General features: G+C 41.3%; 1 protein-coding gene across 1 annotated transcript; it reads left to right on the top strand.

The window, feature by feature from the left end:
- The first annotated feature begins 21,652 nt into the window (after positions 1-21,652).
- On the top strand, positions 21,653-46,458 carry EGLN3 (egl-9 family hypoxia inducible factor 3). The gene is made up of 5 exons (XM_033109365.1): positions 21,653-22,371; positions 40,268-40,387; positions 41,913-42,049; positions 43,808-43,881; positions 44,772-46,458. The coding sequence occupies exons 1-5, from the start codon at positions 22,015-22,017 to the stop codon at positions 44,801-44,803; spliced, it is 720 nt and encodes a 239-aa protein (XP_032965256.1). The 5' UTR covers positions 21,653-22,014; the 3' UTR covers positions 44,804-46,458.
- Positions 46,459-72,089: the final 25,631 nt, after the last annotated feature.

The raw sequence follows: 72,089 nt of genomic DNA, 5'->3' as shown, positions 1-72,089 counted from the left end.
ATGCACGCTCTCCTCATCTTTCACCCACAAACCTCTCCTCCACTCCTTCCAGGAGGAACATAAATTATTCTTCTTGTCTTATACAGAGCACCTGATCAGGGATATACACCGTGATCTTGGGGTCTCACCATACTCCAGAGCCCCACTGTAGTCTATATTTTTCCAAATTTGATTCCTGTCTTAAACGGAATTCAGCCATTATCAAAAGTAACTTGTTATACTTGGAAAATAATGAGTTCCCCATGAATTAGGTCTGGGTGACTGTCTGTCATTGTTAGATATTCAGATTGTTTCTAATTTTTAGATAATGCTGCAATAAGTATTCTAACACATACATCTTGCAAAGACAGTTTTAAAAGTTTCCCTCTCCAAAAAACTTTTGAAGTTAACCACTGTACCATACACATCTTACACTTATGGGAATTTATTTTTCTTTACAGTTTTAAGCTCTTTAAGATGAAATTGTACAGTCATTTTAGAAAATGATGGTTATCAAAGCAATGCTGTATTATTGCATCATTAGGTAAAGGCAGCTCTTTAAAAATTTAAATAAGGCCTTATTTGCATATATTCCAATATGGTATGCCATGTTAGAAAATATTTCCTATAATTATTATTGGTAAACCTCCTAAAGGTAATTTTTTTATCAATTTGCAGCTCATTTCATCACTCCAGGAAAAGTTGGAATTATCTCAGACTACTATAGGGAAATCCAATTTATATGAAGTTATGTATCCATAAAAAAACAGCTGGACTGTGATCCAAATAACTGTAATGAAGCCGATATGGTATTTAACAATAAAGTTTTCTGTAATCAAATTGAAGTGCGCTCCAAAAATTCTACCTAGAAAAAAATTCTCAAATGTCCTCAAATGAGTTCTCATAGCAGATTTCCTCTGTTTGGAAAAGAGAATCCTTTTTGGTAATGCTTTTGGATTGATTAATTAGAGTTTGCAATATGACCTAGTAGTTATATCCAACAGTTAGCTAGAAGTACTTTTCTAGTTACAAGTATAGAAGTCAGTTCATGCTAACTTAAGCTAAAATGAGAAGTTTGTTAAGTGGTAGAGTCTTGGGACATTCTGACACAAAGACTTGGAAAGCTGGGTGATTGTTCTCATCATGGATCTTCCCTGCTCCTCCTTGCACATTGGCTCCTTCTTCTCTTTCCCTGCACCCTGGAGTCTCTTAATTCTCTGCCAGGGGAGAGGCTCGCCCCACAGCTCAACCTTACTCTTACACGTCTATCTCTCTGAAGAAGGAAAGTCTATTGATCTTTGCCCTCTCTCTCCCAGTTCCAAATTTATAGCAAAAAGTGACTCTGATTGATCCAGCCTGGATTAGATGGCTGCCCTTGACCCAACCAACTGTGGTTAGGAGGCAAGAGCACATGATGCAAGGTGGCTGCCTGGGAGGGAGGCAGCCAGAGTGGTCTCTGTGAACTGGGGAAATGCTCAGAAGAGTTCCCCATGAGCATGAAGCCTGAGAGAGACGTCAGTCCTAGTGATAGAGAGTTGAACACCATGAGACTATAGGTACTGATTATAAACATGGGAATAGATGAGATTGTTAGTTGATTTTCAGTTGTGTGGAGAGGGAAGGACAAGGACAGAATCCTGGGGAATATGACTTAAGGAGTGAGAAAAGGAAGAGGAGCCATTTCTCCCAAAGCGAACCTGACTCATCAGTGAAGAGAACTCCAGGAATGTGTAAAGAATTGCCAAAAAGGCAGTTGCTTATCATCTCTGCAATTTATGAAGTTCACTGCTGGTTTCCCTCAATGGATTATCTAGATCCGTTGTCCACTCCCCTTCCCACCTGGTGTGCGCTCTGTGAATTTTCCATCTTGACTGATGATGACTCAGTTGCGTTTCCCGTTCTGGCATTTCTCCACACAGGGATGAATCCAGATTTGAATGGGACCTCGAAGTTCACAACTAGTGAGGACATTTTAAGGAAAAGCATACAGAATTATGAATACAAATTACAAATTGAGGTACAAAAATAAATATTTATTTAGAATGAGAAAAGACAATAATTACAAATTTTAAAAAGTTGACAGATATCACAAGCATCACACAATCTAGAAAGCTGTGTAATTTAAAGAAAAAAATTAGCTTTTAAATACTTCTAACATAATTTTCCCCTAAAATTTTGACTTTCTAGTTTTCAATCAGCTCTTCATATGACAACGATTTTGTAATTATCTGTGGGGACAGAGCCAGGAGTGCAGTTTCCAGGCTCTCGGCCTCACATGGAAAGGTGCTGGCTCAGTAGTAAATAGCCATCAACTGTGATTGGATGGCCATCAGCTGTGGCTAGTTGGCCGTCAGCTGTAACCAGTGAACCATTGGCCACTAATATAACAGCCATGGCTACGCTAGCAGCGGATGGTGGCTGAGCTAGCAAGTGCGGATTGCAGTTAGCACTGCGGATTGCAGTTAGCAAGTGGGGTTGGTTGGTTGGTAGAGAAGTGGACGGCAAGTTGCTGATCATGTGGCTCCTGCTTCCTGTGTCTCCAACCCAGCCAGCATCAAGAATATAGTGGTATGACTCCCCTATCTATGGCTCCGTGGGTGTTCCTTTTTGGCCTCACCATGTCCTGCGTTCTTATGGGGGGAGCGGGAGCTGAGACCCTGCAGGACACCCTGCAGGACATTATTACTTTCCATAGAATAAATAGAAAGGTAATTCAATCTTTCCTCTAGCATAATCGTTTACACTTTTAAAAACTCCCAGTTTAGAAGGGGTTCTTTTAGCATCAGAATAATTATTGATGATGCCATGTAAATGTTTAAGATTGTTGTCAAATCTGGGAAAACTATCAGGTTTCTTTCCTATATGAGCTGTAAAATTCGGAAGCGCTTTCCATAGATTAGCTTATGGCTCCATACATTTCAAACCTGCTTCTCCTCCACTAAACGCATGCATCCAGCGCTCAGTTCTGTAGGAGGCATTCATACTGCAGTACAGCCTCTGGCTCTGCACTTTTGTGTTGGGACTTCTCACACAGGAGATGTCCAGAGAAACAATGGTCAAGAGCTCAACATGGAGGCTGGTCTTGAACAGGCGAGTCACTGAGGTGGGAGAAAGACAGGCAAGAGGGTATCCTAAGGTAGGTATATCTGGAGAGGAGCTGGCAGGAAGTTGAGGGAGTGTTTGCTAAAGGCTCCCTCATGAGACAAAGTTGGCTATGAGAGGAAGGGAGGCTAAGAGTAGGGTTGCCAGGTTTAGCAAATACAAATATAGGACATGTTCAATATTGCATGGGACATGCTTACAGTAAAAATGATTCAGTGTTTAACTGAAATTCCAATTTTGCGGGGCATTCTGTATTTTGTCTCACAATCCTGGGTGGGGCTTTAAAACGAAAAGTGGAGCTCTGGCATAGTCATTGAGAGAATGAGAGAGCTAACCAAAGATTAGTATAATGAGAGCCCAATTAAGGTTAGAAATCAGAAAACTCATGGTGGTGGTGGTGGTGGTGGTGGTGTGGTGTTTCTCTAATGGAGCTCAGGTGCTCAGTTGCATTGCCATTCATACAGCTTATGATTACAGAAATGAGGTTTAAAATATATGGCCAAAGATGGGATTCAACCAGGTTTCTCTTCCTTTTATGCTTACTATTTGTGCTTTCCATAAAACCAAGGAAGCAGAAATTTAAAAAAGAAAGATGTACTGATTATGGATTGGAATCCAAATCACAGAATATGTTAACATAAGAATATTTTATTCCACACTTCCCAAACATGCCATAATATATTCACCCAAAGCAATAAATCCCAAGCTGCACAAGCAAATTATAAACAAATGATAGAAGCTGAAGTTTCCTCTCAAAAGAAGCTAAAAAACAGATAATTTAGGAAGAACAGATTTTATTGGAACGTCAATAGTTTTCATGACACAGATATTTAAACTACTCGTTTTCAACATTCCCATATAAAGAAAATTATAAAAGGTTTTTTGTTTTTTTTTTAAGAAGATAATTTGACAGATGGAGTCTTTTTATGGGATCAGTAGAAGTGATAAAATTGCATAAATTACCAAGATTTTATCTCCATTTCTGTAATTCTCCCTAGAGATTTAGAGATGGCAGATTGAATCAACTGGGAAATAAATCTGCATGTTTATAACAAGTCTAAAACAAGAGTTAAAGACAAAAACTTCTAGCTGGTTTTCAAGAGTGGTTTGTCTTGAGGAAACCTGCTCTTAGGAGATTACATTTTCTTTCTAACCAAGTATCAAGTTTCATCAAATGGACACGCACGGCAAAAGTTATGCAAACGTAGGTTCGGTGAACAGTTTCCTGTCGATTATCAGCTGGGGTCAAAGGACAAATAAAAATAACTTTGAACTACAAAAATTGAGCCAACTCAAAAAAGTATCCAAATTCTAGGTGATTTTATACATGGGATGATTTACTTCCAACTAGGCTAGACTAGACTAGATTTTGAATAAAATCGAGCCATGGTATTTTGGTTCACCAGATAACCTTTATGATACCTGAGTCATGTGATCACATTCCTGCCAATAGTCCTACCTGGCCCTTAAGGAGAAGGTACAGAAGGACCCCTTCCTGGGTGATAGTGGGGTGTTTTGTGCAGAGTGTATGTGTACTACTTCAAGAAAAGCACAGAAGACCAGACGCACCTCCTTCTACAATGTTAGCATTCCTCACAAATCCAGCAGCTCTGGCTTAGACCATAAAATGAATGCGAAAGGCACGGGATGTACAATTTGCAATGCACCATGGGAGGTGATATCTGGAGAATTTGTCCAATCCTGTGCCCCTCACTTGACAGGTGAGAATCCTGAGGCCCACAGAGGGGAAGTGACTTACCCCAAGTCTCACACCCTTACCAAGTGAGTGACACAGCTGGGACTACGATGGCTAATAGTGAGCAAAACAAAGTCTGAAATGGGAAGCCTTAGAAAGTGGAAACTTCTTTGAGGGCCTAATCATACGTAAGTTGTAAGTCAGCCAGCACACTCATCTTCTATTGGTTTTTGGCATTCTCTAATTCAGGGTTTACATAAGGAATAGTGTCTATGTTCCATAATTTTTTTCTTTTTTGTTTGAACTTGTTCCATAATAACAACTTCACAAATATACTTTATGTACCCACTGATAAGAAAAAATATATGGCAGACAAACAGTCATGCAGAATGGATTAATCAATTTCTTAAAAAACAGAAAACCAGCTCCTCTTTTCTGGTCTATTTTTGGCTGCTTACTCCTCTTCCCCATTTGCAAATGTTTGCCTTTGTTCTTGTTTTCAATACATTTTGTAATGTACACTAAGCAAATCATAAAATTTAGGATTCTTTATGCTTGTATATCTAATTGCACCGCAATGTGTCTGAAGCAGGACCACTGCTATATCCAACAATATCCATGATGGGTTAAAAAAAAAGCATTAAAAAAAAAAGCATTTATTTTCCTACTGGATGTTTTCCCTTTTTGTGTAGGATTTCAATTCCAAATGACTGTAGTTGCTACATATAGAAGAGAGATGTGTCAAGAGAATGTGGCCCTGGGAAAATAAGACATTGGAAAGAAATCGGTGCATTCAAGCTAAACACACTGATGTCTTTCTTTGAGGAAAGCAAACCCTAAAATATTGTTTGGATAAAAGATGACCCTAGAACAAACATAATGTTGACTTGGCTGGGGAGAGAAGATGAGAAAACTTGTAACTGCAGTTTGCTTTTCCTTGCTTCTGCCAAGAGCAGAGCATATCTACTGGCCCAGTTCTCCTGGCTGAAGGCACCTCCTACACTCACCTGGGGAACTCCCAGTCTCTCGTTGGGCTGCTCAGCCAAGTCTTTATGATCACAGGGGAACTTCACTTTTTTTTCTGGATGGAGCGAAAGAAGTCTTGGAATCAGACTGGGTGGGTATAAATCCCAGCACCATTCACTTCCCAGCTATGTGACTTTAGGGAGATCACTTGACTTTTCTTAGACTCAGTTTTCACAATTGCAAAACCAGGATAATATTTGTAACTTGCAGAGCTGCGGTGAAATTAAATGAGGCAAAAGAGCTAAAGCACTTAGCAGTTTCCGGCCGAGCGAAGGCCCTCACTGCTGTAAACTCCTCTCTGTCCCTCCTCTCCAACTCCCCTCCTGGGACGCTTCTGCTCTGGCGAGGTTCTGGGAGCAGCCTCCTCTGTCTTCTTTGTCTTGTTTTCTTCTCATCTCAGTTTCAGATCCTACCCTGGCCTCTCTCCAAATCTAGTATCGTATGACAATGTCAGCCTGAAGTTTTGAAGATGTTTCTGTGCTAGACATCTCGTGGGTGTTTTCTTTCTTCTCTTGCCCCTCGCCACCCTCTCACTGCATTCTGACACACCCATCCCATCCATTATTGTGGCTTTACCTCGTCTGCAGGGAAGGCTCTCAAATCCATTTCCTGTCGTGACTCCTTGGTCCAGTCTTGGCCCTCACTATTCCTAGATCTCAACTGTTAAGAGGAGACCATACTATCTGCAGTCAGCCATTTTGCAGAAACAGCCTGTGGATGCATATTAGCATCCCCTGTTTATTGAGCACCTAGTGAATCCATGTCTCTGCGCCACACAGACGGGAAAAGACATCGTTGCTACCCTCGGGGACTCCTGAGTCAAAGAGGGTCCCGGTGCTGGGTGTGTGCATGGCATAGCTATAAACAGGTGTCACTGGAAATAGAAAGTTATTTCCATGGAAACACTGTATCTCCTTGGCCTTTAATGCTATCAGTGGAGCTAAGAATAAACCATTGGCAGTACTATTACATGGAGAAGGATAAAAGAAAGAAAGAGAGGTGGGGAGAAGAGGAGGAAAAAGGAAAGGAAAGGGAAGGAAAGGAAAGGGAAGGAAGAAGGAAGGAAGAAAGGAAGGAAAAAAAGGAAGAAAGAAAGGAAAGGAAGGAAAAAAGAAGGAAGGAAGGAAGGAAGGAAGAAAGGAAGGAAGGAAAGAAGGAAGTAAAATTTAAGAACAGAAAAGGAGAGAAACCGTGAGGAAAGAGAAAAGCAGCGGTATACACTGTAAATGTTACCTAGTCGAACTCCTATCTAATGCTTGAGTTTCCCCTAGTGTTTCAGCCCAGCTGTGTTACTCTTCTGCCTGAAAAATCCCAGGGACAGAAACATTGATGAAGACTCCTGGAGCCCATTCCATGCTACACAGCGAGAATTATTGGCATGTTCTAATACTATGTAGAACCAAAAGTTGCCTTCCGATCGTTTTCACCCCATTTATTTTGGTTCCCCTCTGGAGCCCTAAAGCTAACCCACACTTCTTTCCCTGGTCTTCAGACCCTTTCTGCTCTGGGCCCTGTCTAGCTCTGGCACTTCTTTTGCGCTATGTTCCTGTAACACACCTAGCACATTCCCGCCTGAGAGCCTGCTGACTACAGCTCTTGTCTTCTGCTCTTTGTATGAAACACAAGCACAAATAGATGCACGTTAGATCTTTCAGGTTTCAGCTCAAGTGCCGCCTTTCTCGAGGAAGCTTCCCTGACCACCATGGCAAATAATCTTGGAAGGCTAAATTTGATAACATTAAAAAAAAAACCCAAACTGATGGCAAAGCCCTTATCAGCCAAGTCAAAGACCCATACAAAAAAAAAAAAGAAAGAAACTGGGAGATTACATATTGCAAGGCTAATTTCTCTAAAATATAAAGGTTTTTTACAATTCAAGAAGAAAAAGACCAATTGGATTATTGGTCTAATGTAAAAAAAAAAAATGGGCAAAGGATATGAACAATTCACTAAACAAGCAACCCACGTATACTGCTGAAACATGAAAAAGTACTCAAACTCACCTATGGTGAAAGAGAGAGAGAGAGAGAGAATGTTTCAGATTAGCAAAAGATTAGCAAAGATAAAACAAATATAATCAGATTAGCAAAGATAAAACAATAATAATATTGTTTCAGCAAGGGCATGGGAACCAGGTACCCTCATATCCTGCTGGTGAAAGTGTAAACTGGAATAATTTCTATAGAGAGTAATTTGATAATATTTATCAAAATTACAAATGCACAAGTCCTTTCATCCAGTGATTTTTACTTGTAGAAACTTGCCCTACAGATAGGCCCCCAAGCATGGGAATCGATACATGGACAAAGACACTCCTGGCAGTGTTTTATGTAATAGCAAGAGGCTAGAAACAATGTACAAGTCTATCAGTAGGGGAATGGATAAATAAATTATAGTGCATTCATACAATGAAATAGTATCAGTTATTAAAAAGAATGAGGCAGATCTCTTTGTGGCCCAGGAGTGCTTTGCGTGCATTTTGTATTAGGTTGCGGGCATTTGTTATTTTGTCCTTTTTTTTTTAAAGAAGGCTCCTAAACTGGGCTCAGCTTCAGGGCTTCACAAAACCTGGATACACTCCTGTCAGTGACAGAGGTTCATTCTACAGTGAGAGGACGTGGAGGGATAGGAAGGGTGACTGGAACGGAGGACAGGGATGGATCAAATATGAGAGGTTGGACAAGTTCCATAGGTGATTCTGATATGCTCCACCCCTTTGAGATTCACCACTAGTCTGTGTTCAAATCCCCAATCCTGCACAGCCCCCTCCCCACCCCCCACCAACACACACCTTCTCCTTAAGAATCCCAAACCACTCTTCCTCTCAGATGAAAACTAACCTCTGAAGCTAGTCTAGGTGGCCTTCACCCATTTCATGGCACCCGCCTGCCTTTGTCAGCCTAGTTCTCTCAGTCCTTGAGGAGCCCAAAGGAGCTCCGACCTGCATACTAACTCCAGAGTTGTTTCATCTCCCTGGCTTTTCCAACCTCTACTTTGAAACGCAGCTACTATTCACCTTCGGTTTAATAAGAAGAAGGCGATATACAGAATTTCCCAGATCATTCTCCAAACTGATCAGTCTCCTTGGAGGCAAACAGCCTCTAAACAGTTCTTATCTTTTAAAAATCACCTGGATATTCACTTTCTGTTTCTCTCCCTTTTGCCAGTTGTCAGACAAACACAAGCTGCCGCTGGGGAGGTTTGGAGAAATCGCAAGGAGGGTGGGGAGTAAACCAGGCTGGCAGGAAAGATTACTGGCACATAAATCAAGAAGTGAGGTTCTATGGTTTTTGTGAGGCTTTTTGTAACCACATTTAAAAAAAAAAAGTGAAGGAAGCAGAGAACTTGGAAAAATAGGGGGCAAACTGAACTCCACTGTATTCCATACTCTCCTAAATCTCCTCCCTCCCTCCCGCCCTCCTTCCCTCCCTCCCTCTCTCCCTCTCACCCTCTCTCCTTCTTTCCTTCTCTCCTTCCTTCTTTCTGTCTTTTTAATAAAAGTAGCTTAAAACACTCTATAAAGCTTTCTTTTTATTATTAATATTATGTTGTGATGACTCGGGTTCTCTCTTCATCTGATTTGCCTACAGACTTATAAAATGAAGGTACCTGTGAGCAGTCCCCAAGCAGAAGATTCCAGTTCAAATCCACAATGGCTTGAGGAAAGCGATTTATTTTTTAAAAGTTGAACTGAACCTTGGATACAGTTATATATCGAGAGTGAGCATACGCGATATGGCAGAAACCCGCCACTCTCGAGCAATCAAGGAAATTTTGTCAGAAACTCCAATGGTGGTCACCAGCCCCACCCACTTCCCCTCCCAGTAGGAGCCAATGCTGGAGAAGAAAGCAGGGGCAGAGTGGAACAAGGCAGCCACCAGACAAGCTGCTTGATAAAAGATAAACAGCTGAAAAATCTTCCCATGACATAGCAGCAAAATTTTTCGACCAAATCTGATTTGGTCCAAATTCCTTTTTGGTTGACAAATTTGCTTTTGCCTGAATTGATTTAACTCCATTCACTGCAGTTAGGGAAAGAGGCCGCTGCTGTTGGCCACGCTCAGGTGATGCAGGCCTGCTTTGGATAGTCTCCACTCTTGAGCAGAAAAGTGCACACAGGTAGGCATGTGAGCAAAACCCCAGAAGACTCTGCCTTGTGATAAGAGGCAGAGGGGGCCCAGCCCCACAACTCTGCCTTTAGCGCCCTGAGGTTCTCACCAGTTTGTCACCAGGAGAAGCTGGAGAATGACATCAGCATCCACTGGGTATAACTTACTGCTCTGATGGCTGACAGAGGACCTGGGGGACTTTCTACACATCTGGGAACTAAATGGGATACCAAACTGTCAGTGAGAATCTCCAGACTGACAAAATTTTGTAAGAGTTTATGTGAGCCAAACTGAGGACATGCCTGGAAGGCAAGATCTCAACTGAGAAGATGCTCCTGGAGGGAACATAACAAAGCTTATTTGAGCCGCTCGGTGGCTCAAGTGGTTGGAGCTCCATGCTCCTAATGCCGAGGTCCCCGGTTCGATTCCCACGTGGGCCAGTGAGCAGCGCCCCGTACAGCTAAGATTGTGAACAACAGCTCTCCCTGGAGTTGGGCTGCGTGGGCTACAGTGTGCTGCCATGAGTGGACGGTGGCCAGCAGCCATCGAGAGCTGCTGGCAGCCGGGAAAGCTGCCGTGAGCTGCTGTGCGTGGCTGATGGACTGGTGACCAACTGCCTCAGCTAGGGGGAGCGCAAAGCTCATAATACCAGCATGGGCCAGGGAGCTGTGTCCTACACAACTAGACTGAACTGAGAATCAATGGCTTGAACTGGAGTGGTGCGGGGAGGGAGGTGGAAGAAAGGGGGAAAGAAAAAAGATTACCTGAAATCCATTGAAGATAAATTAAGGAGGCAGGAAGAAAGCAAGGAGGAAAATCTCTATGATTGGATTACGGGATAGTTACCATTTGCCATTTACAATCAATAGGGAAGGTGTATGGGCAACAAGATCAGGTGCTTCCTTGAGGGTGGTTACACCTCCAAGGGGCCTGGCATGTCAAAAGTGTGCATTTCAAAGGTGTGTTAACCCAGATGCACAAGAACAACGGACAGGGCTGGCTTACGGCAAAGATAAACCTACTAGGGAAGTTGTAGGCCTGGGGCGTGACTGCCCACCCTGATCTGCCCAGTTAGGAATTTATGATCCAATCACCCTGTGAGGTTACTTTCTGTCACTGAGCTTGTCAGATTTATTACACAGCCCTTTTCTGTTTGCAGAAGTTCCAGAAGTTCCTGCAAAGGTCGGCAGTTGGGCAGAAGCCCATCAGAGGCCTCTCAAGTAAGGTGATTAATCAGATGGGAAAGCTCAAAAGGCATCTTTTCCTACGGAACAGAGCTGGACACTGTGCAGAAGGACACCGACAGCCGTTTTAGGAGAAAAGTAAGCCTGTGTGGTTGGAACTACAGAGGCTTGGCCCTTCAGGAGACGTGATCCTTCCTGCTCCCATGCAAGTCCAAGCCCCAGCGTCTCACCCCAGCTCTCCTCAGAGCTTCTACCTGGTCCCTGCATTGCCATCCTCTCCCCAGCCATTCTCCATACAGCCGCCAAAGTCATCTTTTAAAAAAGGAAAATGACATCATGCTCCTTCCACAGCCGAAAAGTCCCCAACATCTCTTGCTCTTCATAAATAAAAAATAAATAAATAAATAAAACCCAGGGTTGGCAATCTTTTTCTGTATTGGGCCACATAGTACATATTTTAGGCTTTGTCTGACCTGGGCCTACTGTGCCGTTGTACTGCAATGATGGACTGCGCTAAAACAAAGTTAAAGGAGACGGTCACTCTCAGTTCTATGAAAGTGTGACAGAAGCCACAGACAATATGCAAAGAATGAGCATGGCCGTGCTTCACTAAAACTGTATTTGGCCTACAGGCTGTACGTACCAAGTTACGTGTCATGTCCTAGTTTTTGCATTTGCTCTTGCCTCTTCCTGGAATGTTCTTGCCTCAAACTTTTGCACAGATGGCTCCAAGTACTAGATAATTCAGTAAAAAGATGAAACGTACATTTGGAGAACCAGCTAGGAAAGAGCCCTAAAAATGAGAAAATATTTTGGAAGAAATTTAATTTTAGATATTTTCCCCTAAAGTATTCAAGTAGTTGTAATGGGGGGTTGGCAGGTGGGAGGATCAGAACTTTGTTGACATTTTTTGTACTTATTTTAAGCCTTGGTTTTTTTTTTTTTTTTTTTTTTCTATTTTGAATTACCTGGGGGCGGGGACGGCGTGGGAAGGAGGGAGGACATCATGATCCTGTCCTATTTAAGGGCTGTAAAGTCTCAATGTGGCCCTGCTGGCCCCATATTTAGTAACCAGGGCCTCAGGTCAAGGGTTGCCTTCTCAGGCAAGGTTTCTTCCACCAGTGACTTGATGGTATCCATCCACCACTTATCACATTCCACTCTTGTATGTTCTCACAGCACTTAATCACCACCTGAAATTAGTTTGCTTATTTATGTGCCTCCTTGTTGACTGTCTCCCTTTTGCATGTAGGCCTCAGAAGCCCAGGAATTCTGACTGTCTTGTTTGTTTACTTCTATATCCTTTACCTAGTACAGTGTCTGGCACATGGAAAGCATGTAGGGAAATACTTGTTGACTGACTGACTCACTGAATGAATGCTTAACTGAAGGATATAAGGACTCAGAGCTAAAAGTGCTTCAAGAATGAGATTGGATCTTAAGTGAAATTCTCTGTTTACCCCACACATAGCCTGAAAAGTGACTCAGAACCCAGCTTGGATAACTGGATCAGTTTTAGCAAATGGAGTTAAATCAATTTAAACAAAAGCAAATTTGTCAACAGAAGAATTTGGACCAACTCAGATTTGGTCAAACAATTTTGCCAGTATGTCATGGGAAGATTTTCCAGCTATTTATCATTTATCAATTTGGTCTGTTTTGCTAAAATGTTTATTTTTTTTTCTTTCTACTTTTTAGATTTTCATTAACATTTGGCTTATTCTCTAGGGAAACATAATTTAAACATCCAACAATCAAGAATTTATCGAAATAAATCTGACTTCCTTGACTTCTGTGCATGAACATAGAAACACAGTTAATACGCAGCACATTTGTTCAGTGTATAGTGCACATCTGATTTGTGTCAGGCAATGTGCTGGACACTGGAAATACATAATGAGCACATCCTTGCCCTCAGACTTCTGGGAGAAATAGACACAAAGCAGACTCATTTAAACAAACAAACAGAAAAGCTGAGTTTTGATAGGCACCATGAAGGAAATAAATAAGGAACTGAGATGGGCAATGCCCACTTTTGATAGGGTAGTACGGAGGGTTTTTTGAAGAAATAACATGTAGGAAATGATAAGAAGCTACTTCATGAAGGGTAGGGAAAAGGGTATTCCAAGGTGAAGATACCATATGCAACGTTGGTGAGGTAGGAAAGAGCTTGGCTTGTTTCAAGAACTGGAAAAAAAGTAGCCTGACGGGATCACAGTGAATGAAGAAGATGAGGCACGATGATGAGCTGTTTCTCAGGGCTTCATGGGTCATGTTGATAAGTTTGGATTTTTTTTTTTTAACTTTTTTATTGGAGAGTATTGGGGAACAGTGTGTATTTTCCCAAGACCCATCAGCGCAAGTCAAGTCATTGTCCTTCAATCTAATTGTGGAGGGCGTAGCTCAGCACCAATTCTAGTCGCTGTTTTTCAATCTTTAGTTGCAGAGGGCGCAGCCCACCATTCCATGAGGGAATTGAACCGGCAACCTTCTTGTTGAGAGCTCGCATTCTAACCAACTGAGCCATCTGGCTGCCCCTGGATTTTATTTATATTTTTTAATTTTTATTTTATTTTTTTTAGATTTTTATTGGGGAAGGAGAGCAGGATTTTATTGGGGAACAGTGTGTACTGTTCCAAGTGTGTACCAAATCAAGTTGTTGTCCTTTCAGTGTTAGTTGTGGAGGGCGCAGCTCAGCTCCAGGTCCAGTTGCCATTGCTAGTTGCTAGTTGCAGGGGGCGCAACCCACCATCCCTTGCGAGACTCAAGGAGTTGAACTGGCAACTTTGTGGTTGAGAGCCCACTGGCCCATGTGGGAATCGAACTGGCAGCCTTCGGAGTTAGGAGCACAGAGCTCCAACCGCCTGAGCCACTGGGCCGGCCCCCCTGGATTTTATTTTAAGTGCAGGGGTTTCACAAAGGAGAGTGACACCGTCTTATTTATGTCTAAGGAAGATTGCTCTGACTTCTGTGTAGAGAATGGACTGATGTGGGCAAGTCTAACAGTAAGGAAACTTGACAGAGACTGTTGCAGTAATCCACATGGGAGATGGGTTTGGACTGATGGTGGCCATGGAGACAGGGAGAAGAGGAGTGATTGGAGTTAAATTGGCGGTAGAATTGACAGTTGTTGGTGATTTGATGCAGGAACTGAGAGTACATAGGTGAATCCGTCAGTGTCCAGTTAGGAAACAGAAACCATTCTAGGTGTTTTAAACAGAGGGAATTTAACCTAAGGAAATTAGGTTATCTGTTAGAATGGTTTTGACTACTAATAGTTACAAAAGTGTTGGAAAAGTTGGAGAAACAGAAAGGGGAAGGTGTGGTAATCTCAGGTGGGCCTCTGCAGGAAGCCAGGACCACTCCTACGGCTGGAGGAAAAAAAATAAGCGGTGGTGATGCTATCAGAGCCCAGATGTGTCTGGCATATGACACTGTGTGAAGCTGCTGATGCTATTGCATCTGGGCCACTAACCCAGGTCACTGATGCTGGTGCTGGAACTGCTGAGGCTACTGGAGCTCTCGGCTGCTGTTCCTGCCACAGACACTGCCAGAAGCTTTGTGTTTTGTTTTTTTTTTAAAGGAGGGTTCTGTCCCTCATTTCATCCAGTTTCCCACCAGTGCTTCCCACTGGCAGCGTCAAACTGGGCCAGCTGGCGACGGAGTCTGGAAAAGGCAAGTCATCGGATTCCAGCCCCCTTCCCCAGAGCAGAGCAGAGAACGGCGGGAATGGTACTTAGTGCCAATAACCCAATGAATCCCATAGTGTTTAAAAGTATATATTTCTTTCTTTCTACAGCAGCAATATGTGCCCACTAAAGAAAAATTTAAAAATATGTATAAACAGAACATTAAAAACTGCCATATTCCTACTTACCCAGAAACAATCATTAATAACATCCTGGGCTCGCACTCTCTCTCTTTCTCTCCCACTCCCACTCTTTCTCTCTCTCTCTCTCTCTCAAAAAGGGATCCTTACTCTACTTTCGGTTTTGTAACCTACTGTACTAAATTTCTGCAATAAAACATTTGCTGGACATTTATTTTGTTCCAGCTAGCTGCCAGTGTTGAATATTTATGTTCTACTCAACATTTTCCTATCATAAACATAAAAAAGGAGTTATTGCTTGAAAACAAATTTGCAATTCAAGAAAACAGTTTATAAAGAATCAATGGTAACTTCCAGTTTTGACTATTATGAGATTATTTGCTTAGGTAGAAAGATAAAGTTATTTTAAACATAAGGTAAAATGTCAGGGCTTTCCCTACCCTGTTTATTTCCTTTGTTGAGAAGAAAACACTCTTTGTAGAATTTCAGAGCTGGAAATGCAGTCCGGAGGTGGAGAGGAGCTGTAGCTACAGACTGCACTGCAACCGTTCTGCCCTGTCGGTCTCCATGGAGTCAGACTTCTGATAAGAAAGGTGGTCCTCTGATATGTGCAGAAGCGGTGATACCACGACAAGGTGATACCATCACAAGGTGTGATACCAAGACAAGGTGTCTTTATTATGGCCACAAGGCAACTGTTTCTCTGATGTTATGTTAGGATGGTTTTGACTGCTAGTAGCTGAAAGCTATGACTGAAATTGGCTTTATAAATGAAGAAATGTATTATCTCACATGACCGGAAGTCCAGAGATAGGACAGCATCCTGCATTAGTGGGATAAGCTGCTTAGTGATGTCACCAAGGTCCCAAGTCCTTTCAACACTCTGTCCCACCTTTCTTGGTGTTGGCTTTATCCTGAGTCTGGCTCCCTTCATGGTGACTAGATGGCTGCCGGGGCCACAGAACTGCCTGTTTCCTTTCTACATGTTCGGCAGGAAATAATATAAATTCAATATAAATTCTTTTTTCTTTTTAGTTCAAGCAGACCAGTGGTTCACAGTACTGCTGTATTAAAATCAGCAGGAGTGCTTTAAAAATTATTTATTTATTGCTATCATTTCATTTTTGTTTGTTTATCTGCTATTTTATTTTTTGACTGCTGAGACCTAGGCTTTGTCTCTAGAAATAGTTATCAGTCTGGAGTGGGGCTTAGCTGGAGGTAGTTTTGAGGAGCTCCCAAGCGATTCTAATGTACAGCCAGGGCAGAGAACCACTGGATTAGGCTGCTTTAGGTCACCTGGCCATCCCTACCTAGAGGAACAGTTACCAGTCTAATACCATGATCTGATTGGCTGAGAAAAGTGGAGCTCAAAGTGTGTTCCTCTTCCCCTACCAGCAGGAGCAGCTCCTGAGAATCTGTTAGAGACTGGCAAATTATCTGGCTCCACCCAGACCTACTGATTTAGAAACTCTGGGGGTGGGGTTAGCAATCCGTGTTTTAACAAGCTTGCCAGGTGATTCTGATAGACACTGAAGTTTGAGACCCACTGCCTTAGACTAACTTAGGCCAAGCTACTTCTCTGGAGCCAGGGAGGAGACACATATGTGGACAAAAGCAGAAGTGTGTTGGGACAGTGAACCCAAGGCACCGGAGCCTTTAGCACTCCCTCCTCCCAAAACCAGGCCAGAGAGGGGAGGAGAGGGATCAGGACCTGAACACTGGAGACCCCAGGCTGTATGGAGAGGACCTCCCAATGGAGGTCCTCTGACACTACAATGGGCTGTTAGGAAGGAAGAAGGCATGTTCTGTTGGTAACCTGGGAAATCTCTACAAGTTTCTACAGGAGCTAAAGGGCTGAAAAGACTGACTTCGGACATGCTTTCCTGAAAACATTGTAAACTAATTTCAACCACTGTACAATTTCACCAGGCTCCTGGGAAAGGAAAAGACTATGAGGTAAAAACAAAGGAAATCTGAATACAATAAGGATTTTAGTTTATAATGTATCAATATTGGTTCATAAATTTATGACAAGTACCAGGCTAATGTCAGATATCAATAGGGGAAACTGGGTGTAGGGAATATGGGAACTCTACATAAATCTTATCAACTGTAAATCTAAAACTACTCTAAAATAAAACGGTTATTTTAAATAAGATACATTGAGATGTGAAATTCTAAGGAAACACCTTTGTAAAAGGTGTTATAAAATTAAGCATCAAAGTTTCCTTAAAATACTCCATGTTGATAGAAACAACACTGCTGTATTTTTTATGATTGAAACCATGTTTTTTTGCTACGTTTTAAGTCAGAGCAAATGCTTTTTAGACATTTTCAGTTTAAACAAGAGTTGAATTGAAAAATATTTATGAATACTTCTGATATCTCACACTTCCCAGAATCTGTACGTGGCCAGACTTATCAAAGAGCTAACGAGAGAGACTTAAACTTGTCCATATTCTTAGAAATAATTAAGAACCAATGTAGAAAGTCACTTTCTTTGCCATCCCCTTAGACCTGGAAAGAAGGAGATGCCTGGACACCACAGGGAATGGGACATAATCAAATGCCTCTTTCTCTAAACCCAATTCCTAGCAGTGAGCTCAAGCATAAACTCCCTTCAAGCTCTGTCCTTTTGTTTCACCAGCTCCATTTAAATTAAACGCACTTCTTGTGTCCTGAGGGGTGAGCCATGCAACCCAGCAGGCTGAGGTATAGCTCATTACCACAACTACTCTCAATAGACTACTTTCCATAGACAGTACATCACTGGAATATGCAATTCCTAGAAACACTGGGCCATCACTGGATTGGAGCAAGGAACCAGTCCTAATTTGTAGTTTGGAAGATTTCTATTAATATAGTCAGCTAAATAATTTATGGAAAGCTTTGCTTCTCTCCGTTTTCCACCAACTATGAGTAAGGAAACTGTTAACTACAATTGTCATTGCAAGTGAGAGTGTTATAATTAAGAGTTATAACAACAACAGCAAAAAAGAGTACTTACGGGCAAAAACATTGTCAGGCTAAGCAAGTGGCTCAAAATGATTTCCCCCCTGATCTTGCCACATTGGAATCTCTCAGATTCTGTCCATCATTGTTCTACTCTCTCACTTTGTGAACTTGGACAAGTTCCTTAGCTTCTCTATGCCTCATTTTTGTCATCTTCACATTGGGGAATAATAATAGTACCTATTTCTTGGTGGTGTTATAAGAATTAATCGAAGTAATGTTTGTAACACTTTCAGCACACTGCCTGGAATATGGTGTTACAAAAGTGTTTGATAAATTAATAAATAAGCTAGTCCTTGCCCATGTTAGAGTCATTCAATGTAATGATAAATCTCTTGAGGTATAGCATGGCAAAAAAACAAAAAGGAATATTCAGGGAAGGAGCCTCAGGCATGGCAGGACATTGAAGGGGCAGGAGAAATGTAGACAGTTTTCATGAGAAATAAACAGTGTGAGGGAACCCTCCCATGTTATTGGTGGGACTGTAAAATGGTGCAGGCTTCTGGAAAACAGGCAGTTCCTTAAAAAAGTTAAACATAGAATTACCACATTACCAAGCAATCCCATTCCTAGGTATATATACTCAAAAGAATTGAAAGCATCTTAAATAACCAAGAGGTGGGAACCACCCAAATGTCCATTAGTTTATGAATGGATAAACAAATGTGGTCTATCCATACAAGAATATTATTCATCCATACAAAGGAACAAAGTACTGATACATGTACAACCTGGATGAACCTGGAAAACATTTTACTAAGTGAAAGAAGCCAGACACAAAAGGTCGCACATCCTCTGATTCTACATATAGGGAATATCCAGAATAGGTAAATCCATAGTGGCTGAAAGCAGATTGGTGGTTCTCAGGGCTGGGGAATTGGGGAATAACTGCTAAAAGCGTACACGGTTTTCTTTTCGAGTGGTAACCATGTTTTGGAATTACAGAGTGGCAGTGGTTGCACAACAGTGTGAATGTACTAAATGCCACTGAATTGTTCAGTATAAAAGGGTTAATTTTATGTTTTGTTAATGTTATCTCGCTAAAAAAGCATAGATACCGAAATAGGATGAGAGTGAGTGCCCTCTGTGTTCCAGCAGAGAAGACAGAGTGTTCCGGGCTTCTTCTTCCACTCACCAGAGCCTTTATTTGAGAAAGTTACCTAACGTCGTGCCCCTCTGGGCCCTGGTTTTCTCATCTGGAAGAAAATGAAGTTGGACTTGGTGACTTCTAGGACCCCGTTTGGTTCAAATTCCAAGATAAAGAAATTTAACATCCTCCTTTTCTCCCTGTCTCCTCCACATGCTTGAAAACGACTGCATGTGTCCTGCAGATGTACACTGGGAAGACAAGGTTGTTGTAATTCAATTACAGGAAAATGAATTTGTTTTCGTTATTAATATGAAAAGTATCTTAATATTATTACAATGACACAAATTAATGGACAAACAACTGAAACAAATGCACTTTAACAATTAGCTTGGGGTTTGCCACTCTGATGTTCAGGCTCAGAGCCCGTGCGTGGCTCCAGCCTGTCTGCACCCCTCCGTGTAATCACACACTGTGCTTTTTGCCAGTCACGGTATCTCATGCTCCTCAGCCAAGTGCAGTGCTGGCAGCTCCAGGTGGATTGGGAGGCCCTTGATTGATTGATCGGTGCCCTTGCCAAGCAGGGATGGCAGCAAGAGATTGAATATCCTTCTAAACTGCCTGCGCTTTGCAACCAAAATATATAATCTAGAACAGTTTACGGCTATCAGTCCCTAGAATTTGCTTGTAGACTATTACTCTGGTTACAACTAGACTTGTTAGAACTTTACAATTATTGAAATATTATTTGAAGAGTAAGCCAAATTTACCCTGTCCTGGGATTTCAAGCCTTGGGTCAACATACAAGAATTCATTCAGGGAAGTGGGTATGTAATTGTCTGTATTTTACTCATCACTGCATGACACTGCCAGAGCTGAGCAGGGCTACTGAGGATGGGACATTGTGGACATCACTCATTTGTAGGGTCACCAGGAGTCAGAGCTGACTCAATGGCACAAAACACACACACCTCCTCTACCTGCTACTGCAGATTTTCCGGTCCTGTGTAAATTCCCTTCTAATTATTCCTAGGAGTGTCAGGTGTATCTGCAAAGAACCTTCAGCTAGAAAAATTTCAGCCAGCTACCAAGGTTTATCTGTCATTTCCCCCCTTTTATAATTCTGGCTTTCTGTAGGAATATTGAATTCTGAGGTCAACAACAGTCCCTAAAGCTGCAAAAACCAAAAGCCCCTGCTTACCTGGGCACACATTGTTAGGCACCTAGAAGCTGCTAGGTGCTGGAGGTGCAAGGATGTGAGCTCTTGGCATCATGGAGCTGCTGTGGGAATTTAGACAGACCCTTGAGGCAAACCTTTACCCTAGTTGTGTACCTCTGGCTGAAAGGTCATACCAACGGTGCCAACTAATTACCATCTTGGCAGAGAACCTCCTCGAAATATAGCTAGAAGTTTCACCAGAGTTTCCCACTGACTGCTCCTGTTGAACGTTCCTCTATCGCGTGCTTCTGTCTGCTTCTTTCCATCATGTAGCAGCAGTGCCCCTTTGCTATTCTACTTTTTGTTCTTGGTTGGACTGCATTGTATTCTTCCTTTCATATTTCTCCCCTTAGATGCAGAGAGGAGAGGACTGTTGGAAGGAGAATAAAAGTGAAAAAGCTGTATGGGATTGTGTACAAAATAAACGATACCTGTAAAAACTGTATATTCTTTTGATCAACTTAAATGAAACACCTGAGTGCAAGCTAATGTAAAATTAAACAATACGGAAATGGCTTTACATGCGATTCATGAATCTTTTCTCCCCCCCCCGATTTTGATCTCTGGTGCTCATTATGAAAGGGAATGAAAACATCCATAAAGCAGTCAACTTACCTTCGGATAGCTAAAAAATCATCTAGGCAATGTCTGTCCCTCCCATGTAATAGCAGCTCCTTGTGGGACAAGTGAGATAAGAGACCTAGAATATAGTCTGTCTTTTGCGGGACATACCTATACTGGCTGTTACATGAGCACGTGATTAAATTTGAAAGCAGGATTTCAGAACATTCATATTTTAGTAAACTTGAAAGATATGTAGATGAAAACAGCAGAGCAAAATCCAGTATTTTCAGGGTTCAAATATGATCTAGCATTTCTTCATTGTTCACATCCCCCTTCATTGAGCACAGACGGCCTTGAACATAGTAGGGGTTAGAGAAATGTTTGTTAATTTTAGTTAAAACTGTATTCCTCCCAGTCTAGTCTGTCAGTGGCTTGAATCTCCTGACCTGGGTCAAACAGCAGAGGAAAGGAGAAGGAAAGGCACCAGGTAAAGCTAGAACGAGATCATTGTTTAATATATTTTATTTGTTCCTGGGTTATGTTGTTCAAAAACTTGTGAAATGACCAGCCCGGAATGTGGCAGCAAATTGTGCTGTTGATTCCATTTACATTTTCAGAATTGGGATTCAAGTTTTCAAGTTTGTTCTGGGATTTTATGCAAAACATATGCAAATCGTAGCATTCTAAAAACCCCGTCAGTTCTCCAGCCCCGCCCCTAGTCACAAACAACCGCGTCTGGCGCGGAGCCCGTCGGGCTCCTCCGCGGAGTGGTAGACCTCGCGGGGGTGACCGGCCGGGGGGAAGGGCTGTCCCGGAGGCGGTCCCAGGGCGGAGCCTGGGCGGGGCCCGTGACGTGCTGAGTTGGCCGGCTGCCGGGCTGGACCTCAGCCTTTCCCCGCCTGGGGCCGCCGCGGCACCATTGGTGGCTCCGCGTCTCCAAAAGGGACCCTCTGACTCTTCGCTGGGCCAGTACAGTGCTGGGTCGTGGAGCTTCGCACAACTCCCGCTGGTCGCTGACCGGGATCCCTCCTCCCCAGAGTTGCGAGCAACTTTACCCTCTTCCTGGCGCTGCAGTGGCTCGCGGACCTTGGCCACCGCAGGTAGCTGAACCCGGACGACGCTCCCCGCGCCTCGGCTGCGCGCGCGCGTAGGTCGCTCTCTCTCTGGGTGCACGCTGGGGGTCCCCGAGCTGGGCTCTGCGGGCGAGATGCCCCTGGGACACATCATGAGGCTGGATCTGGAGAAAATTGCCCTGGAATACATCGTGCCCTGTCTGCACGAGGTCGGCTTCTGTTACCTGGACAACTTCTTGGGCGAGGTGGTGGGCGACTGCGTCCTGGAGCGCGTCAAGCAGCTGCACAGCAACGGAGTGCTGCGGGACGGCCAGCTGGCGGGGCCGCGCGCTGGCGTTTCCAAGCGGCACCTGCGGGGCGACCAGATCACGTGGATCGGGGGCAACGAGGAGGGTTGCGAGGCCATCAGCTTCCTCCTGTCTCTTATCGACAGGCTGGTCCTGTACTGCGGGAGCCGTCTGGGCAAATACTACGTCAAGGAGAGGTCCAAGGTAGGACGCGTGCGGGCGCCCCGCCGCTACTGCAGACGGGGGGGACCTTGGGACCGGGGGCATTCGGAGTCCGTTGTCTGTCGCCTTCGCAGGGCTACAAGCCAACTTTAGTTTTTAACCAAGAAGCAAGAAAGAAGTCAGTTTGTCCTCCCCACCCCCCGTAAAAATCCATGCTGAGGGACTCAGGTGTATAATTATAGTGGCCTTCTGTTAACTTTGAAATAAGGCTCTGGTGGGTGGTACAAGTCGGAAAAGCTATGGCTTTTTGGTCTGATTTTAGGAATTGGGGTTCTCAAAGGTCCAAACGAGGGACAGGTTATTAGAAACGTTGTGTTTGATCTGAGACACACGTGAACTCATCTTAAATGTCTGCTTTAAAGTCACCTCATGCCCTTTACTGATTTCAGAGGGGCTTCCTACCAAAGCACTCAAAGAAGCTGGAGACAGTTGTGATTTTGCAGTGTGGCATTTGGTTTGTGGAGTTTGGCAAGTGTGGGAAGAGTTTGCCCTGTGAAAGGGTAAAGCTCCTCTTCATTTTTGAGTGCTGCCCTTGGCTTGTTGAACCCGGGACACTTCCATCATCTACTTGATTGTGAAAATTCTCTCCTGGTGCCGAGCCTACACCACCAACTTCCCTTTCTTAATGCAGTTGATGGGGAATCCACTTAAAACAACCAGTTAAGCAATCCAAAGAGTAATCAATTACCTCTGGAAAGAAACCGTATTTTTGTTCACATAGACACATTTTGACTTGCTGGGCGTAAGTTAGCTTGGAAACATTTACAGGTAGATTGGCAGAAATATGGCAAAGTGTAGGACCATGATATTGGTGCACGTAGATTTCTTTGGGGTAGTCTAGATCCTCACTTTCTTTTACAGATGATCCAGCCAGTTTTCCAGTGGCAGTTCTGAGAATGATTTGCATTTCTTTTACTGTGGACTGGTCAAGGGGTATTCAGAACTGTAGAAAACTTGAACACAGTGAGGCAAAACGTACTAGTGTGAGAAGGAGGGTGAACTTTCTTCTGTGTACCATATATGTAACATTTCTGAAGTTAAGATTGATCCTGTAGTACAACATACCATTGTTGTCTCATTTGTCCCATAAGCTGAGAGGAGCACTCTTAATATAGGGCAAGGGGTTAAGACTGGAAATGTGTAGAAATGAAGGGGTTGGAGTGGGCAAATGGAATAAAGGCAAAATGGATTGTTGTACATCTTTCAAGCTAGGAGGACATGAATAGAATATCTGAAAGCATCATTATTAAATGGACACAAAAAGTAAGTCTTAGAAGAGCACGCTTTCTAACTTTTACTTTGATGTGGGGAAAATTCAGCGTTAGCTGGACTCAGTCGAAGATGGACATTAAAGTGTTTCTTTTCTCTTCCTCCATCATTTTGGTGATGGATTAGAATGCTGTTTGTCTTGATTGGTCTCGTTTTTTTTTTGCATCTTGCCTGTCTCTGGGGCGGGGTGGGGGAGGGGAATGGCTCGCCTCAGTATTGCAGATGTACTGTGGTAGCTTCAACCTGAAAAAGCAGATGGCTTCTTAACAGTTTTTTAAACTTTCTTTTAAACTTAGGTGTTAGGAATTTCCTCCACCAGCATTCTGGGAACAGAATTTGTTCTGAGGAAGATCAGAATTAATTGGTAGAAAGAGGTCACTAACATATTTGAACGTATTTATTTAGCTTTGACTATGAACAGTAGTAAGGTTTTAGGCTAGAATTTAACTCCACAAATTGAATGAAAAGCACTGTGTATGTCTGGATAAGGAAAAAAGATCTATAGATATTTTTCAATTATGGATTATCTTCTAGGTAGAACAAATAACTTTTCAGCTAATCCTTTCAGTTAACAGAAGGTGACTGTGAATGGAAAACAGAAAATTCATCTTTTGTCCACTGAAGAGACATCTGTCCATACCAAGATTTCTAGCTCTCCTTTGGTTCTTTTGGCACAAAACTCTTCATTCCTGCTGTTTGGAAAAATCACCTCTAGATTGGGATATTCCTTGGCCAATTAGAACCAAATGCAAACCAGGCTTGAGCAAACAATTATTATAGTAAAAAACTTAAAAAAGTTTGATTTGCTCGTATCCAGAAGTCTCTTTAGTAATGCCTTGTGACCTTGGATCTCTTGTTTGAAGTTTATTATGAAAGCATTGCCGACACACATTCCATTTCTACATGATTTATGTTAGTTTCACCTTAATTTAACCTTCTTATTTACTTCTCTTCCTTCGGCTGAGTGCTTTATTCTGTTCTGCTTCCCAGAATAGTGATATAGACCCAGTGTCCTGCTGCATCCCTCAAGTGGATTTTCAGCAAAAGCTGAATTTTTAAAAGGCAAAATATGTATGTTGATTTTAAAAAATCTATTTGTAACATTTTATTTTGAAAAATTTCAAACATATGTAAATGTAGAGAGGCTAGTATAATGATTATTTCAACAATTGCCTATACAGTTATTTATTTTAGACCAACTGTTTTAAAGGTACCTTAACTTTCTTGGGGTTATGCTTATTAATGTATTGATCCTCATTCAGTAGTTTTCTCCTGGATTTTAAAAGGCCATTGAATAATGTAATAAAACCCTTTATCAATGAAGCAATAGCAAAGGCATTGGGAATAAAATACAAATATATACTAGAATTGAAATTGAAACTGTGGAAGAGTATGGAAAGAAATAATAAAGGTTTCCCCCTTCTTGCCCCAAAACTTATTGCTGGTCAGAATTTATCTGCCTTCACTGTTGGAGAAAAGTCCTAGGGTGCTGAAGACTCTCTGGGAAGTGGCTTCTTATAATGTAGTACAGCAGTATGGCGCCCCCTAACTTCAAGCATGATCACTGCTTTCAGACTATCAAAAGATTTCTTATCTGTTACTCTCTTTTGGAGAATTTAGACCATCTCCAAGATAAATATTGGTTATAATTTGCTCCTTTTGCTTTGGCTGCCTAGATCTTGAAAATGGCTGTTTTCCAGAGAACGCGTAATTTATAGAACCAGAAGTCCTTCTGCTTGAAGCATCTTACTGATAGGCTCACTAGTTAGTATCTCTAATAATAATAACTACCTTTTAATGAGCAGTTTGCTCTGTCTGGCACTGTGCTAATGAGCACTTTACAAATACGACCTGTCTGACTTAGTCTTCAGAACTACAATCTTTAGCAAACTGAGTGATGAAATGGTTTGCCCAAAGTCACAAAGTCAGTGGTAAGAGATAGTTTATCATAAAGTTTAGGGGCTTAGGTTGGGGGTTACTAACCTGTGGTCTCAGGTAAGTTGCTCAATTTTCACCGAGTGTTAAAATGAGGGATAATAATACCATAAAGCTTTTCAGGGGAAAGAGCATGAAATAAAATGATGTACTTAAAATTCTTAGCGGAATTCTGAGCTTTCATCTATGTTACAAGACTGTAAAAAGTTTGGGATTCTAACCCAGTTCTGACCGACTCCAGAGTTTGTGTTCTTGACTATGATGCTCTTCCTTTTCATCCTTTCATTTTTCAGCAAATGCTCCTCAGTGTGGGGTACTGTGCAGGGGTTGGGAATACAAAGGTGAACAGGCATAATCCCTGCCTCATGGGGCTGACATTCACTTTTGAATTGTAGGATCGTCTAGTTCACACTTGATTAATTCTCAAGCCTAAAAAAGAAAAAAGACAAAACCCAGACAATGAAGTGGGTCAATTAAGTACATTTGAAGAAGAAAATGGCGTGCTGTGCTAATGTTTTCCTACTGTTATTGGCAGGAAAAGTGTTTATTAAAAAGGTTGGTTGTTAGGATCCCTGACTGGAGTAGTTCTGGAAGATGGGGTTATGGGGCTTGTATTGTGAACAGACAGATCAGTCTTCCCTTTAAAACAATGCAGAGACATGATGAAACAGCAATAAGTTATGAATAAAAGAAAATATGTTGCAAAGTGGTGGGCTTGTTCCTTTGCTGTTTAGCAATAACAGTTTTGGTGCAGCCTTCTCATGTGATGTTAGAACTATCCGTTACACAGTGGGGTATTTCACGGTTGCAAACCACTTTAAGCAAAAAGGAGATCATAGTTTTTGAAAATCAGGATCTCTCTTAGGATCCAGGTGCAGGGAACGCAGTCATGGTTCACAGAAGACAGGAGCTGTGAACTAGGAACCAGAAAGTCCTTAACATCCAGGACAGCTGGTGTGTTAGTTTTTTCCCTCTGGCGCTTTATGGCCTCCATCTTTGCTTCTCTGCTGGTGCCCTTAATTTCTTCCCCTCTCTACTTTCCATCCAGTTTTTGCTGCTTTTCCGTGCACATGGCTCAAAGTGGCTGCCCCACAGCCTCAGTTTGAGATAAATAGGCACTTGACCAACATTCTAGAATCCCTGTTTTCATTCCCTAGGAGAAAGTATGATGGTCTTGCCTTGCCTCAGGGGACCCATCCGCCTTGGTTGCAGGTGGTAGTGGAGCAAGTAGAATCATGTGTCGCAAATACGGTTGCCAGAGCCCATGAGAAGTGCAGTACTTAGAGCATGGGGTTTGGGGACTAGACATTGTCAGCAATTAAAATCTTAAAAATCTATCTGTCACTGAGGTATTTTAGGGGGAGGAGGCACTGGAACATCTCTCTGTAAGGATGTGAGGGATTCCTATAAAAGGTTTTGTGTTAAAAATAACTTAGCTCTTGGAGGAAGGAAATTAATCCAAGGAAATAATATACAGAATACAGCCTCCGTGACAATGAAGCAAGTTTCTCCACTGGGTGGTTTTCATAGTGTTCCTTATCTATTTTGTTGAATGACACTTGGGAACAAAGAAAAGAAGATTGGTGTGTGTGTATGTGTGTGTGAGTATGTGTATGTGAGTGTGTAAACTTTATCATTTCTTTTGTTCAATTTTGGGCCACTGGCCACTCCACTACAACTTTATCTTTTTGCAGTGAAGTGGGAAATCAGGGAGGTATTAATTTAATTTATTCATTGACAAATCATTAAATGTTGTGACTGGGGGAAAGGAGGTGGAATGTGATTATAAAACCACCTCAAGAAGCTGAAAGTTGAGTGGTATGAAATAGTTGCCACCAACTTTGCTTTCTCTTTTTCTGGTTAAACAGTCTACTTTTCCATTGATTAGTCATTTGTTTCTCTTCTTTGGGCTTTCTCCAATTTCTCTATTTATTTAAAATTAAGTGACCAAAATAAGTGACCAAACTACATAGGACTTTAATGATGCAAGTTTTTAGAGCTAAGAGGTATCAGAAATCACATCTATCCAATCCCTTAATCATTCAGCAGTTTTTATGTTTGGAGAGATGAGGTTTTGCGCAGGCCCTTGAGAAAGGATTGGGGTGAGTCTTGGGCCTAAGCACAGGTGCTTTAATAGAGAGGGGCTAGCCTAGCTGGGGTTACCCCATAAGTCAGGTAGACTGGGAGACAGGGTTGGTAGGTTAATTCAGCTGTATCAGCATTTTATTTGGGAATTTCAAATAGAATTCTAACTTAAAACACCCTTCGGTGGAATTATGCAGCCTACCTGTGCATTCGACTTTTGGGTGTCATGAATTATTTCCCTTTCTGGCCTCTCTCAGCCCAGTGCACATTGGTACATTCTTTCCTGATTCCTGATTCTGGCTAGAAAAATTTCAAATTCGGTAAAGAACAAGCAGCCATGCATGTTTCAACTCCTTTCTGAAAACATACCACTTATGGAAGACTTCTCAGGTGAAGCTTAAAGGTAGGGGTGGAGTTTTATCAAATCATGAGCAGAGCACCTCTGAGAAGCAGCTCCAAGCACCCCTGCATCTTGCATTTCATTATGAAGATCCGAGGGCACCTCGCCTACGGGCTGTGGGCTGCCGTTGCTCAGTTTGGCAAGACCTCTGCTTTTGACTCACTTTTGTGGCCTCAGGTAAATTAAGTGACATTCTGACCTGTGCGTATTGAATACTAAGGAGCAGCGTGCAGGTTAGCAGTATGGAGAAGGTTATTAATTCTTTGTTAATTATTACAGCAACAGATTTGATCATTCCTTTGTAGGAGCACCTGGTCGCTGTTAAGCAATATTGCACCAAGAAATGGGTGTCATTTTTCTCTAGTGTTTGTCAAATGCACATGTTGTTCTGACAGTAATGACAGTTCAGATGTATTCTGCTGGGCAACTGCCAGGGGTGCCCAATGGGTAGCTGAATCCAGAGGCACTGAAATTGTAAATGCGACAGACAAATCATTTTATGATGCCAGACTAAGGAATTTGGCTTTGGCAGATTGCCAGGAGCCGTTGATTTGGCTCAGATTCAGAGCTATGTGTCTGTTTGCCAAGCGAGATTAGTTAGCTTGGTTCATTATACATAGAATTTGTACCTTGTTCCCCTTGATGATTTAAATCTTAAACCAGTATGGCACTTACCTTAATTTTATATCTTCTTTTGATACTGGGATTTGTGGATGAGTTCCTGTTTTTGTTTTTCAGTGAGCTGGTAGTGACTGTTATATTATCCACCCCATGCGCCAGCCCTCTCCCAGCCTTACAGACACACTGGGTTGCAATTGTATAATGCAGGCTTTCAGATCTCTTGTTGGATTGATACCGTACCTACGTACTGAATATCCTCCGTGTTCAGTACAATGTTAATACCTCTTTATTAAGTCAAGCCAATTTTTGATTCTTTAGGAGATACAATGATCAACGTTTCTCAATTTCTGGAGTGAATGTACCTATCTCATTAAATATTGTTTTTCCTTCCAAAATGGGGCTAACATATTATCATCATGTAAAATTAATTCTAAAATACAAAGAATCAAAGAATATGACAGAAGTCGTGATTATTTGCCAGTGGGAAGAAGACAAAATGAAAAACTCAGTTCCAGGTGTCAGTGACATCTATTTTTGGTTCTCTAGGGGAACTTGAAATATTCAGGATAATACTACTCTTCTATTTGAGTATTGGTTGGAAGTAGTAAAGATATACTGTTTACAACAGTCTGAACATCTTTGGACCTTGCTCTGTGTTCTCCAGACACATAGAACAAAGAATCTGTTTGTGCCCCTCCCTGCGTTTCCCCTCCTATTTCAACTCATCTAGCTAGTCCAACCTGAGGGACTGTTACTCAGAAATCTCAATACTCCACACAAAATTGACAGTGAGTCTTTTTTTTGGGAGAGCTTCTTTCCTATTCATATTGTTTTGTAGGTTAATTTGAGTGATTGGAGCAGGTAAACAAAACCTTTTTAAAACACAACATAGTGAAGATTCCAAGCAGGAACATGCAATATTGTCGGTCGAAATTTGGCTGATTTTATGTTTTTGCTTTTTTGTTTGTTTGTTTGTTTGTTTTTAAGGTTCACTGTGGAACCTCAAGTTTTGTCTTTATGTATGTGTGTGTGTGTAAACTAAATTTTGTTTTGCTTTCATAGTAGAAACCCTTGAGAAGGTATTTCTCTCTTTTCTTTCTTTTTTCTTTGTTTTTTTTTTTTTGTTTTTAAGGAAAGTATTTCAAAGAGACTTAGTTTAACCACAAACCACCTGCCTTTTGTTCTTGTTCACCCTGTAATCCATTTTAATGTACTTTGCCAGAGTGTAAGTCATCCAAAACCCAACTCGAATTGTGCAGTCTCCATGCTTAAAAAACAAAAACAAAAAACAAACTATGCTCTCTCACTATTGTCTACTGTGCATGCTGTGTGCACTTTCTTAGTGTGCCGTTTAAGACCCTCCACTTCTGACCCCATCTGACCCCAGTGACTTTTCTACACTTAATCTCTTGCTCACTGCCTTCTTTCCCTCCCAATCCCTGAAATGGTAGAAACTGATTTGCCAAGCTAAGCTCCCCCAATACTCAGCTCCCCCATTGTCTCCCACTCTTCGGAATCCATATTAGTGCCTTCTGTGTGAAGTTTCCTCTTCTGCTTCCTACAACTCTGTGGGTAGCTCAGTGCAGGCCACCCCAGTACATTTATTTCTTTGGCTGCTTACCCTGCCCCGCATTTACTTCTAAATTCCTTGAAGGCAGAGATTATTAAGCTTAATATATACTTTTAGTGCCTCAAACAGTCCTTTACAATTCATAGGTGCTTGTTGACTTAATTTCATCTTCAAAAGGAACTTTGATTTCAAAGGATGTCAGGGTATTAAAAAAAAAAAGGTTTTGCAGTGTGGTCCCTAATTCAATCTCAACATGTTTAAATATTTTATTATATTAACATGCTATGAGGCACCTTCTCAAAGGAGAGACTTTGACTTTGTAAGGATTTTCTCCCTCAGTTTTGGAATTCTGTGCTTCACCCTAGAAAGTCACACCTGGATTCTGGCAGCTCATACAAGTATAGGTCTGGCTCAGAGAAGCAAGAGAAGCCCCTGGAATATGAGGCTGGAGTCCCGGCTTCTGGTCTAGATCAGCCCCTGGCGAGTGGCTTCTCACGACCTCCATTTCCACTTCTTTAGGAACGCGTTCAATTTTTTTTTTTTAACTGAATTTAGTCAGCACCAACTTACTACTAGGCACTAGGACGGGCATTTTATGTTTTCTTTCGTCTTACTGTGATCTTGGGCAAGTCAGTTCTCTGAGCCTGACTTTTGTCACAACATGGATACAATACTAAATACCTATCTCCAGGATTATAAGGAATTAAATGAAAATTGCCGCTAAATTTTTCCTCTGGGAGGGCAAATAGGTCCTTTCAGTGCTTCTCACTGGATTCCGGAAGAGAGCTGGCTCTCCCAACAGTCACACCCCAGCCCTGACATGACAGTAATCCTTAGCAGTGCTAGAGTTACAGTTGGAATGTTTTCCTGCCAGCTTTAGGAATCGCACTGCCAAGCCTGTGCCAGAAGCTGCCCCAGGAATTCCTCTCGCGTCCTGTTCTACCCACCGCCTCCTGTTCCCCAAATTAATAGTGCACCTGACTCATTTCCTTTTACATTTTATCAGTTAGGGTGAAGCTTTGCCCCCAATCTCTTGGCTGTGCCACAAAATAGCCGTGGTTCTCAAAGTGTGGTTTTCAGCATCACTTGGAAACTTGCTGTAAATGTGTATGCGTGGGCTTCTCCCCAAACCCAAAGTGAATCAGAAGCTCAGAAGCCCTCCAGATGATTCTCATCCATGCTAACATTTGAGAACCACTGAGTAAAATTAATAAGAGGAGGCTAAATGGGGATGGTGCTACATCTACTTACAGTTTCTCTATTACAGAGAAAAATCAGACTTTAGTCAATTAATCAGCTTATTCATTCCTAAAACTAAAACATTCATGTGTTTTTAATTCCTTTGGGATATTTCTGAGAAAAACCTTCCACACATTAACATGTTAAGTACACACACACGCGCACGCACGTCCACATATATACACACACACACAATTTTTCTATTATTGGTACCAATAAAATTAATTTTCCAGAACCAGAATGGGAGTGGGATTTGGAACTGATTCTCTCCTATCGTGTTGAATGGAGGGGAGCAATCTTTGTTAATGAATGTAGAATATTGCTCCCCTGTGTGTCTCTAACAGTCCTGCCAGGAGTGTGAGCTGAAGGCATCAGAAGAACAAGAACAAATCATAGTGATTTTGGATGAGCACAAACTGGAAGATAGTGCCTTGTGAGCAGATGATTCTCTGTATTGAGCATCTATTATGTGCTAACTGTGAACATCACACAGAAGCCTGAGGTGCTTCCTGGTCCTCTGGGGTAAGATGGCAGCCTTAGGGAGGCCCGAAAAAGGCTGAAGTGTGGGGGCTCTTTCTCTGGAAAAGCTGACAGACGAATCCACCTTGATGGGACTCTAAGGTCTGACTAGGTAGAGGTGGGAGAGTAACTACCACTTACCTTTTCCTACTTTTGCTTGGAGGGCTTTGATTTCCCAGCTACGGGTTTGAGCCTGTATTTGGTAAGCCAGGAGAATCACCTGAGAATCCTTTGTTGTATTATCATGAAGTTGAAGAAAGACAATTTCAGTCACGGTCACTCGGGAAATAATAGCACCTGTTTTGAGTTACCAATTTTTTTCCCTGATATGTATTTTAGAAGCAGCTTTTAGTGATGGAAACACCATGCTTAGGTCTATAATGTCCCGGAAGTTACTTTTTACGTCTGACTCTGTTTCTATGTTTGTAAAATGGGGCTTATATCTATCTTGGAGGAACATGGGAGCAATTAAATTAACCATTTCTGCCCCCTAGACTCAGTGCCAAAACACCTTTATTTCTAGTCCCCTTGCTGCTCGCCAAAATAGTTTATACATTTCTCTCAGAAGAGCTTTTTACTTTCTACCCCTCTAAGAGGTCTTCTGGAGCTCACCCCTCCTGTAAACCACAGGGGGTCTGTATCCATTGTATTCTAATTAATGTAATTCTAGAAAGTTTGGTATGTCGTAGTAGAGAGTTAAGATGTCTCCCTAACAAACTGTACCTGAGAGGAAAATTTATCTCATCCCTTGTTTTCCAAAGGGAAATACATTTTGTATGTCCTTAAATTTTTTTTCTTAACTGGTCATTTATCTTCTGACTTTGAAATAAGTCTGAAAACCTTGGCTGATGTTGACCTGAGCAGATAAAGTCCTGGAGAGGCTGCTTTACTTCCATAGAATGCCATGGAGGAAGAGCAGTCTAGGGGTAAGACTTGGGCTGACTGTTGACCAGTTGCATATGGACCCTGCAGGGGATATAGAGAATATATAGTGGGATTGAGTTTTTAGTTCACAGACTCAATTCCAAGCATATTCATTTTTCATATTTTTGTTATTTTGTTTTTTTGCATTTTGTGATTTTCTGTCATTATGGAAAGGGTGATAAGCAAGGGTGAGAGGGAGTCAAATACTTCAAGTAGAACTGAAGATCTTAGTTCCCTCAAAAATGGAATGAATTAGATAAGCTGTCCTGGTAGAGCCTAACTTGATGATTAAAGCCAGACTGACACGGTTTGAAAAGGCAAGTTAACTCACCTCCGTGTGCCTCAGCTTCCTCATCTGTAAAATGGAGGTAGTAATGGTTCCTGCCTCATTGATTATAGTGAGCATTGAATGAGGTAATATTTGTGAAGCACATGCGCCAGTATCAGGCATGTAGTAAGCACTATACACGTATGTTCAGTGAATAAATGTGCCTACTGAATTTCATTAATTTTCATTCTAACTGATTGGCTGTGTGTCATTTCTTTCATTCAGCAGATATATTTTTCCAAGTGCCAAAATGCAAGTGTAAATATAAGATCTGGTTTCCTAGAAAGCTCTTTATTTTTTGCAGCAGTTGCACTGTCCCAAGTTAATACTTTTAAAATTCATTGGGAATTGCAGGTAAAGTGTTTTCCTGGTTTCTCTTAAAGATATTGCTTCCAGGCATTTTTCATTATATGGTTTGATGGGTAACTATATATTTTTTTGTACATTACCCATTAATAAAATCTTGTCTTGCTAATTGTGTTTAAGTTATCGTGGATTCCCTAAAGTATTTTGCGATTCATTACAGATGAGAATTTAAAGACAGCCATACTCTGACAATCAATCCTACAGCCCCAAGCATTTTTTTTTTCCCCCTGTTAACCTTGGAGCCTTTAGAGAGCTACAGGTAAAGTTTTATTTTCCTGATAAGGCTGTTTCTCACATCAAAGGAAGTTAAATATTGCGACTCCCTACTCCCATGTAGCTTTAAGAATTACTCATGCATTTGTTTTTCTCTATGTGTAAGATAACTTGTAGGTCCCTGTGATAACTTCCAGGGTTAATGACTTCTGAGAACGTGAGCCGTGTGACTCACGGCCGATGACTGCTGCTCACCTTCCCCCCATAACCAGGAAATTAAATGAGATACGTGCAGAGCACCACCCTAAAGTGCCACCTGGCAACGTGAGTCCCCAGGAAATGGTAGCTACTATTACGCTTTGGGGAAAAGTATCAGAATGGATGTGGTTAAATAAATACCTCTCTTGATGTCCTTAACGTTGAGGCTGACTGACTTTTCCGCATTTCATAATTGCAAGGAAGCCCTTACTCAAACACTTCTCTGGTGACTGAGGCAGTGACGAGGGAGGGCTCAACTGTGCGGGTTCCCTCCGCGGTCTGCCTGGCGGTGTGCTTGGGTGTGGGCCAACTGCCACCCTCACGCAGAGCACGTAGCCCTGTCACTCAGCCGTCACCCCGCTGGCCAAGAGCCAGGCTGCTCGCAAGCGCTGCCTTCCCAGACCCAAGCGGTCTGTATTGATATGTCGATGTTCCCCAGCCTGTTTACTGTGCTTACTGGCTGGGCTCTGGTTGAATCCCCTCCAAGGAGGGGAATTAACCACAATTGAGAAGGAATGACAATAGTCTCTTAAATTCCTGGCCTCTGAGAGTTTCAGAGGCTTCTTGGCGAACGCTTTGCACAGTTAACCATCATCTTGTAAAGATGCCTTGTGAATACTGTACTGTAGGAATTTAATTTAAGTGACAACAGTGGTTCTCACAAGATGCCCTTGAAGATTACATACCTCTGAACAAGGCAGATGAGGAAAGGCTAAAGCAGTAATTCTAGTTTGCTTTCCTCGTCCTCTGTGTTTAAAGTTACTTGCCCTTGAAGAGGGTTTTTGGAGTTCTCTCACTCCTTGTCACAGCCAAATGGAAAATAATGGAAAATGACATTTTGGCTTCATTCATCTTTAGATTTGTTGTTGTTGTTGTTGTTTTAAAGAGCACAACTTGCAAAGATCATGCCTCTTCCAGTTTTTCTCTCACTCCAGCCTTTCCTATGGTGAGCCCGCATACAGCAGTTTGAATACTTAAATATATCTTTTTTAATTTTTTGTTTTCTTTTAAGATAGGAAAACTTCAATCTCAGAGCTGCTGCTAAGCACATGTAGTGCCTTTGTTCCACTTATTAGCAGCCTCCCCCAGATGAACTACCAAATGGGGCCCCTTCCTCAGCAGGTGCCTTTATGAATATAGGACAAAAAGTATACCATCCCACGCTGTCCTGCTCACAGGCCACATTAAATGTGTTAAAATATGTGCCGAACACAAACCACCCAGCAAAATGACCCCAGGAGTGTAGCCTTTAGCACCTCCACCCACAGCTGACTAGAAACATTGGCAACTTTGTCACCTAGGCTCTTGTCACCAGAATATAAATTAGACCCATTTCTGGCCTGAAAACTTCAGCTATCGCAGTCTGCCCTATGATGAGCTGCTTGGCTGTTTTTCCAAGCTAAAGAAGGTGTATGGTCTTGCGTATTTCTTCTCAACTCTTTCCACATCTAGTTCTCTATGTAGTTAGTGCCTTATGGTGGCGAGGGGAAGGGTCCTAGGTCCTTGTTGCTCTGTCCAGAGTGGAGGAACTTGACAGGAGGGAGGTGTGGTAGAGGCCTGTGGAATGTGGATGGCACTGAAGGGTGAGTCTGTGCCTTTGGATGGGATACATCTGAGCCTGGTGAAGAGAGCTGGGGACGGTGCCCATGTACAGCTCAGGAGCTCACGCAGGGCAACTAGACTTCTTAGGAGGCCTCAGACAGTGCTCTCAAAATACAGTGTGATGTACTTTTTGTGGCCATTATTTAAAAATGGGGATAAAACCATTCAGGAGAGTTTACATACAAGTCCAGTTTGGTTGTCTGCTATTCTTCTAAAATCTGAAGATTTTGTAATACTGGGCCCTCACTGCGAAGGACGGCAAATTCTCTGGTGTAGGTCGCATAGCTCACACTCCAGAGTTCTGACACATGTATACCTGTTTGGCTTCAGTCATTTGTTACAAACGCCAAAAGCTATTTGAGTTTTCCAGCCCTGGATTTGAAGCTACAGAGTATTTCAGTAGAATCGGATCCCTGAAGGGGAGACATTCTGAAGCCTCAGCTGAGGGCAACACAAACATGCATATCATCAGCTTTAAAAATAGCTAACATTAAGCAGCATAGCGTGTGCCAGGGGCCTTGCGTTAAATCTTTTACATGGAACATCTCCTCTTAGCCTCATAAACCCATTTTACAGATGAGAAAACTGAGGTGCAAAGAGCTTAAGTACAGATTATTTTGTTCTTAGGTTGCATTTTATTCAATGTACGCTCTGCTCAAAACCATTCATAATTCAAAACAAGTGAAGTCAGATTGATTAATATTTCAATTTGCTGAGTTAAACTTTTCGTAAAATGCCACTTTACTATAACTTGTTCAAGATCAAGTCATACTAGTGAATCTGACTCCAAAGTCGTGAGTGATGCGAAATGTATTTCTATAAAAATCTGTGTCGTTGACTGTTACTAGAGAAGTGGTGAGTATACCTAGAGGCTGGAGTGGGGCCAGTATACCCCCTTCCACCTGTGGGTCTTAAATGATCATTTCTGAATGGGCAGCGGAGGTTGCCGACGCCAATTTTTTGAAGTGGTTTATATGCACAATCAAGCTGTGGTTGGTTTCAGCCAAGAGCACTCTGTTTAGGCATTGGAATGGAAATCCCAGATTTTCACTTTTCAACTTTACCTTTGGGATTGATGAGATACGTTTTTTTTTTTAATGAAGTCAGCTTCCCAATAACTCCAATAGAACCACTGTTTTCTTTTCCACTTGTAGCATTTGGGAGGCAGATTCTGTTACTTGGATTTGCCTGTTAAAGTTCGATATATCTGTGTACATCTTCAAAGAATACATACACATTTCCTGCCTGAATGTGGCTGCCTCGGTGTCTAGAGCACATCTCTTTGGTCTAGAGCCAGCCTGGGAATCTGGGAGGGGTTCATCCCTCTGTTCATTTTCCTTCAACTACAGAGCTATGGAAAGGACTCTAGGGTGGTGGGAGGGGATCCGTGGTGGGGTCAGAGGAAGGAATGGTGAATGCATAAGGGGACAGGTGGATTTATCTGCACATTCAACAATAGAACTGGCAGACTATATTGTATGGGCTTTTTGTACATCACAGTAACATTTCCGATATTAATCCAGTCAGGACGTTTTGGCAAACAAAAAGTCTATAATAAATGAGACATCTTCCTGATCTGTGTCAGTGTCATTGCTTGGCATAGTTGTCACATGATAATTAAAGTACTCTGACCCTCTTCTTGTTCTGAAGCAGTCTCCTTCTTTATATGGTCATTGACCCGATGAGTTTCCGGGGTTTGTTTCTGCCCCATGCACAAGTTGGCACGAATATGAGTGACTAGTTATTGACGGTGATCCTTGTTTCTGAGTGCATGCTTGGCAACCTGGGTTTAGACTGTGCCAAAGACCAGCAAATAGTTGGGATTGTGCCCAAGCCAAGACCCATCTCCTATGGCTTTTGTACAGAGAACACTGATAAAATTGACTGTATGTAGTTTTAAAAGGCCCACTGAGGCTGACGATGATTTCCTTCCATTGTTTCAAACCTGATGCTGTGGCTTCAGGAACCAGGAGAGAGGGTGAAGATTCACTCTGGCTGGAGAAATTCTCTCTGTTCCTTTCCCTTAAGCAGTCAGATACTTTGCTGACACTTAAGAGGTTTTATCCAAATAGTAAATCCCTTGGAATGTGCTAGCTCTTTCTCTGTGGATGTTTTATAGATGCAGCAATTCGTAAAGGATGTACTTTGGTGAGTTTGTATCTATTTTTTAAAAATATTTTAGTCTAAGCTGAGGCAGATACATACTTCATAATACCCTGAAGAACTCTCTTTGTCACTTTTTCTGGGGTTGATGCTTGGATCGAGCCTCATATCTTCTCGGGCTGTCAGAGGCCATGTAATGCAAGCCCCTCTTTATAGGAAAGAGAGTGAGCCTGGGATCACATGATTAGTTGCAGCCTGAACTAGATGGCAGGTATCCAGACCACTGACCTTTTCTTCAGAGTTGAGCTGTTTGAGAATAAAAGTTTATGTAGCATTATGTAGCTTTTTCTTTTCAGGGCTTCACAGTGGGGAGAGGCTGAGATGGTAGGGAATCCAGCCTATAACTATAATTATTTGTGGCTTAAAGGACTCATTATTGGCTCAGTGCTGGCTCTTACAATCCTAACAGCTGCGTCCAGGGATGGGTAATTCCCTAGTCGTTATAGGTAACTTCATTTATCTCTTCTTCCCCAGCTAGGCTCATCATTTCTGTCTGTTACCAGTCACCCTTCCCCAAGACATTTTTTTGCTTGGTGGTACCATCATTTGTTAAATCTTGATTGCAATAGCCTCAAAATTCTACCTTCTGAAAGATGTTCAAGCTGACAGCCTAAATTTAGCTCTACGATGACATTGCATTGACATTTTAGATGTTCAAAGGCAGGGTGTGGGGACTTCTAGCTGCCTGGGGACATAAAGTTTGATAGATATGGTGATGGAAGCTTCAGGATCATTGTAAATCCAAGTTACCATTCAGCCTTCTTATTGTTCTAGAGGTACTTTTTTTTTTTTTTTTTAATGAAGTCAATATACAATCTGTGTGAAGCCTTTAAAGTTACATGCCTAGTTCGTGTCTTCATGCTACCACTGGGAGTGACTTGGCACCCATGGTACTGAAACTCATTCATTGAGCTACACTAGTGCATTAGTTTGGGCCTCTACCAGACTGATCACTTTACCAATGAAACAACCCTGCCATTCTTAAGGGAAAATACTTATTGGATTTTTGCTACAAGTATACTTGAAAAATAGGTTTTTAAAATGATAGAAATCTTTATTGATCTAGGTAGAATGTAAACTTACTCTTTAGAGGAACGAGTCATTCACTAATTCATTCATTTATTTATATCTGAGTTTAAACAGACACCTTCTGTGTGTTAGGTACTGTTCTGGGCACTAAAAATGCTTCAGTGACCAAAACAGGAAAAATATCCCTTTCCTCATCTTACGTTGCCAATTCTATTCAGTATCTTCCCTGCATATATCTCATCCCTATAAAAATATTTTCAAATTATGGCAGTGAAAAGAACTAGCTTTTTGCACTTGGCCTGTGTTTTTCTACTCCTTGCTATAATTTCTCCATGGAACAGTTAGGGGTTTGTTACCCTCTTATAATAATAATAATTCTCAATCGTAATTTTCAGTAGGAATTTTAGTATGGTTTTCTGCTTTCTTTCTCCACCTGGTTGACACAGGTAGCACTTGGACAAAGGAAGAGAACTTCAGGTTATCATCCGATGTGACTATTTTGGATAAGAAGAAGATAAGCATTGAGATACATACTGTGCTTCCCCGAAAATAAGAGCCAGACAATCTGCTCCAATGTGTCTTTTGGAGCAAAAATTAATATAAGACCCGGTCTTATTTTACTATAAGACCGGGTCTTATATAATACAATATAAGACCGGGTCTTATTTTACTATAATATAAGATCGGGTCTCATATTAATTTTGGCTTCAAAAGACGCATTAGAGCTGATTGTCCAGCTAGGTCTTATTTTTGGGGAAACACGGTATTGAGATATGTCTGCAGCTTTTTCTATGAACCAGACCTGACTGTGTCATCTATATGAACAAACTTCCCATTGATCCTTCCCTCTTCCTTTTTTCCTAAGCATTTTATTGAGCAAGCCTGACCGTTTCTTCCTTGGTAATTGGTTCCTGCCTCTTTGTAAATGCAAGTATCTTGACCCTTGTTCAAAGACAGCAGGTGATTTGGTGATTCAGGAATACTTGTTAAAGAGGCCTTATCCCTAAACTTTATACCTAGTGTTCTGATTTTGTGGGTCTAGGATGGGAACCCAGAGCTTGCTTTTTCAAAAAGGAGGATTAAAGAAACAAGGTAGCTGGGTTTCTGTCTAAAATGTTCTACAACTGTGGGAATATTGTTGAACGACTGTTTCCTAGATTGAGTCATAGGTGTGACTTGGCCGTTAAATCTTATATGCTGAAGAGTCCAAATTTATGTACTGTACATGCAATGAAGAAGCCAGCAGCCACCTCTCAATGTCACATAGTACCCAAAGATACTGTGTTACTCAGCTGTTCCCCAGTGGGAGAAGATTGTCTCAGCTTTGTTAACCAACTTTCTTGGGATTTCTCCATAGGCAATGGTGGCTTGCTACCCAGGAAATGGAACAGGTTACGTTCGACATGTAGACAACCCCAACGGTGACGGCCGCTGTATCACCTGCATCTACTATCTGAACAAAAATTGGGATTCCAAGGTACTTTGGAATAATGGGTATAGAGTGTGGGGTTGGAAATGAGAGGAAAAGAGTTCAGATGACTTCGAGGAGAGTTGGAGTTCATATTTTCCTCCTCTCCCCCATGGTATTAGTACCAAAGTTGATGAGATGAAAATAATGGGTATGAAGTTAATTTGATGGGGGCAAGGTAGGGTCATTATTAGGATATGGGAGGAGTGGTTGACGAAGAGAAGGTAATTAATTATTTTAGGACTAAGGATCAACTTTTTTAGTCTAATCCAGTGCCGATAGGACTCTCCATGCAGAATAAGAAATATACTTTTCCTTTCCAGCAGCAACATTGAGAGAATCCCACAAAAATAGAACTGTAGGATATAAAACCATCCCCAAGCAAGGTTTCCCACACAGTCCTCTCTCGGGGTGATACATTTCATTGGTGGCTGCTTGCCACAGCTTACTATGGTTTGTGAATGTCAAAGGCTTTCTGGCTTATTTTTATATTTCTGAACATATATATAGATAGAGATATGAAGTCTGGTTCCACGCTTACAAACATTTGTCTGGAATTTGTGTGCTTTCCGAAAGTTAAGGATGATTTAGGAGTCTGAGAAGTCAGAGAACTTTTCAAGCTTATTTGGCTTCTGAACCTTCTACATGTCCATTTCCTGTTCATTAGCGTGGATGCCGGCTGTCATAAAGCTTGGATATTTTATCTGGGGTCAGAAAAACTCAACCTGGGAAAGCAGTGAATCAGTGGCAAAGCTATCTCTTCTCTCTATTTGGAAACATGACTAGGATATATCCCTTAGTTCTCCTTCAAAATCTAGAAAGGTGGTGTTATAGGTAAGAGAGTAACATTGTCAGGTCATTGACAATAAACTTTAAAATGGAAACTCATTCAACAAGTATTTGAGTGCCATGGGGACGCATTAATGTGTGAAGACTGACTTCTACCCTGCTATGGGTTTTCTAGCAGGACAGATTGGGCATACATGTAAAATGAAAAAGTCATTCAAGGAAGGGAGTGGTATATGTCATAAAAGATACAGATCAGGCAGCCTGAGAGTTCAGGGAAATGGAGTATGTCACTTCCAACTAACAAGGTCACCTGGGAGCTAGGGGAGTTCAGAAGAAAGCTGTACATGCTAATCAAAGGGGAAGTTAGGTGGGATAATTATCTTAGCAAGCTGTTCATGTTAGATTGAGCCATGTGAAATTGCTGGGGTTTTTGTGTAGGTCAAAAACCAGTTAAATATGGGCAATTCTGTATGATTCCACCTAATAGGACTCCATTTTGTATCCATGGGTTTCATGATTATGGGGTGGGAAGGCTTCGTGTGGATGAAGTGAATAAGGAGCTATTTCTAGCCCAGTCTGAAATAAAGATTAATATAAAGGATGACGCTGAAGTAAACAATTGCGAGCAATATATACTTGGAGTGGAGGTTGGAAGATGGCTTTGTTTTCAGACAAGTCTGAAATGTCATTGTGAATTAACTATGTGTGAGGCCGGGAAATAATCTCCCTTCTTTGTGGCCCTTAGCTACACGGTGGGGTCCTGCGGATATTTCCAGAAGGGAAATCATTTGTAGCAGATGTGGAGCCCATTTTCGACAGACTCTTGTTCTTCTGGTCAGATCGCAGGAACCCACATGAAGTCCAGCCTTCCTATGCGACCAGGTAATAGCCAAGGCCACAATTCCTCTTGAGAAGCTTCTTGTACAAACCCCCGTTCCCAGAGAATTCTCTAAACTTGTGTCCGGTGCATATGAGGGAGCAACCACACCCCAAAGCTGATAGCAAACCTGTTTGGAGTCAAAAATTAAAGGGGAAGCTTTGCATTCTTTAGTATGTAACACCTAATGTCATTTTGAACTATTAGCACATTGTTTTCCATTAGGTGAGCATATTGGATTCCCAATTTGGCAGAGTGATTGTCTCTTCTCTCCGTTTGTCTGCATTCCTCCTTTAAAAAAAAACCTACTGTTGAACTAATACTAGAGAATGTTGGCTACCCCATATCAGGAATTCTATCTGGTTAATTCTGGATGAGTTTATGCGTGGCCACTTGCAAGCAGAGAAAGAACCTTGAGAAAAGTAAGAGGAATTGGTTCTGACTTCTATTCCTGTTTACCTTTTCCTTAGCATAAAATTGGCCTGGGCTCCCTGTACTGATCATATTCCAACAATTGGATTTTTAAAAATCCTTTCTTTAGATCACGCATGGGAAGATTTTCAGAGTAACTGAACCACTTAGTGTTGTTTAGTATTAATCTGGAAACTCTTCATATAATCTTAATTTCAGATTCTGCCTCTCATTAGCCTTTGTTTTATGGCCAAAGCTGTAAACCAGGCAGTACTAGAGTGCTGTGGAGTGCAGCTTGAATTGGGAATAGCAGTTGGGGGCAGGGGGTAAGAACTTGGGTAGGAGGATAATGACTAAACCTTAACACGCCTAATTAAATTAAAATCATGTGTGTAAAGTGCTTAAGATTTATAAGTGTCCCCATCCAGATATCACAGATCTGAACCCCACACAGAGTTGCATATTAAATGTCACATTGGAATGTGCCCTAGGTGATCAGGTAACTAATTCTACCACCAAAGCCTGCTTGTGGCTTGTTTAATGGGGTTCAATGATTGAATGGGGTTCAAATTCTGTCATTTGTGCCAGAATTCCCTTGTTATTCCCTAGTCCCATGATGACCAGTCATCGGAAATAAAACAAACGTTGATGGGAAGCCCTTGAAAAAAAATTAAGTGCTATAGAAATTCTAGTAGCTAATAATAATTATAAAATGAAACTTTTCAGAAACTCAGGCATGAAACGATTTTTGTTCAGTCTAGCCCATAGATGGGATAAAGCAAATTAATGAGAATTCAGTAGAAAGCTTGAGGGCATCATTATTCCCTTGCATCTTTGCCTCCGTGTCCAAAACTAAAGAAAGAAAACCAAGAGTTTTTTTAAGTGTCTTGTCATTTACGTTTTTCTTCGGAGCTTCACTCAGATGTCACCTCCTCTGACTGTGTTCTCCCCACCAACTTGGGTCTGTCAGTCTTAGTAGAATAATTCCCTTCCAGTCCTTTCCATGTCGGTCATCTTGGCCTGTTATATTATTTGTTAAATCTCCCCAGCTAGAGCAGGAGCTCCTTGAGGAAGAAGAGGCAGATGTAGTCACGTGCTCACTTGAATTCTCACTGCCCACTGTTATGCCTGGTGCATAGTTGGAATTCCTTGCATGTTTTATTACATTTAAATAGAGTTGAAACCAGAGAAGTTTATTTTAAATTAAAATTGGGATGGACTTCTAATAATAGGGAAAACTTTAAATGTTGGCTTTACAAAGGACTCTGAAGTGAGATTTGTAGTTAAGTATTTCTTATTTTTTGGTAGTATTTTTAAAAACCTCTTTTCTTATATCTGCTTATCTTTTACAGATACGCTATGACTGTTTGGTACTTTGATGCTGATGAAAGGGCAGAAGCCAAAAAGAAATTCCGGAATTTAACTAGTATGTGTTTGATAATTTTCTGTGACTTTTGGTCAAGTCAATCCATGACTTTCATTCAAGATTTTTATATGTCTTCTAACCTATTCTGTTCATTCTTAGTTGTGGCTTAGCTTCATATATAATGACATCTTGATGGGCTTAATCCTGAAACCCTGGCCTTAGCTGTGCTGGAAAAAGCAGAAAAAATGCAAAGGACATCGTTTGTGAATGTCCACTAATTGCATGACGGTTTATAATAGATGGGAAATTGGTAACTTTTGATCATTAATGTTCACCCATCAAACATAACATTAAATTTTGCCCATGATTTTGGCACATTGCAAAGGAAATACAGTGGAACCCAGCTATAACCGTTAATTTATTATATTGGTGTGGGACTGTTACTCTCAATATAAAAACTGGGCTCATGTCATAGAAAGTGAATGTGACTTAACATTATTACTGTTTCCTCCAACCAGTATTAGGCAGTATTTCCCAAAATAATGTTGCCCTGAAATACAAGTCCTGCTCATCCTGCCAAAGTGGTTTGTGAAAATTCTTGGCCCCTAAAATGGGGGAAAGGTTACATACTATGTCTCTCTCTCGAAGGGTCACAAGTGCTCACAGTGCTTGATTGATTGGCATATCAATCAAGAAAAATCAGTCCAAGAAATCCTGCAGTAAAGACATACGTAACATTGTCTAATTCATGCATGACTCATTTGGACTCTATACCTAGCAAATACCTACGAAAACACATATTGCTAAGCCCTAGTGGGAGGCACGCTGCTCAGGTTTGCTCTGTAAGGTGGGAAATATTTACTGGAGGCTTTTGGGATGACAGTTGTGGCATTAAATTCATCAGATCTGGCTCCTTACCCATTTCATTTTATTTTCTGTCCCCAACCCAGGGAAAACAGAATCTGCCCTCACTGAAGACTGACAGAGTGTGCTCTGAAATCTGCTGGCCTCATTCAGTTTAGCAACGGTTCCTGAATCCTAAGAGTTGATACCCAAAGAAAAAGAAGGCCTCTTCAGTGATTCTGTGATGAGAAAACCCCCCTACGGCTTACATCATTCACAACCCTGTCTTGCGAGTGGTACTTTTTGTTTTCTTGCCAAGACTGCGTCCACCTTCAGACACTCTCTTTGCCAGATGAACTCATTTGCTAACTCCAAAAATACCTGCAGACGACCTCGCTGGCCAGCGATTTAGCTGATAGATTTAGTAACACTGTCTACCAAAATGAGAGTCCGGAAACATGGGTGAGGGAATGAATCTTACTTGCACTTTATGTACACTTCCTGATTTGAAAGGAGGAGGTTTGCAAAGACAAAAAAAGAAAAAAAAAGATGATAGATGCCATAGAGAGGTGTCATTGAAGCCTTAACAGTAAGAAACAGAAATCTGTGTCATCTGAACAATTTCCAGATGTTCTTAATCCAGGGCTGTTGGGGTTTCTGGAGAGTTATCACAACCTAATAACATTATTACCTCTAGAAAGGGCTGCTGTCATTATCATCAATTTATAAGTGTCCTGAGAGTAGACACTCCTTTTTCCTGGTCCTGCAACCTGGACCTTCTGCCTCCGCCCCATTTTGCTGAAAATATGACCTTCTGATCAAAGATGACAACACCATTTATTTTCTATTTTTTCACTTCTTACTTGGAGAACCTAATTCCTCAGAGGCAAAAACTAAACGTTAATTGTTTTAGCTGCTTTGTTGAAATGGACTTTGAATTTATATCAAAGGGGAAAAAAAAATCTACCTGGTAGTTTAGTCAGCAACCTCTGATAATGGTGTCGAAAGACCTGGGTCTTCCGACATACGACAAATGTGTGCATCTTGAACAGTCTGAGAGTGGAGGTGGAGTTGGAAATGTGGGCATTCTCATTTTTCAGTTTTCCTTTTTAATGAGCTCACCCTTCTTCTTCAGCAAAATAAGAAAAATAACAAAAAATAGGGTGCTGTATTTTAAAAAGGAAGTGGAAATAAAACAAAAAAATGCTGAAAAGCTGTTTGAGTTCTTTCCCATTTTCTCCCCTAAGTTGCCTTTTTCAACAGACTTGCCTGTCCAGATCCAGTGTGGCCAGAATCACGGAGTTGGCTATAATTCTGGAGGGTCCTATCACTGCAGAAGCACAGAATCTGCTGCCTCAAGAACTCTATCGAGTGCCTATTTTATGAATGTTACTCTTCCTGGTTTTCAGTTCCATTTTCATAGTTTTAAAATCCTTTTAATTTCCTGCTTGAACATCAGAGCCAGAAATATTTTGTCATTTACTGATATATAGACGTTCTAAGAAAGAAGCTTATTTTTTCTTCTCCTGGTTTTAGCAAATTTTGAAATAAAATGTGTCTTCAGTCTCATAACTGCTCTCTTTTTCCCATAGTACTTATCAACTTCTAACTTACTATGTAATTATTTATTATGTTTATTATCTTGTATACTTCCTCTAGAGTGTAAGCACAAAGAAGACAGGGATTTTTGTATGTTTTTAATCAATGGAATGTATCTCCAGCACCTAAAATAGTGCCTGGCACACAGTAAAGGCTCAGTAAATACGTATTGAATAAACTCACTCTGCTACCTTAGCATTTCAATGGTTTGATTAATTTCCTTCATCTCAGGCCAGAAGGGTTCACTAGAATTTTTGCACACACATCTTGCATTGTTGATTTATAAATTTAGGCTAATAGTTTTTGAAAGCTTTGATCATTGTGTCATTTCATATTTGTTTACCTGTTTGAACAGGTCATTGACCACTATAAATACGAAAACTGAACAAAGAAGAATTCTGCTTTTCGGTATACTGGGACTACAGGAGTAACTCATATGAACAGCTTCAAATGGGATAGATAGAGTACATTCCTCCTTTGGAACAATTTTGAAAAAAAACTTCATTAAGAGAAAAAGAAAGAAGGTTGTTTATTAGGAATTTTATATTCTATAAAATTGTAACTAAGTTTTTTTCCATGATTACTAGTGTCATGAGAATGACTAACAATATTCTGAAGGAATATCCTGTTGTTCCAAGAATATGTTTTGTATCTTTCATTTTCAGTCAATATTTTGATTTGCCAAAAGATCGGACATCGTAGACCTTGCTTATTTCTTCCAGACAAAGGTCCTATAAAATAGTAAACTCTATATCAAATCAACTTTTTTTAAAAACAAATTTTATTGGGGGACAGTGTGTTTTTCCAGGACCCATCAGCTCCATGTCAAGTTGTTTTCAGTCTAGTTGTCGGGGACATAGCTCAGCTCCAAATCAAGTCGTTTTTCAATCCGATGGCGCAGCTCACTGGCCCATGTGGGAATCGAACCGGCGACCTTGGTGTTATGAGCACTGCGCTCCAACCACTGAGCTATCCGGCTGCCCCTCAAATCAGCTTAATGCATGGATTTTTTTCAGGGCTGAATTTAAGTCCTGGAAGATTAACCTGGAAAATACAACCCTAATAGTGTCTGCTATTTCGCTTCTCTCTTTGACAGCCCACTTAAGGAAGGTCTTAGCCTGGCTGAAGCTATATTATTTGGCAAATAATCTGATCAATTTCCTTTATATTCCTGGCAATGAAATAATAAGAACCTAACTCAGTGTTACGTCACCTATATAGTACAGAGTCCTTGGCAGGAGATTAAGTTTTGAACCAAAGATCCAATTTCATGGAAATAAAAAGTCTTACCTAAGTGCATTAAATAGATCTTTGGTAGAGTAGTTAATACCAATTAAATGTGAGGCTGTCTGAATCACGAATTATCCATTCAGATATGATTTTGTTTTTCCTTTGTTAAATAACGCAGGTTTTTTAGAGGCTGGGTCATCCTAATTTCTTTGGCCGTTCAGTCTTGAAATTTCCTGTGTTTTAGAAAGCACTGATGGGAAGTGCCGTGCTGGGTCAGCAGTTTGTATAAAATAGGAGTTTGGACATGTCAGATACTTTTATATTTGATAACCATGAGGATAAGCACAAGGGATGTTCTTGGTAAAGTTATTTCAAATGAAAGTAATACAAAATTACTTAGCTTCAGTCTTGACTCTTGAATGGCATGACAAGAATACTGATGAGCAAGACGGTGAGACTTGTCAAAACAGAGTAGAAATAATTTTCAAAATGAAGCTGGCTCTAGTTGAACTCCATTGGATAATATATGCTGGTTTATATTAAAGACCCAATCTACTTTCAGACCCAATCTACTATCCAAATGGGATTTTTAATATACTGCTGTCTCACCCTGCTGATAGGTTAGGCCCTTTAAGAGGCTGGTTTTACTATGGCCCATCTTTATGTCTGCGAGACCAAGTTTAGTCGTTAAAGAGTCATGATATAAAACAATTGATGAGTCTTAAATACTCGGAGAATATCTATAGGCCCTGTCTGTGCTATGCACTCTCACGTGTTTGTTCTTTGCAGCCTCTGAGATAGCTCTTCCTCTTTACAGATGAGGAACTGTAAGAGTCGTTCGTTGGCTTGTCAAAGGTTACATGGTGATGGGGTAACAGAATCAAGACTGCCAGCTCCTTAGCATTTGTTCTTTGGTACCTCCTTCCTGCAGAGGAGATGCCAAACGAGTGGGAGTGAGTGGAGTGGGGAGAAGGGAGCTTTAACGGCTTGCTGCTTGATTTTTTCATATGTTTTGGTTATCAACAAGGTTCTCCTGCCCAGCACCCTAAAGGAATGTCAAGTTTTCAATATAAACCACATAAACAGAAAACACCAACTTCATAGTTGAATTCTCCCATGGCTTTGCAATGGGATCTTTCCTGCCTGCCTCACAGGATGGAGGAGGAACTTTGGGTGTATGTCCAACGTTGGCCTCTGGGGCTAATGCTGGGCATAGGGTTTCCAGGCGGGAATTTCCGCCCCATCTTGGAAATGGGAATGCTTTTTCACTTTCTTGTTCCCGAATTCTGAGAAAAGATGGTTGGGAAATCGGGAAAATCGGCTTCTTGAACCCACGTGGCTGGTAGTATCGGCTGTCACTTGGTGGAAACGATTCATCATAGAGAACAGAAAACAGTTTATCTCTCGGGATTCGGGAAGGAGAAAGCGAAAAAAATTCCTGAGAATGGGAGGGAATTCCCACCCGGAAACCCTAGCTGGGCATGAGTTGTGTGGGATGTGCTGTCACCCCTATGGCAGAGTTAAGCAGTGTGGGCCATCTGGAAGTGGAAGCATTTGGATTTCCTGGGTGCAGTTTGGAGGCTTCCCAGCCGGCCATAGTGCATTGGGACATTAAGACAGTGCGCAAGCTGCCACCCGCATGTCCCTCTGTCAGTGCAGTCTGAGGGGAGGAAAGGAAACAGTTCTTTTTCTTCTTGATATAGTCAACTTTCCAGTTTGGGCTTGAGGTAGAACTGAGGTGTTAGTGGAGTTCTGTTACTTACAAATGAAAACATCTGATAGATGGAAACTAAGGGAAGAGACCGAGCAAGGCCCTGTCATCTCGGAATACTTTTATCACCTCTGAATGACACTGAGTGGAGATTTACAAACATTTGTAATTCTCAGAGGCACTTGGGTGATCTCTACCTAATATTTTTAAGATGGCTTGTAGGATGTCATTTTAATTACTTTAAAACACACAGTGCTGTTGCTTTCTTAAATGCTGTGAAAGACTATGAGGGGTGAAAAAGCACCAGATTGCTTTCTTGAATCCTGTTTGTTTGACCTTTGATAAATCTAGCACTTAGAAAAGTCAGCTTTTTAGCCTTTTGTTGTTGTTGAAATCATTGGTGCTCACGCTCCCGAGTGCTGAGATTTTTTTAGAAAAATTATAAACATTTTGTGATTCACTTTTTAAGGTTAGAAGAACATCTCACAGAAGGGTTGTTGTGTTTTATCTTCCCAATTATGCATACAGATTTAAGAGCAGTTGTGGAGAGAAATTCATTATTTTAGGAACAGATAACCACTGGGTTATTCAAAATTAATTTAACAGTAGTCTTTGTTTTGTGCCTATTTCTTTGGGGGAAAACAGCATATCCCTTATGATGGATGCACAGCAGTGATAGACGTAGAAGGTGACTTGAGACTGAAGAATGGAAGGAACATTTCATTTATCAGTAGTGAGAAATGGGAGTTAAAAGAACAGGGTCTGGGGGTGGTGGGTCTGTTTGGAAGAGAGTTTTGGGAGCAGCCCAAACTCAGGTCAGATCTCAAAAGCTTTGGGGCGGTGGGTGTAGCTGTTTCTAGGGGCAGAGGGCTGGGTGAGGATGAAGGAAGCAGGAGACAGCAGCCAAAGAGGGCTTAAGTATTCATATTTGTCAACCATCTGGATTTTGGAAAATTCATTGGAGACCAGGTTACCTGCTATAAAAACGCTGGGAGGTAGGAATTCCCCAAGAAGCTTTTCCAAAGACCTTTATTGTTCTGAAAAGTAGTAAATGCACATGGAAAACAAAAAGCAAACAGTTTGAAAAACATACACAGAGGGAAAGATGTCTCCCCCGGAAACAGCCCTTTGGGCATTTTCTTCTGTATCCCTCCAGGGTTATCTGCTTATCCTGGAAAGTCAGCACCTCAAGAGAGGCCTTCCCCCTGCATGGTTGGCACGTTTGCTTGGTCATTTCCTTCTATTTTTATGCTTATTCATCCTGTGGCCTGTATTCTCCTTGACATGCCTATTTTTTTCCACCCTCCTGTGGGGAGAGATAACATTCTCAGGACTTAATTCTCATCTGATACATTTTATTTTTAACCAGCCTCTATATCCTTTCGTCCCTGCTTCTTATTTTCACGAGCCGTCTCTGCCTAGTTTCCTTTCTGTCTCTGGCTTCCCCAGAAGGTGTGAGGAGAACGTCTGGTTACAACATGTTGCACCAGGGTTTTTTGATCCCAGAGCAGCAGCTCAGGGTGCTGGGAACCTGGCTCAGCTTTTGAGGTCAGGGAAACTTTCTCCTCTGCCCAGGTTCCTTCCAGCGTTAAAATGGGCAATTCGCTCTTCTCCTTCCACTCTGGGCTGTCTATAAATTTCCTTTTACCAGTAAATTTATCTTATCTCGATGAAGGAAACACACTTAAAAAAAAAACAACATAAAAAACAAGACAACTGTGGCTTGCAGTGATTAGCATGGACTGAGTCTACCATCTCTGGTGGCCTTGCAGCCACTTAGGGCTCCCACCCTGTGACAAAGCCACGACTTGACAGGGTGATTCTTGGATTGAGATTGATGAAAGCAGCCAGTGTCCACCCAAGTGAAGGAAAAGGGCTTTGTTTGGCTTTGTTTGTCATGTGACCACTGACTGTTTCCCAGACAAGTCTGTTAAGAGAAAACTGATTGCAGCTATGTAAGTCCATATACATTCTTTTTTTTTTCTTTTTAACCTTTGCCCTGCCACTCCCCCCTCCCCAAATATGACTAAATATGGCTGTGGCTGCAAGTGTTCCAACTACCACTAGGCTGAAGAGAAAGTTTTTAACCTGCGAGGGGCGTGGAGTTCCCAGTGACTGGCTGCATTCCCCAGAAAGGGTTGTACCTGAGAATGTGCTTGAGACTTGAACTTCGTGGCCTCCAACTGCATTTTGTTCTCAGTGGACCGGTTGTCTCTCAAGTCTCACTTCACCGTCATGTGTCACGTATATAGTCACTATGCATTTCCTATAACACTGTAATAGGCACTTGGAAACACAAGCTGAAAAACAAAAAGATCCGTGATGCAGCTTCACAGGAGAGAAGACTAGTAGCAAAGGATCTAAGAACGCTGTTAAATGTAAGCACTTTATCATGTACCAGCCACGGTCCCAGGAAGAAATAGATGACACATACAAATCAGGATAAGTAGAGGGGAGCTAAATAAAGGGACTTTTTACCAGTCGGAGGGAATAGGGAAACTGTTAGGTAGAAGTTAGAAAATGTTGGAGAAGGAGGAGGAGTGGGAGGTGCCATAGTGCCTATAGAAAAAGCTCATAAACAGCTTTGATTAACTGCTTTCAGGCTTATATTGGTTTCTACAACAACAGAAGATGAGAGGTGGTCTGCAGCAAGATAAGGATCTGAGACAACAGACCTCCACCCATCTGAGGAGGTCCGGCCCTCCTGTGGAAAAGCATGCACACTTTTCCCGCCAAATCAATATGTAACTCCATCTCCACCCCCAGCAAACTATAAGTCCTCAAGACAAGAGCTCTCTCGCCCTTTTTTGCACCAGCTCTCTTGCCCACACGCTCTTGCCCTCCTCCTCCTCTTCTTCCTCCCTTTTCCACTCCCCCCTTCTCCCCCTCCTTCACTCTCTCTCCCCGACTTTAGCTAGGCCCATTCTAAATGTATCACTAATACCGGAGGCTTAGGCCTCTCTCTCCAACCTTGGCCAGGCCTGTTCTCTTCCCTGAGGACGTATCACTAATACTGGGGAACTAGGTTTCTTTCTCTTTCTCCCCCTCTTCCCAACCTCTGCTGTGCCCGTTCTCTTCCCTTCCCTGAAAACGTATCACTAATAAACGCTGCTTGCGTATTAATCAACTTGCTGCCTTCGATTCTTCACTACGTTGACAAGAAAAATCGAGACTCCTGTAACAGAAACCATAAGAGATTGTGCATCACTCAAGGCTCTAGCAGCAGGTGGTACCAACCCAGGTGTGATGGGGTACAGCAAAGGAGGGAAAAGAGGTGTAACCAGAAACAGAGGCTGGATGGAGAGGCTCTGTGACAGGAGGTGGGACCTTTGCTGGAGGAACCCAACAAGAAGGGAGCCAGGGAATAAATACCCCACCTTCCTGCTTTTCCCTCTTCAGACCTGCCGGAGTGTACTCTTGGCTAAGCACATCTAGAAGTCACCAGTCAACTGAGTCCACAGGCAGACAGATCAGGTTCCCATGGCTCCGAGCAGGGGCTTAAGGGTGGAGTGGAGAGTGTGGAGGGGCAAAAAAAAAAAAAAAAAAAAAGAGAGAGAGAGAAGCAACACAAATGGCCTCCCCAGTTGTACAAGATTCAGCCTCACCCACTCCTCATGGCTTATCTCTTACTGCTCTCTCCCTTGTTTACTATGTTCCTAATACACTAGCATTTTTCTGTTCTGCAAACAAGGCAGGCTTGTTTCTGCCCAGGGCCTATGTACTTACTCCCTCTGCCTAAAGTGCTTTTTCCCTGACTGCTTTGCATGAATCATAATGGGTCATTTAGATCTCAGCTCCTTCAAGGGGATTTCTGCTTCTCAGGTTCCTCCCTTCTCACCCTCCGCTCATATTCTATCTCACCATCCAGTTTTATTTTTGTATTTAAGAGAGTAGTGGAAAAGTTTTATTTTAAAATGTTGATATATAACTGGAAATTGTGTTCTTTGCAAATGTTTAAGCTTAAGATGAAAAATCTAGATGCCAGCTGAAAAGGTATGCATGGGGTACCTATTTTTACAAATTTCGTTTGGGGTGTGCAAAAATGTTTGGACATCACAGGTAGAGCCTAAGTGCTCAACAGGGGTTGTTTGAAGGAGTGAGTGAGTGGGCCTCCTACTCCATTGACACGGTGGTGTGTGCCTGTGTTGTTTGCCATGGCCACCAGCACTGTGTTCCTTTGTCTACAGGGAGCTACCAAATCTCCCTCAGAAGCTGCAGAGAGATTTTTCTCCCTGCTCTGATGGCTACGCCCTGACCCATTCTAACTCCTGTGGATGCAGAGCAACCAAACTTTTGAAATGACTACTATAGTTCCACCCAAGGATTTGGTTGGTGTGCCAGACCAGAGGGGTTTCCCTTGTTTTTCAGAAGGGCTCTTCCGCCCCGCCCCCAATAGGCACCGCTGACCAGGGAGTGAGGCTTGAGGAGCCAAGTCTGGGTCAGAGCTATTTGAAGACTGTATCTCACTTGATAATTTCTAGTGAGCTTTTGAGGCATTATCCTATTTAGGGAAGGGCATAAAAACCTTCTTGACGGCCTTCATCCAACTGCGTCTAACTTCATCCAACTTAAGTCATGACTTTCCTGACTTAAGCTGGCAGCCAGGACACACCTTCTGGCATCTGACAGGGCAGACCTCCATTCTGATGAGTGGGACCTCTGCCATACAATTGTCAAGTATTTTCATCCCTGCTTTTGAGGACAGACACATCAGTTTTGGTTTGGAGGACAAGATTTTGTACCAAGTTCTGCTGCTAACTCGGCAGCGCTCTCATGGTGTCTGGATTCAAGAGGAAATGGCATGGACTTCCGAGAACAGTCAAAAGACCGTGGATGCTTCACTGGACTAGCCATGGAAGCCGAGAGAGCAGTCCGGGACTGAGGAAACCCTCAGGACAGCCATCCACCTCTCTTTCCTGCCCGGCTCCTTCTCTCAGTTGAAGAGTTTCCTATGTTACTTTCCAGTTATGTGACATGCCTGCTGCTTTCCGTTTTCCAATTCCTAAGACTACGATTTGCAAAGTTTATCTTTTTGGTGTAGAGCAGAGGTCTGGGCTGACAGCCCTGCGGTCAGGTGTTCACCACTGTTGTCGATGGAGGAGAGGGAGAGCGTTATAGTTCCCCGTAGGGCTGTTTAGGGTTGTTTCTCTCAGAAGTGGGTGTGGGCAGGGCAGGCCCCTCCAAGTCACACAGGGTCACATTCATTCTTTTGGTCTTTGTTAAAAGCAGAAGTGAAGTAATTGCAATTCGTCTCACTTAAACAAGAGGTGAAAGCTAGGTTTTACTAAAAAATACTATACTTAAATAGTGGTAGGCTGGCCATTGCTTCTTCACATGTGCACTGATTTGTGAATCAGATTCACTGTGTGACATCCTGGTTCTGAGAACATGAGATGCAGGAAGTAAGTTTCAATCAGGAGAAAGCAGAGCTCCTTAGGGAGCTTAGAGAGAGGGGTGGAGAGGTGGCACCCTGCTGGGTGGCAGCAGCTGAAGGCACTTTTTCTCATTTCTGCGTATTTCCCCAGGTGGGCCTGTTACCTCACTTGACTCATTGGTAAAATGGAATGAATAATGCCTGACTGGACTGAGCACTTTGAGCTGTACAAATCAGATAATGTTTCTAAAACCCCCATCAGAGCTTGGGCTTGGGAGTGACCTATACAAATCAAAGTAATATTATTATGAAGTTTCATCTTCAATGAGAATAATTACATCATGGCCATTTTTTCCCCTATTAGATTATAACCAGCTACTTCATAGGAAAAAAGAACTCTGCCTTTACTGTAGGTACTAGATATCATTTTCCCCAAATCCCAGCCATGGGTTTCTCCTGCTCCCATTAGTGTGCCATGGAGGAAGAGATCATCATAAAATAGAGACATTTCAAGGCTGTGTTAACCGCGCCACACCATCTTTGAAGGAGAGGCCCGAGTGACACTTAACCCCCTGTAAGGGCTGAGCCCCTTCCCGCTGTGGCTTCTTTCTCTAAACAGCAAAGGTTGAGCTTGGAGGTGTCCTTAAAGACCAGCTGTTCCTCCTCCAGAAACTTACACTCCTCCCCACACTCATCACCAGTTAGGTCTTTTTCCTGCAAGACCACTCTCTCCACACTTGAGCCAGACTTTGTCCCCTGCCCACGGAGGAGGAAGTGTGGTCATACCCTGCTGAAGGTCTGGACCCATGAGTTAGGTCTTGCTGTAGTATTTTCAAGCTTGGAAAAGGTGCAACTCTGAGATAAGGGCAGGGAACTCCTGCTACACAGGTGAGACACTTTGTTTGGATACTCTTGGGTAAATGGTGCTGCTTTTGGGGCTGATAAACAACACAAACAGGCAGGAAATGTTGCGAGCAGCTAAGAACAGCTCTGGATGTTGTGTGTCTGTGAGATGGAGGTGGTTCTCTGAGATGCTGACAAAGCACTTGTTGCTTAGAGTATGACGCTATTCGTGACCAATGCTTCATAGTCTCTCGCAGATGGGAAGGAGGCGGCATGGTATACTGGTAATAACGTGGACTTTGGAGTCAGGCTTGGTTTTGAATTTCAGTTCAATTGTTTCTAACTGTGTAACCTCTGTAAGCTGTCTGTGCCTCAGTTTCCTCCTCTGTAACCTTGCCTCCGCTCCTTCTAATGATTAACCTACTTACACAGCATTTCTTGTCTGCTTGGATCTGGGCTCTGCTAGCTTAGAGGTTTTAGGGCCCACGGGACAGATGCTTCCTTCGGGAAGCACTGTGTTGAGAGAGTTGCCTGGTCTTTTGCGGCTTCTGGAGTCACTACCAGGTAGATGGGCAAAAATGAATGACAACGATACAGCCCAGTGCAGACTGGAGTCATTGCTGAAACTGGCAAGGGAGAGTTTGTGTCAATGCTGCCCAAGGAGGATTCAGAGAAAGATGGATAGAGGATATCAGGGCTTCCCCTGGAGTCTGTCCTTGGTGTCCTTGGACTACTGTGCCCGGAATAAACACAACAGGGCAGCTCTAGCAGCACTCCCCATGCAGCACTGCCCAGTGTTCATCTCTATTGAGAATGAGAGTTTAGGGTACTGTTCCAGGTAAAGAGCCTCTGTGGAGCTGGCTGAAGGAAAAGGGGTTGCAATAGAGAACAAACAAGTTAGACAACTAATGATGTACTGCCCTTCAGCTCCAACTCTGCTCTCCATCGCCATGATAACAGAGGTAGACACTGTAAACATTCCTCCTTTGGCAGCTGGCACACACTATACTTTGTCAGTAGAGGTTGCTGGAGGGACATCGCAGGAGGAAAAGGGGAGTCTTCCTGTTTGCAGTGTGCTCCTATTCTGCTTACCCTACCGTCACCTGCAGAATATGGATAGGACACTTGAGTGGCCTTACTCTCACGCAAGTTTTATTGCCAGTCCCAACCCATGCGCTCTGCTTGTGGCACCCAGCAGGAGGCTTGCTCACCACCAGCCTCCGCTCACCCACTTTGGAGCCTCCGCTCACCCACTTTGGAGCCTCCGCTCACCCACTGGCCCTGGGCACCTAGAGTGTTTCTTCACCCTCCAGCAGGCCGCAGTCTCGTCTTCTGGAAGGAGATGTGAATCTCAGCCTGAGGAAGGGGACCCGCTTCCATGTTGGTTCCTTCTTTGGCTACTCTTTCTCAGCCCCAGGGTATTCTTTATCTATTCGTATAGATCCACTGTAAGTAGTTCTTCGTATTAACCTTCCATCTTGAAATTCTTATGTAGTTACTGTCTCCCATCTGGACTCTGACTGATCCAGAATAGGTACCAGAAGTGGTCCCAGAAGATGGATTCCTCCCCCCACCCCCAAACACACACAAAACACACTCCCACACATGGTGTTTTGGGAGTTGTCAGGGCTTATGTGCAGGGATCAACTTCTTGCCAATGGGAATCAGGAAGCCAGTAATCTATGACATGCAGTAGCCTCACAATTAATCAGGCTATCACCTGTGATGCACCGTCAATGGAAACAAATGCCTTGGCATCCCAAGCAACTGTTGGACTCGACTGTGGTGATAATGAAAACTACAAAGGCAGACGTGGAGTGGGTTCTCCTGCATATACTAGCGTATTTACAGAAGAAAATGACTAGCTCAGGCCCTTGAATGCAGTTCAAGTCATGGTCTGACTATAGAATGACAGCAGCTACAGGACTGATATTGCTAAAATCAGATACAAAATTTACTTGTGTTGGTTGTTGAATTATGACTGCTAAATTCACAGTGTTGCCAAGTTTCTTATGTTAAAGTTGAGGGCATTGACTGGGAAAAAATGATATTCTGAAACTTGGAATGGGAACATCTGCTTAGATTTTGATGAAACTAACAATCTTGAGACCCCCAACTCACTCTGAGTGTCTCTGGGCAGTGGAAGTATCGTGCCCTCTGATATTGGAAGAGACACACCTTCCTTTGCCTGAAAACCCCATGATAACCTCATGTGGGAGTAGATTCCTTAAAAGTGGTTCATTCTTAAGACCCGCAACCAGTAATTAGCACTATAAATAGGGTCCATTTTCAGCAGGCCTTAGGGTCAGGAATCTACTATGACCTGGGAAGAAATAACTTACACACTAAACTCATTGTAAGATTTGCTAATATATCAGGAGAAACCTGGAGAATATGTATGGGAGTAAATTCCAAAGGTGTTAGACCTATTGGAATTATGAATTTTTCTCTTACATTTTTACAAGGCCTTTTCCTTTATGCTCTTTGAAATTCTGGGGATAATGCACAACTCTCTGTGACGAAAATGATTTTTGTGGATTGTAATTTTTCAAAAGTCATAATAGCCCTCTTTGTTTCCTCTTAGTGATTGTAACCTTGAGCTCTGTTTTGTCTGAGATTAATATTGCTCTATTCTTATGAAATAGTCATGGGGTGTAAAGAAAAGCATAGCGAATATAGCCAATAATATGGTAAGAACTATGTGTAGTGTTAGGTGGGTACTAGACTACTCAGGGGGATCACTTCTTAAATTATATAAATGTCTAACCACTCTACGGTACACCTGAAACTAATATAAATACTGAATGTCAACTGTAATTGAAAAATTCAACAAGTGGGGGGAGGTGAAGAAGTAGAGTAAGAAGTTCAAATTTCCAGGTATAAAACAAATAAGTCATGGGGAAGTAATGTACAGCATGGGGAATAATATTGTGCCAATAATTTTGTGATGGTTTTGTGTCAGTAATATTGTGATGGTATCGTATGGAGTCAGACAGTTGCTGGACTTATCACGATCACTTCTTTAGGTCTATGAATGTTGAATAACTATGGTGGACACCTGAAAATATTGCATCTTAGCTGTATTTTAATAAAAATCTTAAAAAATTATTCCATTCATCTTCTTTTAGTTAACATTTTTCTGGTATATATTGATTTCATGCCTTTCTTTTCAATTTTTGGACTCATTTTATTTTAGGGGTATCTCTTGTAAATAGCCCAGAGCTTTGCTTTCTTTCACACAAACCATCTGTTATTATCACTGATGTGTCTGGGTTGACATGCCATATTTTACCATGCTTCTTGTTTTCTTGTTTGTTTTGTTCCCTTCCTGTCTTTGATCAATTTTTTGTTTGCTTTTGTTCTTCCTGTTTTTGTTTTTTACTCTAGTGGTTCAGAAACAATACACTGTATTTTTTTAGTAGTTAACCTTAAATTTTTGACTTGTGTCTATCTTCTAGAGTTGATATTTTTCTATCCTTTAGAGTTAATCACAATCTATAGCTTCTTCTTGCACAAAATAATCATGTTTGCAGTTTCTTCTTCCTCTGTTCCATCCACCTCTCACATTAAGATAATCTCAGATATTATTAGTTCTAGGGTTATTATTTTTTTCTGTCATAAATAATGATTACAGATGCTTTTTGTTTAGTTTTGTTTTCTTGGTTCCCATTGTTTTTCACATTTTATGTCTTCCTTTTGGATTCATTTTTTTCTTTGGCAAGAGAACATCCTATAGTGTTTTGGAAGGTGTTCATGGTGCTAAATTTCAGGTCCTGCGTGTGATTTTTCCTCCTCTCATCTGAAAGCTACTTTAGCTCCTTGGTCTATTGATAACTGAGATTTAGGTTAAAATCTCTCACTATGAATGCGGATTTTTCTATTTCTCCTGGTAGATGTGTCAGTTTTGGTTTTTATATTGAAGCCATTTTAATAGACATACACCATTTTGGAATTTTAAAGTATCTTCTTTGTGAATTGAATTTTCTGAAAAATTATTAAGAGATAACTCTTTCTGATAATGCTTTTGTTTAAGATTTGTACTGTCTAATACTCAGAGAGCCACCTGAGGTTTCTCCTTTTTAATCTTTATTTTCAATCTTTCATTATCCTTAGGTTTAAATGTGGCTCTCTAATGTACTGCATATAGTTGGACTTTCTTTTTTTTAATCCATTATAATAATCTTTATCTTTTAAATGAATCAGCATTTCAGTTAAATTTTCCCCACCTTTTTGCTTTGAAAACTTTCAAGTCTCCAGAAAATTTGCAAGAATAATAAACACCAGTTAGACTCACCAGCCATTAACACTCTGCTACCTTCTCTCTATGAATATGTGTGTATACAAATGCATATATATGTGTGTGTATATATATATATATATATAGGAAATTGGACATTTTCTGGACATTCTCCTACCACGATATAATTATGCATTCTGGAATTTTGGCACTGATACAATATTACCATCTAATAAGTAGGCCACTTTCAGATAGTCCCAATTGTTCTAATAAGGTCTTTAAATTTTTTTCCCCTATGCCAGATCCACCCAAGGGTCATGAACTGCATTTAGTTCTCAGTGTAATATAGGACAGGTCCCTGGCCTCTTTTTTCTTCCTTCTTTTTCTCTTTTTCGGAATCCAACTCCGTTGTTTTGCAGGACCTCCTCCTATTTGTATTTGTCTGACTCTTTCCTTGTTCATGATTCGGTCCAGGTAAACATTCTCTCTGAAATATGATGGACAATGTTGTGTTCTCGTCAGGGTAGTGTATTAGGGGTGCATGATACAGTTTGTCCCATTATTCCTGATAAGTTTGATCACTTAGTTAAAATGAGTGTCTGTCAGATTTCTTTACATGCACCTCAACAATCTCTTACCCAATATTTTATCATCCATTGGTGATCTTTCCTGTTGTAAAAATAATGATTTTTCAATTTCTCTCATTCCTTCTCCACTTATCGGCAGGCATTCTACTCTAAGGAAAAGCTTTTCCTTCTCTCTTGCCCCATCCCTTTTAAAATAAAGTTTTAGGATCAGGGTGGATTCATGGATTATTTTGTTTATTCAGTGTTATAATCTATTCCTGTTGTTATTTATTTTGAAGTTTAAATTATCTCAGATTTGGCTATTGCGAGCTCTTTCATGCTTCCGTGTCGAGGGATCCTGTGTCCTTTGATAATACCCGTCAGTTTTTGAGTATATTTTTACTCTCTGGTACAAAAAAACCTCCCAGGCTTCCTTTTCACTTTCCCTCTCTCAGCCATGAAATAAGTCATTTCTCCAAGACATTATAATGTTCCTGTATAGTGGAGAATAATAGTATTCAAAACTAAGATCTGAATGCTAGCTGAACACCTTGGCACAGAAATGTAATTGCTTCTAGGCCCTTCTTTTTCAAAAGAGCTAAGAAATCTTGAGTTTATGCTGATGATGGCTCTGAATCCATTCTAACAACACAGGGTTTTTTCTCTCCTGCCCACATTCGGTATTTGTACCTCTCTTCTCCCATAATGAGAACCTGGGTTCCCAACAATACATTTGCTCAGTCCTGCGATAAATTCAGAATATTTCATAATTGCTTCATCAACAATAAACTTACTAAGTCAAGTTTAAGGTTTCTTTGCATTTTTCTTTTTGTCCTTAGACTAGACTGTATTCCATTGAGGGTGCATTGTCAGAGTACTGTGTTCAGAAATTTAGATTAATTTTTCCTTTTGTGTAATTATGTATCAATGTGAATGAAGCTATGGTTGGATTCTTTTGTTCCTATTTGCATTCAGTTTAGAGTTTTCCCCATTCTTGTTTCAATTTATTTTTTGTATGCATAAAACATTAACATGGTTCAAAAGTGAAAACTGTATAAAAAGATGCACTCAGTAATCTTATTCCCTTCTTTATCCCTTCCACTCCATAGATACCAATCCCCTCTACCCCCATAGGCCACTGATTTTATTTCTCATTTATCCTTTTTAATTTTACAAACATAAATGTGTGTATTCCAATTTTTCTTTTCTTACACAAAAGGTGACATACAAGTTTTTGTATCTTGCTTTTTCACTTAAAAATATATCCTGAAAATTACCCTATATCAGCTCATGGATATTTTTCTTTATTCTTTTATACTTTTCAATTAAATTAAGTGTGATCACTTTTATTTGGGCTTAAATCTAATATCTTATTTTGTGTTTTGTATTTATCCTGTTTTGTTTCACTCTTGCCTTTTTTGCATCTTCAAAAAAATTTTTTTAACTCCATTTTTTTCCTCTACGAGTTTAGACATCATACATTCTTTTTCTGTTCCTTTTTAGATGTTATCCTAAAAATTACAACATTTATCACAGTCTAAAGTTAACTTTACCCTCCTTCTGGAAAATACAATGACCTTTCTATTTAAACCCACAAGACTTATGTGTTCAGTGTTTACTTAGATGAACTCACATGTCCTTCTCACTTTTCTGATCTTCAATTTTATATCATATTTGCTTCTACCTGAAGGGCATCTGTTAGATTTTCCTGTATTTGGGTGGCAAACTCCTTTTTGTTTTCTGAAAATGTATTTCACCTTCGTTCTAGAAATACTTTCTTTCATTGGTAATGGAATTCTAGGTGGACAGAGATCTTTAACCCACTGAAAGGCAAGATAACTCTACTGTTTCTTTCTTGCTGTCAGTCCAGTACTTCTGAGAAAAGCCAACAGATTTTCTTTAAAGACTTCATTTAGGAGTATCTTCAGTGTCTTTGGTTTTCAGCCATTTTACTATGATCCGTGTCTATGTACGGACTTCTGTTTTATTTATTCTGAATTCTGGAATTCATTGAGCTTCTTGAATCTGGATTGGTTGAGGAAAATTCTCAGCCATTATCTCTCCAAGGGTGGTTTGTGTCCCACTGTCTTCTTTGGGGATCCTATCTGAATACTTTTGACTTTTTGTCTGTACCTACTGCTTCTTAACCAGCTCTTCTGTATTTTCTGTTGTTCTCTCTGGGCTACATCCTGTATAACTCTTTTTTTTTTTTTAATTTTAATCCCTATTCATGAGTGTGCCTGATCTGCTGTTAGCTTATCTACTGAGTTCTTAATTTTGGTTATCACATTTTGCAATTCTAGAAGTTCTATTTGGTTCTCTTCTTCATAAGCAAGATCACTCGGTGAATGATTTTTGTTCCTTGCAGATACTTTCACATGCAAATTCAAGTCTAGTGGGAGCAACAGAGCATCTCAGGACAAAAGTAGCTTCTGTGCTCATCTCTGCAGTGTCTTTTGTTCACGCTATTTCTAACTATATTGGTAGTTTCTCTTACTTTTAAGAAAGGTGTGCTGTTTTTCTTTTATTTATTTTTTTTAACACTTTACCCCAGAGATTTTAGGGTTGTTTTTGTTTTGTTTTCAAAAGGACTTGTCTAAATATCCTAGCCCATTACTACAGAGAATCTGAAATCTTATGGTTTCCTCTGACAATTTATTCCTTCCTTATCTCTGACTTTTGGAGGGTAGATATTCTGCAATTTTTGGTCTTCTTATAGCCATTTCCTATTTCCAGGGATATATGTGTATAGAAAGAATATACATTAAATGAAAGAATGAAGCTACTCTGTGCCAGAACCATATTAAGTGCTTTATAATTAGTCCTTCCAACATCCTAGGAGACGGTAGAGTTGGTGGTGCCTATTGGTTTTCCAATTTTGTGTAAGAGGAAAATGAAGTTAGGTAGTTTACCAAGATCATAAAACCAGCAGGTGGCCAAGCCATTGTCTAAGACCAAAGTCTGACACCACAGCCTGGGCTCTTAACACTTCATCCCAGAAGTCCCCGTTTACAGCAGTTTAGCAAGTTACTGGAATCAAAATCATTAGCGATGTAATCACTTAGAATTTAATTTTGCCTCAATATGCACAGATTGTTTTATTTTGCTATAATAGTTACGGCGTTGCTAGGCAGAGCCGTGATTCCTACCGATCCTTACCTCATGTCTATGTACATGAGCCTACCCACCCGGCTCAGCTCGACGCCCTCCACATAGACATTGGTAAATCCTTGGGCAGGGCATCACCATTTCCATTTGCCCCACCCGTCGCCCCAGACATTTAGTGCATGAGGCAATAGGATCATTTACTAAGTCCGCCATCATGTTGCAATCTTGTGTTAAATCTGTTTTTTAAAAGCTATTAACGTCATGATTTTCCTTCTTTATGGCTTTGACCACTCCTGGAGGTTTTTATATGAAGTTACACAGTATGGTGGTTAAGGCTATGGACTTTAGAACCAGACTGCCTTGGTGCAAATTCTGACTCTGTCACTTATTTCCTATATGATCTTGGGCAAGCCATTTGACCTCTATGTGCCTGAGTTTCACCTAAAAAATGGAGATACAAGCATTTATGTAAGTGTTATTAGGGAGAGTAAATGTAAAGTACTCCTAAAAATATTTGACTCAAAAGTAACAATTGAATGCTTGCTTTTAGTAACTAATCTTTCATTATCTCTGAATAGTCTGTAACTTTAGGGTTTTATTTCTTTTTTCTGGATCAAGAATTACTTTATTTTATTTTTTTGGGGTTAAAATTTCAAGTCGTTATTGTATACATATTTGTTTTTGTTTTTATTTATTTCCAGTTTTCTTGCATATTATGTCTTGAAAGGATTTCAGTAATCTAATACTTCAACAAATTTTGTTCCAGAAGCATTTGAGAATGTCTGTTTTCTAGAGAACACAAAGTTATTCATATATATATATACACACACACATATATATACACATATATACATCTTTATTAAATCATCTTTGTGAATTTTAATTTTCTATATTTTTTAGTTTACTAGATTTGAAAGTTAGAAATTCTCCACAGTATCTCTAAATACATGTATTTTAGATTTAGGTCTTTTTTTTTTTTTTAGTATTCCTCTGTAGTTAGTGAAGTCTTCTCATCTCTGCTCAGGGAGATAATTTTCTATTCAATTATCCTTTTTCCTCTTTTCTTTTATTACTGTTTTCTCAAAATTCCTGATTGTCAAATTTTGGATTAAGGTTAGGAAGCTCTTCCTAGGAGCTGGAGGAGCCCGTGATGGACTGAGCAAGCTGTGCTCCCTGTCACTGGATTGGCACCAGCAGAAACAGGGACTGTCACTTTGAGATACTGGAATGAGGGTTGTAGAAACAGATGCTGTTAAGATTGCTCTTGCTTTTTTTTTTTCAAACCTTAATATTCCTTTGGCTGCAAATAATATAGCAACTTCCCTCTTCCTCTCGGCAGCCTCAGGAGTAAGCCCAGAGAACCAACCGGAAGGAAGATCCTACAAGAAGAGGCGTGACAAGGTAAGAACGCTCTCCCAAACCTTATTGGTCTGGGCAGCCTGCTCCCTCACGGGGCAGCTCTTCAGAGGTTCTCTTACTAAAACTCTTAAGAAATGACATTGCAGACATGGCCTGCTTATTCTCGGGCTGCCGTGAGAATTTTCCCTCCTCACACTCCACCTGTGAAAATTGCTAGGCAGCAAGGAGATAAACGTGTTCGCGGTTGTGACTGTTTCCTTGCAACTCTTTGTGTTTCTACCTACACTGTGCAAAGCAGGTTTCCTGTGGGGATTTTTCTTCAAAAGCAAAGTATTCTTGTCTTTGCTTCTCTGCCTACATTATTAGTAGTAATAGAATGACCCAGTTTTCTAAGGCTGCAAAATCAAGGGAACACAACCTCTGCATTTAACTGCCTGAGCCGAACCTCCTGCCTTGAACGCCTTCCCCTTCAATCAAAGGACTTTCAAAGTTGCTCGGTGCAGGGTTTGGTACTGCACCAGTGGAAGGAGTTGATTTGCTGCCGGCCTTTCTCGTGTGAAGCTCTGAACTTTCATTCTCACATGGGCACTGTTTTTTTGTTTTGTTTTGTATAACGATGACATCTCTGGTCCGCTGGATTTGTCTTTTTGAACTATTGGTCCACTCGGGGTAGTGATAGGTTTGTTCTTACCTACCCTTGATCTAGCAACTGAAGTTATGTCTGAAAAATAATGAGCTGGTTTAGGAGGGAAAACCTTGACTCCTGTCCTTTTACCTGCTAAAAGCTTATCTGTTCAACACAATATTAAATACTACTTCTATTTTATTTTTTTGTCTTAGTTTCCCATTGTACTATGCTATATCACTCACCACAAACTGCCTTTGTAGCTACTAATGAGCATGTTTTATTTTGCTTGGTTTTGTATATCTCTTTGGGGTAACAAAGTACTTAGTTGAATACCTTTTATGAAGTAGTCACGTAATAGCTGTTGCCTAAATGAGTGATCAAATCTAAAGTTTTGTTGCTGTTTAGCAATGTGCTCTCACCATCTGAGCCAACCAGCCACTGGATGAAATAGTATATTTCCACTAGCTTTCCTCTAAGAGTTTGTGTGTACATGTAAACATTTTTTTTTTTCTTTCTTTCTTTCTTTCTTTCTTTCTTTCTTTCTTTCTTTCTTTCTTTCTTTCTTTCTTTCTTTCTTTCTTTCTTTCTTTCTTTCTTTCTTCTTCCTTCCTTCCTTCCTTCCTTCCTTCCTTCCTTCCTTCCTTCCTTCCTTCCTTCCTTCCTTCCTTCCTTTCTTCTCTCTCTCTCTCTCTCTTTTTTTTGTACACGATAGGGGGTACCTTTCCCAGGTGTCTAAGGGCTGGGAGTAGGAATTAACAACATTCGCCTCTGCAACTCTCCCTTTTCTATTTCCCGTGGCTTAGCCTCTTTTGATGGACTATTTTGTTAGGTTGTAAATACCTAGTGATAGTGTATAATCACTTCTTATATGCCCAAGGGTCATTCTAATGCTTTGACCATTTGTCTCAATCATTGTATATTTCTAGTTTAACTCTGTCAAAGGTCTTGGGTGCCAGCACACTATAGCCCCCAAATAATAACAGATGATAATATAATCAAATTAATTAACAGATTCCACTTTCACATATAGTCACTTCTACTATCACATATGAAATTAAAGAGTTTCTTCTCTTTAGGCAGTGACATGGGAACCTTGTCTGGGTCTCTAATTGGTTAACCACTCAACTGAGATTTTTTCAATGTGATCAGTATGCCTCGCACCACTAGGCACACTATGGAAAATACAGAAAAAGCAGGTTCCTCTGATGAAATGTCCAATCTGGTTGATTTGGCAACATACACCTTTATGAAATACAGTGGTTCCCCGCTTATACAGGGGGAATATGTTCCAAGACCCTCAGTGGATGCCAGAAACAGTTTTTTCCTTTCTTAAAATGTGTATACATTTTTTTGGCATCCCCTGTGTATGTGTGTGTAATATATATATAATTATATAAAATATATATATTATATATATTCTGTGTATTTTCATATACATACATACTGCTGGTAAAGTTTAATTTATAAATTAGGCACAGTAAAAGATTGACAGCAATTAATAATAACAGAATAATTATAGCAATATACTGTAATAAAAGTTATGTGAAAATTGTTTCTGTCTCAAAATATCTTATTGTACTGTCGTTACCCTTCTTCTTCTTGTGATGCTGTGAGATGATACAATGTCAGTGTGATGAGATGAAGTAAGGTGAATGACGTAGGCATTGTGACATGGCATGAGGCTACTATAAAGGTTACTTGAACACAGGCACTGCGATTCCATGACAGCTGGTCTGATAATGGAGAAAAGGCTAGTAAGTGACTAATGGGTGGGAGCATACACAGCGTCGATATGCTGGACAAAGGATGATCCATTCATAGTCAGTGTTGGATGGAGCAGATGGCATGATATTTCATCATGCTACTCAGAAAGGCATGCGATTTAAAACTTACGAATTGTTTATTTCTGGAACTTTCCATTTAATATTTTTGGACCACAGTTGATCGTGGGTAACTGAAACTGCAGCAAGCGAAACCTCGGATAAGGGGGACTTCTGTACTCAATGATATGACAGGGTGGTATATGAATCAACAACACCAACCACCCAAAAGAAACTCTTCGTCAGTGTTCTTTATGCCACAAGTTTTCATGAAGAACAAACTGGGGTTGGCAGAGCGTTAGTCTCCTCAGTGCTGCTCAAATACTATGTAGCTTTGGTATGATTTCAGCTTGGAATCAAGGAGCACTCTTCGTCACCACAAGAGTTTTGAAGTCGTGGGAACGGCCGTTAGCACTCTGGGAGCCTTAGGTTGATAGTGTTGAGATATCATCCTCCTTGGGTGTGTAGGAAACCCCAACATCAAGGAAGAGGCTGAGGCAGAAGGATGTGGGCACACTTGTTCCTGGGCATGCGTGAGGCTCCCTTTGGGTAGTCCAGGAATAAATGGGGAAGACGAGCTTTACACTGGCAGGTGTGGTGATGATCCAGGGAAATTGGGTTATTAATGTTGCCTTGATGTTCATTGAGCCCCCCAGATAGTGGGGCCTGAGAACATTTGGGTTATGTTCACTTAAAATAACTCACTTCTGTTCCTTCCTTTCCAGTGCTGTTGCAACCATAAACATGTAGGCTATCCCCACCTCACATCTAGGCTCTTATCTGTAACAGCCTCTTCACTGGTCGCATTTTCCTTATCTTAGTCAGCCCCAACCCATCCTGTTCCATTTTAATTTTTTGTTCCAAATTAGTCTCTCAAAAATACTGCTTTTGTCATATTATTAGAAACTCTTGAAAATAAGATGGACAAACTCATTGGAGCTCCGGGATAGAAGTGATGGAGAAGACGAGGATGGCGGGAGCATGAGATCTCTCCCACCCTATTCTCCAATCTTCTCACCATCACCCCACAGATAATACAAAAAGAAATGTGACTTTCTTGACAATCCTGAAATGTTAGTTGATTTCAACCCCATCTTAGGCTTGCCTGTTTTTAAGCTCATTTAAAAATATGCAAATAGTACTGGGAGGAATTGTAAACTAATGCTGTATAACACGTAACTGCTTAACTAAGGTAAAAACCTTCAGAAAAATTGATGGCAAAAAATTTGCTCTGTTCACAAATTTTCAAATTTTGAGTCATATCAGTATCACAAATGTCTTAGGTTGCTAGAAGCAGAGCCTGAAACAAGGATTCAGGTGCACATATTTTATTAAGGAAGTGTTGTTTAGGGGACAAATATGTATAAGGGCAAGGGAGTGGAATGAGGAAGAGAAAGTCAGAGCAAGCAATGTAGTTTCAGGGAAAGTGTGGCTCCTCCATGAGGTGGGTGAGGAATGGTCTGGAGCATAAACGACACTGTCTTTTGTACCCCCTGCCCTGTTAACCTTTAGTGATGTTGATAGAGGTAAAGAGGTAGGGGTCGTAGCCTTCTGGGCAAGATAGTTCCCCTTGGCTGAGGGCAAGTTTCCATAGATCCCAAATACCTATGAGCTATTATCAGCCAATACTTGTAGCAGCTGAGGGAACGAGTACACAGCCCCGTAATCAAATTTGAGTGGGACACTGATAGCATCTACTACAATCCACCCTATTCAGAGTCACTGCGTCTCACATTAAATTTATCTCACTGAAAAACAGATTCTCCAGGATTCTCGTTGGTCATAGTTACTAGGAAACACCCAGAGGAGGGTGAGTAGGAAAATCAGAGCCCCACTGATGCAGCTGGTCCTGAATTCATAACTAATGCTCATCATCTCCCTCCTTTCCCGTTCATTCTAGATTCTTCTCACCCACAGCTATCACTTCTGATGGTCTAGATGGCTTGTTTGGTAGGATGACGCATACTCTCATTTCTGCTGGATCTGAGCCCAAGAATCGAGCTTGTGTTTTTCTTTTCTTTTGTCATCTGATCATAGGGAGCTCCCTCAGAAAGTCATAGGTGTGAGCTAAGCAAAAGGCATCAGTGCAATAGTAGTAGGTGTTATGAGAATCTGGGTCACATGTTCTTGCTGAAGTCTGATCCCAGATATGTCACTTGAATCTCGTGGTAGATTGCTTCTGAGCCTGTGTCGGTCACAATGGGCATTTATGGTACATGGTCATACATGGTCACTTGATATCCCATGATAAGATGTTCCATCTCTAGAATGTCAAGAGCTATTTCTCAAATGGTATGTAATTCTCTCTACACCCTATATGGGCAGAACCCTAATGATCTGTGTTGTGACTCTCCTCTTGGAGTTTGTCCTAAACTCCACAAGACACCTTTTCCCACTTCAAATACCATTTAATCTGCCAAAATAGTGTGGCCCAAGCATCAGGGTTGCTTGTACTACAAGCTGAACCTGCTAATGATCTCCTCCTTACTCTGGGTCCCATTCAAAACTGGAAGCCTTCAAAATCACTCGATAAATGAGTCAGAGCAGTATTCACCAATACAAACACTACTACCCACAAAACCCAGAGTTGCTTATTAAGCATTATTTATTCCTTAGTGGCAGGAGGTACAAGGTATAGTGAATTGCCCTTTACTTTGGAGGTGATGTCCAGAGCATTGGACCCCAAAAATCTGGAGGTAGCAGGACTCTGAATCTTTGTAAGGTTTATTTCCCACCCATATATCTTACAAAGACGTCCACATACTTGCCACTTCTAACTTATTAACACGATGTCATCAATACAAGAGATCAATGCGATGTCCTGCAGAATGTCTTGGTGTTCTAAGTTGCTTTGGGACTATGATGTGACAGAGAGCAGGAGAATTAATCTGGGACAAGATCATATGTTGTTGTCTATCACGTAAGAATGCAAACTGCATCTGATCTGCCCTCCTGATAAGTATGGGAAAGAATGCATTAGCCAGATTAGTAGCTGCTACCACATTCTTTAGCCTGTGTTAATCTTCTCTAGCAAAGATAACCACATCTGGCACAGCAACTATAATTGAAGCTGCTACTTGATTAAGTTTATGATAGTCCATTGCTACCTAACGTGATTCATCAGGTTTTTGTAGGGGCCGTTCAGATGAACTAAATGAGAATAGAAATGGGGATACAAACCATCACCACTGCATCATTTAAGTCTGAGAGTGGCCCTCATTTTTATTCCCCCTGGATATTGGCTTTTAATTTCTTATTTTGACTAAAGGTGGGGGTAGTTTCAGGGGCTCCCATTTGACCTTTTCTACTACAATTGTTAAACTCTACTGTTTAAAGAACCAATGTCCAATGTGAGAGTTTGGTAAATTAGTAAGTGTGTTCATTTCATTTACATACTTAGGAACTGGAGAAATGAGCAGTAGGTAGCTGTGGGGACAGAGCCCCAGAGAGCAGTTTCCAGGCTCTCGGCCTCACATAAAAAGGTGCTGGCTCAGGTAGTAGATGGCCATCAGCTGTGACTAGTTGGCCATCGGCTGTTACCGGTTAGCCATTAGCCACTGATACAACTGCCGTGGCCAAGCTAGCAAAGTGTGGCATGGTGTAGTGGTGTGGTGTGGTGTGGCAGAGTGTGGATTGCGGATTGCAGAGAGGCGGATTGCAGCTAGCAAGTGAGGTTGGTTGGCAGAGACAAGTGGACGGCGGGTTGCAAATCGTGTGGCTTCTGCCTCCTGTGTCTTCAACCCAGCCGCCAGTGAGACTATAGTGTTCTGACACCCCTACCTATGGCTCCGTGGGTGTTTCTTTTTGGACTCACCATATCCTGTGTTCTTATGCGGGGAGCGCGACTAGAGACCCCAGAAGATACCCTGTCTATCATACTGCATGACAGTAGCTCCATGGACCCAGTACACATTGTGAGATGAGTGGTATTGGATTAGAAATCCATTTATAACCCGATCCCAAATACTTCTGCTCTAACAGGAGGTCAGAATGGTGATTTGGTTTTCTGGGTATCAATGTCACCTTGGACACCGTGTACAGCAGCCCTTTAAACATCTGGGTCCTCACTTTCTTCCAGTGTATGATGATCTGGGTGAACGATCCATAAGTCTTTCAGGAAGGACGCTGGGAATCACTACTCTGTACATGTGTTGTGCCTTTGATGCTTCCTTTCATATACACACATGTACACACATGCACACGTACATACACACATAATTTTTACATTTTTTAAAAACTTACAGAAATTTTCAAGAATAGTACAAAAATTCCTGGGTATCTTTTAGCCAGATCCCACATATGTTAACATTTTACTACATTTGCTATATGTTTTTCTCTGTAGATAAATGAAAGGATGGAGATAAAGAGTGTACTCTGGGTGGTGAACACACAATGTGATTTATGGATGATGTGATACAGAATTGCACACCTGAAATCTATGTAATTTTACTAACAATTGTCACCCCAATAAATTAAAAATAAATTAAAAAAAGAAAAAGAGTGTATATACATTTTTTTCTGAACTGTTTAAGTTCCAGCATGGTTCCTATTTATTTCTAAACACTTCCGTGTGCATTTTTTAAAAAGGAATTTCTTAAGTAGACATAATACAATGATCAAAATCAGAAAATTAACATTGATATGATACTATTAGCTAAACTATAGACCCTATTTAGATTTTATCAATTGTTCCAATAACATTCTTGATAGTAAAAGAATATCCAAGGTCATCCATTGCATTCAGCTGTGATAGCTCTTTGGTCTCCTTTAATCTATACTCCCTGAGACTGTCTTTGTAGTTCATGAAATTGACATTTTTGAAGAGTACAGACCAATTAATTATTTTGTAGAGTATTCCTCAGTTTGGATTTGTCTGCCTCATGATCAGGTTCACGTTATGCATTTTTGGCAGTACCACCAAAGTGGTGTTGTATCCTTCCCAGGGCCCTA

This window comes from Rhinolophus ferrumequinum, chromosome 6 (assembly GCF_004115265.2).
Source record: "Rhinolophus ferrumequinum isolate MPI-CBG mRhiFer1 chromosome 6, mRhiFer1_v1.p, whole genome shotgun sequence".
Lineage (NCBI taxonomy): Eukaryota > Metazoa > Chordata > Mammalia > Chiroptera > Rhinolophidae > Rhinolophus > Rhinolophus ferrumequinum.
This window is presented reverse-complemented; position numbering and strand designations above follow the sequence as displayed.

What these genes read in the sequence shown, in the direction of transcription:
- EGLN3 (XM_033109365.1), top strand. Translation starts at nt 22,015, where the DNA reads ATGCCCCTGGGACACATCATGAGGCTGGATCTGGAGAAAATTGCCCTG. An exon ending in ACAAAAATTGGGATTCCAAG is followed by an intron (nt 40,388 to 41,912) that starts GTACTTTGGAAT and finishes TGTGGCCCTTAG; the next exon opens with CTACACGGTGGGGTCCTGCG. An exon ending in GAAATTCCGGAATTTAACTA is followed by an intron (nt 43,882 to 44,771) that starts GTATGTGTTTGA and finishes TCCCCAACCCAG; the next exon opens with GGAAAACAGAATCTGCCCTC.